Below are 72,089 nucleotides of genomic sequence, written 5' to 3'. Positions count from 1 at the left end.
ACAGAAGCAAGAAAGCACGAATCAAATATAGCATCGCTAGGAACTGCTACTCAATGAAAGAAGAGTTAAGAGCAAGGATAAACTATTAGGAAAACTATCCCTATGATGGAGGACTCATAAAGCCAGTAAGCAGAATAAAAATGTAAATATGTACAGGGGAAATAAAGCACAATGAACAAGGATAGAGTGTAATTTTAGTTCTGCTATGTTAAATGTACATAGTACATAATATACCTTGAAGAAAATAATATGCCTTATTCCTGAATTCTGTTAGACTTCCTAAGTCCCTTCACTTACTTTGTGAAAGCACCTCTTCTTCCTCATATGGGGTAACCACTGATGTCAATAAGAGGTGAGGGTCCTTCAGTTTAGGTTAAACCCAATTCGCTAATGAGGGTTGGGTTTTGTGACCTCTTGGTGAAATATTATGACACTTTTTTTTAAAATTTATTTATTTGTTTATTTATTTTTAGCTGCGTTGGGTCTTCATTGCTGCGCACGGGCTTCCTCTGGTCGCGGCGAGCAGGGCCTACTCTTCATTGTGGTGCGCGGGGTTCTCATTGCAGTGGCTTCTCTTGTTGCAGAGCATGGGCTCTAGAGCGCAGGCTCAGTAGTTGTGGCGCACGGGCTTAGCTGCTCCGCGGCGTGTGGGATCTTCACGGACCAGGGGTCGAACCCGTGTCTCCTGCATTGGCAGGCGGATTCTTAACCACCGAGCCACCAGGGAAGCCCCTATGACACTTCTTAAAGGACAGTGTCCTGTAGCTGAAAGATAATTAAATTAGGACCCAGGTTCAAGTTCAGCTTTGATCTTTTACCAGCTTATGTAACTTTGGACGACTCATCTAAACTCTTCTAACAGCTGCTTCATCTACAAAATGTGTGTACTGATTACACCTTCAGAGAGATAATTCGAGAATGAAATATAAAGCATTTATCTTTATTTTTAAAAAATTTTTATTGGTGTATAGTTGATTTACAATGTTGTGTTAGTTTCAGGTGTACAGCAAAGTGATTCAGTTATACGTATACATATCTCCGCTCTTTTTTAGATTCTTTTCCCATAGAGGCCATTACACAGTATTGAGTAGAGTTACCTGTGCTCTACAGCAGGTCCTTATTAGTTATCTATTTTATACATAGTAGTGTGTAAGAATGTCCCCAGGACTGATAAATATTAGCTCTTTTTCCTCCAAATCCGGAAGGTTCTGGCCAACCTTGAAGTCAGCCATTGCTGAGCTCCGTAAATCAAGAAAATAGTACCTGCTAATAGGCTTGTTGAGAAAATCCATTAATGATGAAGAAACTTAGCTAAAAGGTGGTAGTGTCACTGTGTCATCAGATTCCTTCCGGGAATGTCTGCAGTATGCAAAGCTTTAACTTTAGGTAGCTGACAGCAGCAGACAGTATTGCTTGCGATCTGAGCTGAGCTCGGTGTGAGCACAGCATCTAAGGATTCGGAAGCAGGAACAGGACAGTAAACACTTTGCACCGCGCAGTGCCATGCCCCCCACGGCACTCAGAAATCTAACCCGCGGCGATTAAGACAATGGTGGGCCATCAGCGTCTAGAGCCGTTAGTAAACAGCCCCCAGGCACTGGGCACTCAGGCGGGGAAGGCCGCAGCCTCTGAGGCCTCGGCCAAGTCTGTCTCCACAAGCCGGTTACAGGGCGGGGATTTAAGAAGTGCAGGGCTTCGCAAAGACAGGAAATGGCCTGTTCTGTGACCCAAATAAAATGATGACAGTCTGTCAAGAAACCATTTTTTGCCCCGAAACCCTTATCTACATTTTTTTTCCCCCCTTAAATGTTCTATCTTAGGGCTACTAAATTCTCCCGGGGTGAGGGGTGGGGGGAGAAATGTTATTTGTATCAGAAAGCTGTCACTTAAGGATATAGCCTCAACGTTGCTTTAACTCTCTGAGGTAAGGCCACGAAAGCCTCTATTTTTCAAATAAGGTATGGATCAGGAGACAGAAGGATAAAGGCTAAACAAAGGAATAAATAAATGGAATGAAAAGAATGGAGAAATGCCTCTTCGTTTTTTTCTAACTTTTCTACAGTAGGCATATGGCAGAAACTGCTTGTCACTTACTACGATCTAGTCTCCCCTTCCTCCTTGCTAACAGAACTCCAGTTTTGTTGGAGATGATCATCAAGGTTTCCAGCTTACTATGTAAATATCTTCACTTTCCCCAAATAACTTTGCAGCTAGGGAAAGCTATGTTAACCTAGTTCTAGCCAGTAAGGTATAGGCAGACATGTCTGGGGATAGGATCCCTTCTCAAGACAAGACAAAGCCTTATGGGAAAGGCTTCTGGATCTTTCCCTTTCTTCCTGCCTGGGATCAGAATGTGATGGCTGGAGGGGCAGCAGCCATTGTGCAAACATGAGTGCAAAGGCCACATGCTGAGGAAGGCAGAATAGGAAATAGGAGTTTGAAGCCTTGATGACCTTGCAGGGCTTCAGCTACAGCAGCCTTGGACTCCCTATCTACACAGTGTCTTGTATGTGAGAAAAAGAAACGCTTTCTGTGTTTAAGCCACTGTTTTTCAGATTTTTTTCTAGCTCAAAGCCAAACATGGTGTTATGTAGAGCATGTGTTATTGGTGGAATTATTTTTAAATACATAACTTTTATATGGACTGGGAAACAAAAAATTGGTGTGGCTCTTTTTCCCATGGTCTGGAATCAAACAGGCAATGTGTCTGAGGTATGCTCGTATTTATCAATGTGTACACATGCACAAACATTTGTATATTTTATATACACACACATATATATACCCACGTACATATGTAAATATAGTTATGTACTCATATATCTGGATGTTTGCTAGGTACTTGCATACACATAGAAACACCTAGGTATATTTACTTGATTTGTTCTCACCATCAAGAGATATTTTTTAATGGATAAGAAAAGAATACAATACTATGAGAAGTACAAATCTGAAATCTTAAATATAAGTGTCAGGAAGTTATAGATCCCCAGGTAATGTATGAGTCATAGGGTTAGGGGGGTTGATACTTTCAGGCCAAAAGTTGACCGAAGGAGTTAGTTCCTCGTGTCTTTAACTTCATGCTCTTAATTCCATTATATAAAATAAGTTAAGCCTCTGTTTTTCAAACCTCTTTAGTTCATGGACATGGACCCTTAAAATCATAGAGTTGGAAGGGACTTGAGAGATCACCTTGTCCAAATCCTCTGATTTTATGGATAATGAAGCTGAGATCCCAAAACACAGGTGATTTGTCTCGTGCTGGGAATATATCAGTAGCTGAGCTAACACCCAGACCCTTCTTCCTGACTTTCATTCAGGCTCCACGTCAGCAGACACACAAGTCAGTGTGTTCTCCAGACTCAGGACCCCCCTCCTGTAATGCAGGTCCCTGCATGTGTCAGCATCTATTTGGGTCCTTTGTGTCACTTCCGTGGGACCTGAGAACAAGGGGAATAGCCACAAGCACGATGGCACTCATGTTGCTTTGGTGCCTGTGAGTAACAAAGTCCTCTGTCTCCCACCCAAGAGTCTCACGTCTTCTGAATCTATGAAACAGGAATAGGCTAATTTATTAACCTGTAAGTCAGATAAGATCAATTGCCAGGCTGGATATAAGCCTCATAGAAAAAGTTGGGGATTAACTCCTTTTCTATTTTATGTGAAATTATCTGCAGGATTTGCGTTATTTCCTTTTTTAAAGTTTGATAGAATTCACCAATAAAGCCATTTGAGACTCAAGTTCTCCTTGTGGTTAAGATTCTTTTTTTTTTAATTTTTACTGGAGTATAGCTGCTTTACAATGTTGTGTTAGTTTCTACTGTACAGCAAAGTGAATCAGCTATACGTATACATATATCTGCTCTTTTTTGGATTTCCTTCCCATTTAGGTCACCACAGAGCATTGAGTAGAGTTCCCTTTGATTCAACTCCATTATTATGGGGCTACTCAGATTTTCTATTTTGTTAGCTTTGGTAACTTGCTTTTAAAGGAATTTGTCCACCTCATGTAAATTGTCATATATGTTGGTATATGGTTGTTCAAAATATTCCCTTATTATTCCTTTATTATCTATAATATATGGAAAAAACCAAACTCTCATTTATTCCTGAAAGGAATAGTTTTGGTTTTCTTTTTAACTTTCTTGTCTTTATCAAAAGAAATGTTTTATTAACCTTTTCAGAGGACTTACTTTTGGTTTTGTGAATTTCCTCCATTGTTTGTTTTATATTACTTGATCTCCACTCTTATGTTTATTATTTTTGTCCTTTTATATATTTGGGTTGAAATTGCTTGTCTTTTTCTAGATTCTTAAGGTGGAAATTTAGAGTGATCTTAAGTCTTTTTTTCTTTCCTAATTTAAGAATTTCCCTTTAAGTACTGCTTTAGCAACATCCCACAGCATCCCGTAACATTTCATAGGCTGTATTTTCATTGTAATTTTTCTCAAATCAAGTTTTCATCTTCTTTGTGATTTTTTTCCCCTTGACTTCTTTGATATTTAGAAGGGAGTTCTTTAATTTCCAAACGTCTAGGCTTATCTAGATGTGTTATTGATTTCTCATTTGAGTCTGTTACTGTCAGTTAACAGGCTTTAAAAATCCAGCCTTTTAAGTTGATTGAATATGTTTCTTTCCCAGCATAGAGTTTCTCTTGGAGATTTTACTGTATGCACTTGACAAGGGATGTTAAAATCTCCATTAGGTTTATCACCAGTGTTTGCTTTGGGCTTTTTGTTATCCACGCGGTTTATCCTTGAAGTTTCAGCTCCCAGCGCCGCCCCATGTGAAGCATGACGCCAGACTTGCTCTGGGCTTCGCATCCGGGCTGGCAGTCGGACGTACCTGGGCAGCCCCTTCCGTGGGCGGGTCGTGGGCGGTCATCGCAGCTGTCGTTTGCGAGCCTGTGGGGGAGGGGACTCCGGAGCAGCAAGCTCTCAGAATGTCGTTTCTCCCCGAGGACTTCAGCTCTGTGCACCAGAGCTACGTTGAACAAAATCTACTTCCAGCCAAGCACAAGAGGGCACAGTGTACAGAGCAGCAGCGGGAACGTCACGGCAGTGCCAGCTCAGAATGGGCGCTGGTGAACATGCCGCACGTGTGGCTCAACATGCTGCTCGCCTGCCCGGGAGCCACGCTCTCCTTTGTTTCTACTGAAAGAACCCTTGTTTTCAGCTTTCACTGGCAACGCAGCCAAAAAACGCACAAACAAAAAAACCAAAACAAACCGACCCTACCACTTCTCAGACTCTATTACCGCAAAGGCTGACCGTAGGACATGGCTTCGTCGGTGAGATTAGCTGGAACCTAACCAGGAATTCCTGCGTAGTTTTGCTTTCCTGACATAGGTGCCAGTCTTCCTCCTCATAGCTTTCTTATTGTTCCTGCTTGGAGTACACAAGGGGGGTCAGAGGTATCTCGCAACCGTGAAGTAACCGTGCGAATGAAGGAACGGAAAGACCAAATAAATCCAGGATGTTGATGATATTACAAGGCTGCTACATCACCTGGCCTGCCTACGTCCAGACTTACTGTATAAGAACAAGAAACCCCTATTTGGTTAAGCTGCCATAATTGGGTTTCTGTTATATGCAGCTGAACTTTAAAAAGATAAAGTATTGGGAGACTCATTACTCTATCAGAAGCCAAATTCAAACTTCTGCCTGAGTTATACTTGCACATTTTCTACTCTTCTAGAACAATTTCTTTAAAAAATAAACTTCAAAACTTTCTACGTTATCATGCAAAGAACTCAGTGCAGACTTTCACCCATTTGGCATCATTTTGGTAATCAGAAGTCCTCCAAGCAGTGGTTTTCTCTTTGAAATATCACTCCTTTTTCTAAAATGAAACATTAAGTCCAGGCTATACAGAGGAAGATTGTTGACTGCCCTTCTGTAAAACAATTCGACTTCCTGCACAGTTTGAAAGACATTACAAGGTGAAGTCTGTACAAAATTATTTTCTTATCTGGTATCTCGGCAAATGTGTTTCTGTAACTGCCTTGGCCTTTTCTCTCTGAGTTGACGTCAGGCTTAACCGTTTTCTCTTGGGGAGTTTTGAATTCCCAAAGTGCAGTGCGAATCCCTTCCACATTAGCACTGAACCTCAGAAGCAAATTCCCACATGCATGTGCTGGGGAATTAATCAACCCGTTCACAATCAAGCTTTCACATGAATATCTACTGATGTAAACTTCCACATCTAGGACAGACAGCAGTTCCACTCGGCATTTAGAATACAGCTCTGGATGCCCTACTTGAGATGCCCTACTTCCTAGCAGAGGAAGAGAATGCAGTGTTTCTCAGCTCTGCTAACTTAAATTTGAATATTTTGTGAAGGTGAGTACTTATCCCTGAAAGATTATAAAACTTCTACTTGTGTGTGCACAGGCACACACACACACACTCGCATTTTCCAGTTGCTTCACGAATGAAAATAGTGGAACAGAAAAAAAACTAGGAGTCAATATATAGCAAGTAAGCAAAAAGCACAGAATTTGAAATATCTAATAGCTTTGGGTCTGATAAACTTTTCAAGTCTTAAGAGATTAATAATGGAAAATAGAGCCTGTTGTGAATTAATCAGTAGTCCAAATTGGGACCAAGCCAATAATAATTAGATCAGAAATGCCAAAGAATCCTCTTGAGGTTTAACAGATAAACTTTGAGCCTTGTCTGCATAATATGAACAATGTCAAAATATTGTTCTTGTTTTTTTAATGGGTTTCAAGACATCTACAGATTACTTAAGACTAAGTTTTTCTGTTGACTTGGGTAGCTGATTAAAATTATATATGCTAAATTATATATGGTATCACTTTGGCAAGAAGTGATCTTATATTTGTCTGCTGAACTGGGCCCTTCTGCTAGGAATATAAATCTATTTTACTACATTATGCCCATTGTGTTCTCAATAAGACATCAAATACAATAGATTGGACTCAACCATCTCCTGAGATTTTTGTTTGTTCTGTTACATACGTAGAGAGGGATACACATATAGCTGACAGGTTATCTCCCAGGTAGATAAATGTGATTGAGAAGTCTAGAGCATGCCCAACTGTCTCAAACAAGCTCACTGTATTTATATCTGACCTTTAGTTAATGACGTAAGCTGCTTCTATATGGTCTGTCAAGCTCAGGATTGAGGATTTTTCCTTAAACCGTGCACACCTTTGGTTGCTTCATGCTAGCAAGGTCCATCTGTTGCTGTCATTCCACAGCTATCAGAGCTACCTGACTTCACATCAGGCCCCAGTGCAATCCAGCCAAACTTGGAATGTCCACAAAGTATAGATAGCGTGGCATAATGACAGAATCCAAGCATTTCTGTTTTAAACTTCAGGTCTTTTCTCAGGCTCAGGACAATTTCCTGTGCTCTTTTTCTTCCTTGTAGTGGCTCAGGCTCTGCTTGTCTTGTGTGCTGTCACCTCCCTCTCTGTTTTGCTTCCACTTCTCCAAATGCCTTGCTGTTCCTAAAAGAGCACACAGCCTGCTAAGGTCTTAAGAGTTTTCCAGTAACTCATTACATGAAACTGGCAGTCATTTAAAATAACAACAATGAATCTGCAATTAAGAAGATTGCAAACCTCTTAGAGTCTTGATCCTTGGTCTAAAATGACCAAGTCCCTGCCTAAGTTGCTACCTGAAAGCTACTAAGATTTCTGTTCTCAGCTTTTACTTCTTAAGGAGGGCACCTCACTAAACCCTTCCCCACATTCTGACCCAATCAAGGCAAAAAATAGTTGCCTATTTTTTACCTCAAGTGACAATGCCGCATTTTAAAAATATATTTCAAGCATACAACATGATGATTTTTTCTTTCTTTTTTTATAGTTGGAGTATAGTTGATTTACAATGTTGTGTTAGTTTCAGGTGTACAGCAAAGTGACTCAGTTTCATATATATATATATATATATATATATTCTTTTTCAGATTCTTTTCTCTCATAGTTATTACAAAATATTGAGTATAATTTCCTGTGCAATGCCACATTTTTGAAGAAGGATATCCTTGATGTAACTTCTCACTAGAACAAATGTGGTCCCCACCAGAAATCTAATGTTTATAGTAATGGCCTTCTGAGACCTGATTCCTTTTCGCCTTTCAGTTTGCTCAATAAAACTTAGTTTATGTTGACGTAGTTATTTTAATTATTTTCATTAGTAATCTGACAGGAATTGTGGGGAAACACCCTACAAAAATGGTTGGCAACCAAATGACAGTGCCATGAAGCAAATATACAAAAGCACTAATGTTCTTAATCTTTTCCAAAATTGCCAAATACTACATATTTCAAAATTCTGCTATGAAGCTTTAAAGCTCACTTATCTTATGATGAATTGCAGAACATATTTAACTGACTAAATAAGATATCTCTAGAAAATGCCATAGTACAGTTTTGGTATCCTTCTTTTTCTTCTTAGGTAACTAAATACCTCGGAGTTAGTTGAGATAAGGTCCTTTAGAGGTTAAGTGAAACTTTAAAAGGCAGATAATTTTATCATATAAAAGCGTTTCCAGAAAAAACAAAAACTGCACAAGTCATTTTATGAGCTTAATATCTTGATATTAAAACTATATAAGGACAGTACAAACGAAAAAGAAAAATAGTCCACTTCTAAACACAGATAAGAAAATACTAAATAAAATATTAGCCAAGTAAACATTGTCTGTTAAGAACAATACAGTGTGAATTTGTAGGAATTATCTCAGGAATGGTACAATGGCTTACCGATCAAAACTTTATCAGTGGAATACTGGCTCTTCCTGCTTCCTCCTCCTCCTCTTCTGGATGCTCACCACCTCCTTGTCCTGCCCCTCCATGGTTTTTTTTTAAACCATTTTTTGTTCCCCTAAATTAATGCTGCTTGGATTTTCGTCTTGTTTATAAATAAAGTTAAAATCTGCCTGAAGCGTCAAAAAAAAAAAAAAAAAAAAAAATTTATCAGTGTAATTCATCATGACAGTGGACTAAAAAAAAGAAATTTATCACCTCAGTAGATACAGAAAAAGCATTTCATAAAATTTACACTTATTTAATGAGAAAACAAAAGAAACTAAGAAAACTGGGAGCAAATATGATGTCTTTAACTTAACAATAAAAGTCTTCATTGAAAAGACTCAGCTAGATAGTGTTTATTGAAGAAATTTTGAACTCAACAAAGCAAGGATATATTTTATCACCACTGCTATTCAGTATAGTACTGAAGGCCCTAACCAACACAATGAGACAAGGAAAATAATTGCAATGATAAGAATTGGAAAGGAAGACATAAAACTGTCATTATTTGTAAATGATAAGATTATGTAGAAAACCCAACAGAATGAACAAATTAGTGTATCTAATAAAAGAGTTAAGTGAAATTGCCAGATACAAGATAAACTTTAAAGATTAATAGCATTTTTCTACACCACTAGTCTCAAAATATTGGTTCCTCTAAAATTTGATAAATAAAACTTTAAAAAACATATAATTCTTATCTTCAAAAAGCAAACCAACTCATTTTATGAGCCCAGTATGATCCCAGTGTTTATTTATAAACTGCAGTTATGTACTTTACAAACAACATAGTGTAGAGATTGAAAGCAAGATTGCCTTGGGTTCAAGTCTTGGTTCAGTCATTTACACCTGTGTGAACTTAGACAAGTTACATAACCACTCTCTGCCTCATTTTTCTTGCCTATAAAATGAGAAGAAAAAAATTACCACTTAGGATATTGTGAGGATTAAGTGAATTAATACTTGGAAAGCATGTGAATAGCACAAAGTTGGTGTCTCATAAAAATTAGCTATTATTATAATAATAATTATTATTATAGAATTAATGTATTAATACATTAGGTACTATTTGCCTAAAAATTAAAATGTTAAAAGAAAATAAAATAAAAAATAAGTATTTATAGAAGCGCTAATATTTTCTTCTCTTCCTCAGTTGGGTATACTTTACACTGGAGTCCAGCACCTTACATAGTAAAAACCAACTAAAAATATAAGAGAAGATAATATGCCACTCAAAATATCAACCCAAACTGAAATCCTAGGAATTAGACCAACGAAGAAAGCACGACATCTTCACAGAGTCATTTATAAGATTTCTAAAGTTTATCAAATGAGACCTTAATAAAAGAAGGCATGTTAACATTGTAAAGCTATTAACGGTTTCCCAAGTTTATCTATAAACTAAATGTATATATACTATCAGTATCTCAGAATTTGCAAGAGAACATGAAACTGGTTTTGAATATAATAAAGTTTACACATTCATACAAAGCTAATATAATTTTGAGAAGGAAGACTAAAAGTGGAAACTCATGAAATATTAAGACACAATATCACAGGACTAAAAATAGTGTTGAATTGGTACCCGAACAGATAGATCAATGACACAGAATAGGAAGACCAAACAGACTTATGTACAAAGGATAACTGCATGTAACAATGATGGCATCATAGATAAAGGGCCTAAATGTAAACATAAATGTTTTAGTCAAATTTCTCGAGGGTAAGCTGCATGACGAACCATCCCCAGGTCTCAGTGGCTTCCAACAATAGTCATTTTATTTCTCCCTCGCAAGTTTATGATCAGATAAAAGAACTTGCATTCAATCAGCCAAAGGTAGTCCAGTGGCCTGTCCTGACAATGGTGTGGTGAAGTCTGTTCCTTTATAGGGACACGTGGTAGGAACGGGTTAATAATAGTGATATGAAGAAGTGAGTGGGTAATTAGGAATAATAACCTATCATAATAAAACTATAAACAAAGTTAGTAGAAAAATGTAGGAAGGTATTTTTATGACATTAAAATACCTTGGGCTAGAGGGGGGAAGCACAAATCGTAATGTAAAATACTGATAAATTCGAATAAATCAAAAGTAAAACTCTCAAGTTTTAGAGAAAGTTAGCTGATGTGTGATGGACTGGGAAAGGAAGTTAGTGTTATACAGACATTATTTCCTGGACTATAAAAAGAACTCGCACGTACAAAAAAAAAAAAACTATAGGTTTCAAGAGAGTAGAATTTTTTTTCTGCCTCAATCACTGTTGTATCTCCAGTGCTCAGATAAATGCCTGGCAATATTGACACCTGCTTACTGTTTATTCTGCATCAAGATTCACTTCCCATCTGTCCTGTTCTCCGAGACAGATACATTAATTTCCTATTGCTGCTCTAAGTAGTTCATGTTTAGCAGCTTCAAATAACACAGATTTACTCTCTAACTTTTCTGAAGGGCAGAAGTCCAACATCAGTCCTAGTGGCCTGGAGTCAAGGAGTCAGCAGGGCTGCTCCTTTCGGAGGTCGCCTGCGTTCCTAGGCTCCTCGTTCCCTCCTCCATCTTCGGAAGCGTCATCCATCTCCTTCACTGACTGGGTCTGTCCTCGCATTACCTTTTCTGTCTTTGACCCTCGTGCCCCCCTCTTATCAGACCCTTGTGATTACACTGGGTGCACTCAGATAATTCAGGATCATCTCCTCATTTCACAATCCTTAATTTAATCACATCTGTCAAATCCCTTTTGCCATTTAAGGAAACGTGTTCACAGATTCCACGGAGTAGGTCATGAACACGTTAGGGTTGGGGGGAGCCTTATTCAGCCTACCACACCAGCCTTTCTCAGCCTTGGCACTGGTAACACTTTCTCGACCGGGTAATTAACGATCTGCTGTGGCGGCTTGTCCTGCGCGTGGTTAGATATTTAGTGGCACCCCTGCCCTCGACCCATGAGATGCCGGTAGTACCTCTCCCCCTAGTCGTGACCAGATGTCACCGGTTGAGACCCACTGCTTCACACTATTCCGGGGATCATTTAATAAAGCAAAGCTAAGCACGTCCATCTCCTGCATAGAATTCTCTATTTGTTCCCCTATTACTTTCAACAGAGTACCCATACTTCTTAGCACACCATTCAGGTTTTCCATCGTCTGGCTTTGCTCTTGGCCCCATCTGCCCTCACTCCCTATCCTCTTGTCCTCCAGATATTCTTGTGGATCCCCCAAATATGAGGTTCTCTCACACCTCCTGGCGTTGTAAAATCTGTTTCCCCCTATCTGCCTAAAAATCCCCTTCTCCTATCCTTTATGCAACAAACTTTTATTTACGTCTCCTCAAAATTTAGCTGAGATGTCGGAAAACCGAGGTCTCCTCCCTGTGTCTGCCGGCAGCACCCTGAGGTTACCTGTCGGCACGCTGGTGTTTATTTCCTCTTCTCGCTGCACTACTTGGTGGGCTGTTTAGATCTCTGACTTATATCTGTATCCATGGATCTAGCACTCTTCCTGCAACAAATTAGGTGCCCAAGAATTGCATTGCTTTTTGAATGAATGAATAAATGGCGGATTTCATGCCTCAACTTGAATACGCTCTCCAGTGCCTGAGACCGACGAAGAATATTGCTCCAAGATATTGACAAAAAATAACCTGCTTTTCTATTTCAAAATAGAAAATGAATTAATTCTCCTATCCTCTCTCATGGAGAGAACCCCTCACAAAGAGGTTATCTGGGCTCTTTTATGATTGTTTAACAACTAGTTATTATTTTCCCCCAAATTAAGTTCATGCTCAGAAACTACCTTTGCTTACTAAATATGCTTAAATTAAGAAATAAATTAGAAAAATCCCTTCCATGGAGAATCTGGCAAAATCAAAGCACCCAATCCTAGATTTCGCATCACTGTGAAAAGGCTAGGTATGTCAGGGCGGTTTCGTGAGTTACCCAGAAGCCCATGGTTGATTCTGCAATTTAGATTTTGACTTTGCAAGCAGAAAACTGTCACCTGGCACTTCCAGCCTTCACAATGGAACAAAATCCACTGTTTTGCAAAGTCCCAGCATTTGGTATATGCTTCAAACAATGAAAGTGTCAAAAATGGTTTCTGCTGTTGTGCATTTTATTCTTCTTGTAATCTAACGTTAAAAGTTTCTCTTAATGGGTATAAACTGGAGACTCTTTAGTAAATACCACTGAAAACACCTGCACGTAATGTTCACTAACGACTGTTTCCTCTATTCAGAGCTAAAATTAAGAGGGTGTTCAGAGAGGATGGATGTTATCTCTCTACCTGTTAAATATATTCAGGTAATTTATGTAAAACACAGAAATTAATGAAATATCCCCCATGCTACATTTTTATCATTCCAACTCCAACTAAAGATCTGCACACAGACCTTGTAAGGAGAAGGGTAAAAACAAAGTTTCATTATCCAGAATATGTTAAAACTTAATATGCTAAAGGAAGGTTTTGAGATTGCCTTTAATTCCCATATAAGGCTGACTAAAAGGTGCTTTTCCTCTAAACCACCATTTCATAAGTTGTTCCTAAAAATATTTGATTGAGGGCTAGTGTCATGTAAGTGATGTTGGTGAAAACATTTGGCTAAGACCTTGGCTTGCCTGGTTGAATCCCAACTCTGTGACCTTGAGCATGTTACCTAACCTCTCCTTGCCCCTCTCCGTTCCTTCATTTGTAAAGTGTACCTGGAAGGTTTCTTAGAGGATGTGCATTCAATTAGGGCTTAAAAATTGGGAGAATTTCAGTAAACTGGGATGAAGACAAGGTTACAAAAACGTGAGAATAACAGCATGAGCCAAGAAACAGAAAGTACAGAGCATATTCTGGGCAGAGCAAATAGAATTTATCTTAATTCCTTGAATTTGTGGTGTGTGTTTTCAAAGAGCTTTCACATATGTTATGCTACTTGGGACTTAAAACCAAAAACATCATGTGGAGGTTTATAGGAAAGGTATATTTTATTTTACATAAGAAAAAAGTGTGTTTTAGAGAAAATGAATGACTTTCATAAAGTCGTCAATAACGCTTAAGAAGAAATCGAGTCTATACGAGGGAAGGTTTGCTTGCAATGGTGGGATGACTGTCTATAAACACTGCAGATGCAGAGTGCATGCGATTTCGCTCTTAATTGCACGTAAGGAAGGATAAAAAAGAGAAGTATCCAAAGACACAGAGTCTCGTCACAGATAAACAAAACCTGGCTTGGCCTTGCAGGGGCACATCAGTGACGTCTCTCAGTGTCTTCAGTGTTACTCCCCAGCTCTTACTCAGCTCTCTGGAGAATGGTAAACCTAATTCAAGTTCAAGATTTTATTTGATCCAAATGTGCCCCAGTACACAACAGCTAAAGAGAATAAGTTCATGATGAATCAATCAGATGAATGAAGATTGTGGTGGCGTTAAAATATGTTCACAAGTTATTTGATACTCCTCCCTTCCAGGGATAAAGCTTAATTCCCCTCCTTTACCCTTTGCGGGCTGTACCGAATGACTGGATTCTAATGAACTGAAGGAGTGAAGGTGTGAGCGCGCCACTTCAGAGACTAGGTAGTAAAGGCCATTACAGTACAGCTTCCTCCTTGCCTTCCCACTTGGATCACATACGGTGGGGATGGCGCCTGCCATGTCAGGAAAACAGCCAAGCAACCCTATGGAGAGACCCGTAAAATGAGAAACCAAAGCCTTCTGCCAAGGGCTATGCAAGAGAGCCATCTCAGAAGTGGATCTTCCGGCTACAATCAAACCTTTAGATGACTGCAGCCCTGGCCAATGTCTTGGCTGCAACTGCTTGACAAGCACTGAGCCAGCACCATTGAGCCAGACCCCTGCCAAATTTTTGACCTGCAGAAACTTTGAAATAACAAATGGGATAATTTGTTAGGTAGCAAAAAATAATGAATAAAAAGGTAAACGTGAATAAGGTGTATGAGGATTGTCTTCCATCAAAGGGTAAAGATTAATGACTGAATCTGGGTTGTAGGGAATAGGATTCTTCTTTGATTAGTTAGTAACTTGACCTAGAAGAGTAAACAACGATTAAACAAGAAGGGCTTCTCTGGTGGCGCAGTGGTTAAGAGTCTGCCTGCCCATGCAAACGACACGGGTTCGAGCCCTGGTCTGGGAAGATCCCACATGCCTCAGAGCAACTCAGCCTGTGGGCCACAACTACTGAGGCTGCGCTCTAGAGCCCGCAAGCCACAAATGCTGAAGCCCATGTGCCTAGAGTCCCTGCTCTGCAACAAGAAAGCCACCGCAATGAGAAACCCGCACACCTCACTGCAACTAGAGAAAGCCCGCAATGCAGCAATGAAGACCCAACGCAACCAAAAATAAATAAAATAAATTTATTAAAAAAACAAAAAACAATTAAGCAAGGAAGTACAAAGAATTCTAAACCTGATCCAGCTAACTTTTTACCACTGATCTCTCCCTACAGAAAGACTTATTAGTTTTCAAAGTTTTGAATTCAAGTCTTTAGTAATATACTTTTTTTTTAATATTAATTAATTAATTTCTTTTTTGGCTGTGTTGGGTCTTCGTTTCTGTGCGAGGGCTTTCTCCAGTTGCGGCAGGCAGGGGCCACTCTTCATCGCGGTGCGCGGGCCTCTCACTATCGCGGCCTCTTGTTGCAGAGCACAGGCTCCAGATGCGCAGGCTCAGTAGTTGTGGCTCACGGGCCTAGTTGCTCCGCAGCATGTGGGATCTTCCCAGTCCAGGGCTCGAACCCGTATCCCCTGCATTGGCAGGCAGATTCTCAACCACTGCACCACCAGGGAAGCCCAGTAATATATTCTAATTCAAGTCTCTACTACATATATTTTTCTGGTTAACGACAGCAGTGGTATGCTTATTAAATCACTTATAAATTGACACTGTTTTAATGTGCTGTTTTAATTTTCAAAAATGATTAGATTTTTTCATTTTCTAAAAAATTGTATGGAGTCCTTATCTTTATGTATTTACATGCACACATCCTTGTGTAAATTTGAAAAGCTATGCATTGCCCTCAAATTTATACAGAGCCCTGACTTTTACAAAGCAATTTCAAATAGCGTTCATCCCAAAATAGAATGGTTGCATGAAATTTGGGTAGGGTCTCGCTTAGTTCAGCTATCAAAAAATGAAGAGGATTTTAATATACACACTAAAATATATTTGGCATATGAGGCCACGTTTTCTAAGACATGCTAAACCTATACGAGAAAAAGCAAAAGCTGCTTGCTCTAAAACCCTCCTCTGACTCCTGCGCCCACCCACGTCCAAAGAGGGCAAGCAAAGGCCTGCCAGGCAACCTCGGATTTTAGGACAGAATGAGAGGATAAGGTCCAAAATGGTGTACGGAGCAGCTCAAAGACAAAGGCAAAACCTCAAAGCAAAGAACAAGTTGGAGCTTCTGAGGTTCCAATTGCCTCCGCTTTCACGATTCGGCCCCGGTGGGTGGTAGGTGGGCTGCGCCAGATCTCACGTTTCGCTGCCTTGTAATCCCGCGTCCGGGCCCGGGGCGCTGAGCCACTGCGCCTGCGCCCGGGAGCCCGGCCCGCGGACGGGGGCGGGGCTTCCGGGGCGGGGCCGGACGCGCGCGAGATTTGAAGCTCCTCGGGGCCGAGGTACGCGCCCGCGCAGAGGTGAGGTTGCGCGGCAGTTTTCTCAGCAGGGCCGTGCAGCCTAGTGGGGCACCGGGCGGCCCGAGAGATGGTGGAAGGACCGGGCTGTACTCTCAATGGAGAGAAGATTCGGGCGCGAGTGCGCCCGGGCCAGGCGGTGACGGACATGCGGGGCCGAGCGCTGCAGAGCCCGGGGGGGCCCGGCTCGCCGTCCTCGGCCTCTGGCGCTGCGGGCTCCTCACAGGTGAGACGCTCCCATATCTTGCGAGGGGACCAGCAGGGCGAAGTGGAATAAAAACCCCATCGGGTTTACAGGGTCCGAAATGTCATCTCTTTACTCTGGCCCAGCCTCCCTGGGGCCCCGCGTTCCCGAAAGCTGACCTTGACTTCACCGGAGGGAGAAGGCCGTGCTATTGCGCCTGCGCAGTTGAGAGCTGCTGGGCCGCTGGGCTAAGGGTGCGGTGGAGACGCCCGGGCAGGGCGGGAGTGACGGAAGGTGTTTTATTCCGGGTCACGTCACTTCTTTACAGCCCAGCGAAAGGTGGTTCCTTCTGTCTAGAGCTGCATTTTCTGCTGTTAATGTTCTCTGATCTCCGCGCCCCCTGACGTGTTTTTTTCTTCACGTTTTTAAGACAATAAGCTTTGTAGGATACAATTCTAGCTTCTCGCTTGCCTAATACTCTGCAATTGAAAATGTATCACAACTAATATATAATTCTGAAATTTCACATAGAAGATTTAGCACCAACCTTCCCACTCAACTTAATATTGCCGTCTAATGAAGGGGCAGTGAAACCCATTCTGGTTCCCTTAAGTGAATTTATTGCTTTTTAAAGGAAATTGTAGCACAGCTTCTTGCCACTCAGGCATGCATTCCAGATGGTGGGGTAGTCATTTGGTAAGAATTTAGAACTTAGAACGAAATGAGAATTGAGAATTTAGAACTAAAAATATTCTGGTTAAGCCATCGTGCCTTAAAAGCCCTTTAGATGTACGGATGGTTGTATTTCATGGATGCACGCATGCTGCGCTGTGCTTCAGTTTCTCCTGCAAAGCTTCACCATAGCCTTTGGTCCCGGAAGAAAAAGTTGCCTGCTATGAAATCAGCATATGCTTACAACTTGAAAGAAATGAGGTTCTAAGTCTGAGAAAACACATTTTCAAACTTGGAAAAAGAGTAAGTTTTTGCATCTCCTTCCAGTTGCCCTTGTATTTAATTTATTTTTGACTTTATATGTCAGTTAGTACTCTGCACCTATTCTTTTATTGTAGCGTTTCTCTCAAAATCATTTCAGGGTGCCACAGAGATGGATCTTGAGTGGTCTCTTAAGAATATTAACGTTTAGAAAAATCACTCATTCAACAACATTTTGAATACTCAAGGAACCTGGGGAACAAAAACTAACACTTCATCTTGTGGAGTCTATTCTTTAGTTGGGAAGATACACAGACATTCATTAAGGAAGAACAGAAAGAAATATAAATTGATAACTTCTCTAAAGAGGAGATACACGGTTCCATAAGAACTTACAGGAAGTTCAGGGAAAGCTTTGCTGAGAAAGTAACAATTAAGCTGAGGTATGAAGGATGAGGAGATATGCAGACCTGAACTGAAGGCTGGCGGGCGGAACGCTTCAGGCAGAAGAATAGCAAAGGAAGAGAGCTGCGAATGTATGAGGGATCGAAAGAAACCTTGTGGGGCTGGAAAAGGGAGGATGAGATAGAAGGAAGGTGGTTTGAAATAAGACAGGATTGGGATGGGTGGGTCGGAGTCAGACGCTGCGGATCTTTGTAGACCTGGGTAGGGACTCTATTCATTTTAGGAGTAATGGGGGTCTTTGAAGGGTGATAAGATCCATTGACACTTTGAAAAGGCCACTCTACCTTGCAAAGGTAAAATAAAAAGAGTGGAGGAAAGGCAGGGTAGACGCAGCTCCCTCGGTTACACGAGGACTGTAGGAATCCAGGGCGGCGCGCCTGGACCTTGGAGGAGGCTGCTGGTGGCGGAGGTGAAGAGAAGGGAACAGAGTCGCTATTTCGGAAGTAAAGGCAGCAGGGCTTGGTAACTGTGGCATGAATATGTTACAGATATCATCATTGACATCATTCAACAATAATACATTTTGTATTAGGTCTTAAGCTTGCTCCCGAGGATATAAAGATGAGTTAGATAAACTTCCTTCTGTGAGCATCCCACTTAGTGTTTTAACTAGACATCACCTCATTGGTATTTAGGCCCAAACAGCATGCACATTCCCTTTAGTTTGTGATTATCTTTAGTAGCAAGGCGTAAAGTGCTTTTGAAGAACTGTTCCATTTCATTTCCTTACTAGAGATAATAACCCCATGATAAAGGATTAACCTGATTCTACAGATGAGGAATGTGAAGCTCAGAGTGAGTTTAAATAATTAAGTTAATAATTTAAATAATCAAGATCACATGACTAGGAAGGGGTGAACCAGGGTTTGGCCTCCCTGCTTTCAGACTCCAAAGCCTACACTCCTAACCATAGATCCCCTCAGTTATAAACGGTGCAGTAGGAAAATGGCTAATTCACTGTCAGGAACACCATATTGCTCAGCATATAGTGGTGATTACTGATTAGCCAGAGAAGTGAGACCTTAGGTTTTTGGCTGTGTCTGCCACCGTTTTTAGCTTTGTTCAGTTTGGTTGATTCTCTTACCTAATTTGATAATCCTAATGGCTTCCATTCCCCTGTTCACAGTGCAGCCTGGTAATATAATACAAACGCTTAGTCAATGGTTGGGCAATTATTAATATCACTTGGAAGCATTACTAAATGAGCTCTATACCCCTTAAATAAAAAGCCTTGAACATAAAGCTGTTATGCTTAATACCTTGACGTAAAGAGGTATTAAAAGTTAGAAGAGGTCTTTATGATTGGGATCAGGAATCTGGTTCTGTGGGAACTGGCTTTGAAAATCAATGTGGAATGAATAATCCCTTTGTGAAAATCAATGTGGAATGAATAATCCCTTTGTGGTTATTGGGAATATTCTAAATATTTTGCCATGGCTTCACTTTCTGGGCCTTTGATCTAAAAAAATAATAATCTTTATCAACATGAAGGGTTCTTTGCATTTTAGAGGGTTGTTAGATCCATAGTAAATTGCATCAAAACATGGTAGGTTGTCACAGGTCTCTGGCATGATCATTACTGTAACAGGTAATGATCCCGTGTTTTCTAGGCCTTTATGCCAGAGTTAAAGCTATTTAAAGGTGTCTGCTACTGGCTTGAAGTCATTAGTTTTCACAAGGCAGCAGTTGAAAAATAACTGCATACAATCTTCTTTATATTGCAGTAAACAGGAAAAAATACAAAGGAGAGTTAAAGAAATATTAATTGGCTATTTAAAATAAATGATTTAAACTCCAGATAATCATTGTACCAAAAAAAACACCTCCGTAGCTACCGCCGTAATGAACCAGTTACTGTGGCATATAGCCTTCCTCTTTGCTGCAGTTTGAAGTTCATAGAGAACACGTTTTAAGGCATGTCTCCCTGTGACAAGTGATCCTCATTTTGAAGAAGAAAGGCTCTCCATGGAAGGTCCCGGCATTTGCTAGTCCTGCATGCACTATATTATTTCTCTGAGTTTTGATCCACTGTCTTGTCAGCATAAAATTATGCAACTCTGTAAGTGCACTGCATAAAACTCTGTTGGAGCTTTGGAACCTTATGGTACGAAACAACATTGGAATATAAATGAACATGTCTGGTTAATGAGCTGTGAAGAGTCAATCCTCTGATGTTAATTGTTGGGTGTATACAATATTTTAGTGAAATTGGTGTGTGATCTGCATGAGTTTTCAATCTCCTTTCACAAAACAGGATATGACACGGTTTATTTGTAAGTATTCCTCTCATGGGAAACACGGTCCTCTGGCTACTCTGTCACTCCTTAGGCATTGATACATGTAGCGAGCTCTGCCTCATCTTGATCCGCCCTTCACGGGCCTTGAACAGAGTAGGCGTTTAGTAAACATTTGGATGGAGAAGAGCGAAGTTTTGAATAGTGCAAAAGTAGTTTTGATGAAGGATTTAAAAACCGATTCAGTTCAGAATCTTGCTTTATGAGTATGTATTTTGTTATGTATGTTAAATGGAAATTCCTATGACAAGAAAATCGTGAAGCCACATAGTAAAGGTTTTCCTCCCTCCTTTCTCTTCTTCATAGTGGGGGGAAAGAATCATAGCTCATTTTTGTTGCCATTCTGTAAAGGAAGGAGCTAATCCACAGAGATTCGTTTTCCAGCTAAATGAAGCTTACTTGTTTAAATCCAAAAAGGGGTTTTAAAATTGCGTTATAGTACTTGCTTACCTTCTTCAGTGGATACTGATAATGGTTTCACCTTAATGACTCAGGATCATTATTATCAGCACTCAGCATTATATGGAGTCATGGAACAAGGGTCAACAGAGAACAGATAACAGTCTTACGGATGAGGAAACTCAGGGAGATGACTTTCCATGGCCATTGGAGCTTTCACCAAACAACAAAGTATTGGGGGTGATGTAGAGAAAAGAACACATGACTATCTTGATTTTGAATTCCAGCTCCTTTGTTACTTCCTCAGCTGGAGGTGCTTATACTTACATCTTTGCTTATTTGGTCAGGATTAGATTAGAGGACATATAAAACTCTGAGCTTAGTGCCTAGCAATGTAAAGTAAACGTCCTGGTAATTGTTTGTTCCTTTTTCTCCCACGTCAGGGCTGTCTCACCAGACCCATTTATCAGAGGCATGACCTATTCCCTTATGAAGGGGTGTAATCTTTTGGTGCCCTCGTATTGTGTATAAAGCATTTAGCCTCTGAGTAAGCGCTTATAACCTCTGCTCTTACAAAATTGTAGAATATATTTTGATGAAAGGGCCTAAAGACCTCTGTTTGGGGGCTTAGAGACCATTTTAAAATTAGGTTCTTTGATGGTTTAAATTGGTAGAGAAGTGACTTCTGATTACTGAAAGTGTTGTCGTATTAGGAAAGTAAAGCATGTGGGAGACAAAAAGGAGGACAGACTATGAATGTAAATATGGTATTATTTTCTTCCTCTCTGGGGAAAATATGTAACTGCACTAGAGCTGAAACATTTATCTATGGAAAAGCCTTATTCTGTTCTGAAAAGTTCATCTTCCTCATTCACCCATGGATAGGCAGGATAAATGGTAATCAGCTCAATAAATCATGTGCTGTCTCCGAAGATATATGTTGTTTTGACGATTTCATATTAAGCCACTTGAAAATGGGAAGGTGAACCCTTCTCAATCATACTTAAAATTGTGGCAAAGGAGATTTTCCTCTCTATTTCAGGGGAAAAAAAAAAAGGATGAAATGTTCAAATAATACTGTAATAGGATTATAAGGGCCAAAATGAGAAAGTCAAGTATATATTGGGCCATTGTGTATAGTTACAGCAAAAATAAGGCTTGTGGAAATTAATTTTTGAATTTGGACAGCTGAAGCTTATACAAAAAGGTGATAACCCCAGATTCCACAGTAGGACAAGTGAATATCTTGTAAATCTATGGTTTATTGCAAAAGCCTTACCCAGTTTGTACACAGGCGCTCTCAAAATAAATGGAACAAACCATCACTGGTACACCAGAATTTCCCCTAAATGGAGTTTTTAAAAAACAGTAAAAATACATGCCGGTGCTTGAGATGGGCGATTATAAGTTGAAATTTTTATTTTGCCCTGAGTATATTATCTGAAGCTGATTATTTTAGAAATGATAGTGTACTGGGAATCAGGTGATTTGGTCAAGTGCTCACATGATAGACAACTGGATAAAAAGATCTTTTTGTATCACCTCTCTCAAAACCCAAATAAGGTATTGGAATAGATGTTTTCAAAGCAGCCATTTAAATGCTAAGTAAACATCTTAAATAAAAACCAGGACAGGCTGGGACTGGTCGCTGAAAATACATTAATCTTTTCCTAAACCTTCCCATAAAGTTCTTTTTACTTTATGGGAAGCTCTGGTAAATATAGTATTTTACATCCATCTAGCTTTTGGTAGTCATGAGAATTTGGTCCTCCTACATTTAAGCCTCACTCCATTGAAGATAATTAGAAAATAAGAGACTAGGGTGTTAATAATTTTCAAAGGAGATAAAACAGGTGGTAGAATAGAAGTTTTTGCCAAGAAACCTTGGGAAAGGTAAAGCAAGATGAGGATGATGGGTGGGGAAGACAGCAACCCTGTATTTTAAAGCCACACTCATTTTTTTTTTTTTTTTAAATAAATTTATTTATTTATTTATTTATTGTTGGCTGTGTTGGGTCTTCGTTGCTGCGTGCAGGCTTTCTCCAGTTGCGGCGAGCAGGGGCTACTCTTCGTTGCGGTGCGCGGGCTTCTCACTGCGGCGGCCTCTCTTGTTGCGGAGCACGGGCTGTAGTCGCGCGGGCTTCAGTAGCTGTGGTGCATGGGCTCAGCAGTTGTGGCTCACGGGCTCTAGAGCGCAGACTCAGTAATTGTGGCGCACGGGCTTAGTTGCTCCGTGGCATGTGGGATCTTCCCGGACCAGGGCTTGAACCCATGTCCCCTGCATTGGCAGGCAGATTCTTAACCACTGCGCCACCAGGGAAGTCCCATTTTTTTTTTTTTAATTGTTTATTTATTTATTTATTTTTGGCTGTGTTGGGTCTTCGTTTCTGTGCGAGGGCTTTCTCTAGTTGTGGCAAGGAGGGGCCACTCTTCATCGCGGTGCGCGGGCCTCTCACTATCGCGGCCTCTCTTGTTGCGGAGCACAGGCTCCAGACGCGCAGGCTCAGTAGTTGTGATAAAGCCACACTCATTTTTAAGAGGGGAAAGAAGGAGGAATCTGATTAATCCCACAGATGTTTCCTGAATTCCAGGCATTGTGTGAGGCTCCCAGGGATATTAAACACCAGAGCTACTTTTCCCCAGGAGCTTATGGACAAATAAGAGAGAAACACAAGACAGATCATCATTCAGTTTGTTCAGTCCCATCATAGTGGTTGGTGAAAACACTGTGCTGGGTTTGGCAGGTTGAAAACCTCAAGATGATTCCTCTTTCCAGTGGGGAAATTCCAGAACCAGAGAGAGGGACACACAGTACATGTGAGCAAGGAAGAGGTTATACTAACATGTCATTTTAAACCCAAGCACCTCATCAAGTATTAAAAAACGAATTCTGGGACTTCCCTGGTGGTCCAGTGGATTGGCACTAGAGTTCATCCAAGAAAGAGAAGAGAAATCGGAGGCAAATGTTCTGAGGACATGGTGGCACGTGTCTGTCGTTCCTGATGCTAGACTCTCCCACAGGTTTTTTTTTGTTTGTTTGTTTTTTTGTTTTTTGGTTCGTGCAGAACTGCAAGGCTGTCACTGTTAATTACTCCTGTGCATTTGTTCATTGGTCTCTGTAAGTCTGTGATTGATTCCGCAGTTATTATTTTGCAAAGGAGAGATGTAAAGCCAGTTCTCTGAACTTCAGGCAGTTGGGAAAGTTTGGCATTGGCTGTAGCCATTACAACTGTGAATGGATTTAGTGGAAGAATAGTGTCTGTTCATGCCTTCATCTGCTTGGGCTGCTATAACAAAATACCACAGACTGGGTGGCTTAGATAACAGAAATTAATTTCCTTACAGTTCTGGAGGCTAGAAGTTTAAGACCAGGGTTCCAGCCAGTTGTTTCTGGTGAAGCTGTCTTCCTAGTTTGCTGATACCACTTTCTTTTCACATGGCCTTTCCTCTGAGTATACAGGAGGAAGAGAGTGTGTTCTCTGGTGTCTCTTCTCTTCTTATAAAGATACTAATCCTATTGGATCAGGGTCCCGCCCTTATGACCCGATTAAACCTTAATTACCTCTTAAAGGCCCTGTTTTCAAATACAGTCACAATGGGGGTAAGAATTTCAACGTAAAGAGTGTTGGAGGGGACACAATTTAGTCCCTAGCAACTTGCAATCTTTTTTTCTTCTTTTTAACATCTCTTATTCCTTTATCCCTTTGAGCTAAATACTACAGTTGTGTCTTTTTTTTTTTTAAACAAGGACCAATTTAGTCAAAGAATAGAATGAACGTATCATCTTAAATATATAGGATGACAGATGTCTGTAAACCAAAAGTCTGAGAATCACTGAATGGTAACATCCTAACATAAGTGGAAGGAAAGTTGTGATTTGCTCACAGACAGTATCTAAAACTGTTTTATAGTTTTATGATACCAGTATCCATACTGCCCAGCTTAAGAAAAAGAGCATTATCTATGTCATCATTTTCTATGTCATTATGTCATTGTTACTTGGAAGTCTAGTCAATTGATTTCTTTAAAAAAAAAAAATGATAGGTTGGCAGGGCTTCTCAAGGGATATCTAAACTCAACCCATTCCTTTCCTTCACCCACAGAAGAACTGAGATTTTATGTTTATAATTTCCTTGATCTTCTTGATAATGTTCAGTTCATATGTTGTAATTCTAACAATATGTTGTTTGGTTTTGCATGCTGATAGGGAGAAGGAGTAGTGGGTTTCTTTTTCCTTTATTCTGAACACTGCAGTTGGGGAGGGAGAGGGGCGCAGACCTCAAATCAGATTCTCCTCCTCAGGGGGACCCCAGGCTTTATCTCTGATCCCCCGTATCCCACAAGACCATGAAATTGAAGCTCTCATTCCTTATGTCTGGTAAAATGCCTTTCTGATAAAAGCTGGCTTCTTACCTTTGGGGTTCTCTCTCACTTTTACTTGGCTTGTGACCTCTTATTCTTCCTTACTGGCTTACAAGTCAAAATGTCTTGTTTTCATATTTTATCCACCATTTTTAGCTGTTTGTATCTGAATGCTCTTCCGAGGACCTTGGCTGCACGTTGGAAATGAAAGACTCTGTGCCCTAGTTTTTAGCTTTAAAACATTCACATCATTTTTCTGTGCTTTTCATATGCACAGAGCGATATGGTCCTGGAAGAAAATTCATTTTGATTGTGTGCCAGTGACTTTTTTTCCACTTAATTTTTATTTGGCCTCTCTCTTTTCAAATGACTGCCTAGTAATTTGACAAAATGTATGTAAACAGCTGATTACGTTACTTGACTTGTTGGAGATTATTCTTCTCATTGGATGTACCTGGGCATGAAGTAATATAAAAACATTAAGAATTAAATTATGATTTTTGTTTCGAGTTTGTGTGTGTTTACATATGTGTATGTATTGTCTCCTAGGCTGCTGCACTGAATAATAATAAAGATTCCAGCCAGAATTTCTTGAGACTGTTTAATGGACACATTTACAGTGGCGTGGAAACTTTGGGGAAGGAGCTCTTTATGTACTTTGGGCCAAAAGCTTTACGGTAAGGTAAATCTGTACAGTACGTCGTATCTCTGTGTTTAAAGATGTGTAGAAGGCTTTTCTTGCAGTTTGCTGCATGTCACGTTGAAATACGTAGAAAGTACTCCGTTTTTAAGAGAGCTCTCATACAAGAGGTTGAGATTCTATCATGGAAAGCAATAAGCAGAAGAAGAACAGATTGTGATGTCATCGTTCCTTGGAGGGTTAGTCAATTTATTTCTAGTCTGGCAGGGCCTCCCAGGGGATGCTAGAGCACTACAGCTCTGTTTTGCTCCTCCTCACACTCCCTAGGGCGCTCTTTTCCCCTCTCACTTTCACCAAATATTTATTGCATTTAGCGACATTATTCTCTTTATATTTATGACAGCTCCTCGTTTGGTGTGAATGTCTCTAGATTTTTACATTTTTCTCTCTTCTTTCTCTGAAGCCTCGTACGGAAATGGAAACTTATTTATAGGTTTCAAAACTTTGCACAGAAGTAACCGGTTCTCTGCTGTTTCACAGTGCTTATGGAAATTCATTGCTAACACACTGGTTGACTTAATGATAAAAATGTCAAAATGTATGTAATCACCTATCTAATTTTTGCCAAAAATACAAAAAAAGGCCTGTGGATTAATATGTCTGTCAAATCTGTCTTCTCGGAGTTTAGCCTAATCTATTGCAAACTGTAAATTTGAATCTTTTTTAATGTTTCCTTAAGATATTAAACAGTTTTCCCCTTCTTGAAAGTTCTGTTACTGGACCCCATGCTTCTAAGTGAAGATGAATAATGGTTGCAAAGAGATAATATGACTCTATGATTGTTATTTATTGCATCTCATCTATTGCATGTTTAGAGTACTTCAGACTTTACGTGATTGCTTTTCCTTTGACATGGTCTCTTCACTGTCAGTAGCTGCTGCCCTTGGACAGCGTTGTCCCTTCGTTGTCCCTCCGTGGTTTTTCTTAGTCTGGAATTGATAGCATCAGCACACGCCTCCCGGTTCAGGCAGCAGTGATCTACCGCAGGCTACATTATTGTGGTAATAGATTGATTGATGTGATTGAAAATTCTTTGCCCCAAACAGTAGGACACAATGGGATCCATGTAAGATAGTTGAAAACATCGATATGTTATTGATTCTCTGTTGTGAGGTGCAGATTTATTTCTATAGCACGAGAGGGAGGTTTTTATCAAGTGTTCTCCACCAGACTGATAAAGGGGGGAATCATTTCTCAGTGCAGAGCTGTCAGCAAGTGTTCCATGAAGTTCTAAACAAAGGCAGTTGTTTCCTCAAACTAAGTGAACTAGTACCGCCCCTGGCGAGCACGTGTCTCAGCATATGGCTGGGGAGCAGTGCGATTCCTACCGCTGTGACCACTGTGTGATGTAACAGTTCAAGGTCACTGGCAGGTCAGCTGTTTGAATATGAGTGAACCAGCTAAAATCACCTGTATGCCCTTTCACAGTTTAACATAAGTTACGAAAATGCTCTCCTAACCTGTGCTTCTTGGGAGGATGGATGGCAGTGTCAGCGAAATGGGGTCCTGTGTAAGCCTGCAGGTCTGTGAGCGTGAGATAGAAATGTAGTCTTCATTTCTGACCTCTGTTTCCTCCCCACCAGGCTGGTCTGCTCTTTAGAAAGCCGATAGCAGGAAACATGCTTAATGATCACAGTTTTCCCTCAATAGGCAGCTTCTCACAACTAAAATTGCCCATGGATTTAGTACATCTTATAGGCCGGGCCATGAATCTTCCTGGGATTCATTTGTTATGAAAGTAGAATACAGGCCTAGCCCTCTGGAAGGGAATCTGCCATGTAAAATCCACACTTCAGAAAGATACAAATTAGACAGTTGACTATTTCTGTTGCTAAAAGATGTATCAAAGTGCTCAAAGGGCTCTGGAATAGTGCCAGAAAACAATAAAAATGACTTGATATACATTTATTTTAGGAGCACAGATCTGGTGTTAGTTGTGATAAATACCTATACTCTTTCTGAACACTTTACAGAAGCTCTTCATCTGTAACAAAAAAAAAAAGAGTCATGTTTAATTATTTGTTAAATATGTATCAAATACTCCTTAGAGCAAACTGAGAAACAATGAACAAACAAGAATAAATTTATACCTTCACAATCCCACTACCGAATAGAATCTCTGTTAACCACGAGTGCGTGTATTGCCGGTGCTATGTGTGCATATATTTGTAACTCTATTCACCCAGACGTGCCCATCCTACAAGCTGCTATTTTCAGTCAAAATGAATGCAGCTTATATCGTGAACTTATATATATATTTTTTAAATGAATATCTTTTCTAAAACACTTTGGTGTTTCCAACTTATGGTTTATGTGACTCCAATTGTTTGCAATTACGTGCATACTCAGAGACCAGAAACTGTATCTGAAATATTTTGGAGGCTTTGCCATTTTAGTGAAGCATTATACATAATCAATTTTGTAATTTATTGGAGCTTGAGTGATATGATCCTCTAAAGAGAAATGCAAAAGATAATGTGACAGTTCTTTCTGGTTTGCTGAAAAGTCTTTAAGGAATCCATGATACGCTACTTATAAGAGGGTTTTAGAGCTTAAACATAGTTTTGTAATCTGTCACAAAACATGTTAGGAAAAGTTGGAGTGTGATAAGGACTCTAAATGAAATTTTGTACTTTAGAGTAGTGAATACCTTCTGTTTGTCCAACATGCCCACTTATCTTTTGGGGACAGCATTTCCTCTGGAAACTGATCATCTGGTCGCAATAACCAAAGAATTCAAGTTGAATTTCGCATAATCTTACTTAACTTTCTCTCCTACGTAGTCGATTGGGTCAACCCGAGTTCTTCTGTGAAGAACTTCTTCTGTGAAGAACTTCTTCTCAGCAGGAGCTGAGGTGGGTTAGGCTCTCTGTGTTGGAGGAAAGCTGGGGATGTGAGGCCTTAAGACTTGTAGGTGGCCATTGGCTTGTCCAGAAAGACAAGGTGATGGAAAATACAGCCAGCCTCCATAAAGCAGAGAGAATCCCAGAGGCATTTTAGCCCCTAATTCCCTCTGTTCCTAAGATCCAGCCACATTCTTGCCTTTCCTGCAGTGTGATTCTTCGGCCTTCCTAAGACTCCATAAACTACCAAATATCCCTTAATGCCTAAACTTTTTGAGTTGGGTCTCTGTCCCTTGCAGTTTAAGAAAACTGACCATTAAAGTAATCTACAGGTAGAAAAATACATATTTTTAATATTTTAAATAGTAGCTTTTATTTTGTATTTCAATTACCATAATGCTTTCATGTGTAACTGGAGAAAATATGGAAATCTTTACCGCAGTCATTTACGTTCCCTTCTGCACCTGACAGCCTACAGGGTCACTAGTTCTGCCGCTTTCCTTTTCTTGCTTCTTTTCACAGTACACGTCATTTTATTGCAGTTTTTCCCATATTTTAAAGTCATATATAAGCCAATTGTAAAACCTTAAGATAGTTCCAAAATATCTAAAGGAAAAAGTAAATACCACCCATAATTACTACTGTTAAAAAAAACACCACTCAACAGTTTTTGTAAATGTCACAGATAAAATATAAATTGTATATATACCATATATAGTTTATATTACATATGCATGAATTATAATATATTGCATGTTATGATTTTTATATAAACAGGAATTTTAATTTATATTTTTCCCTTTTACATAACATGTGTATTGCATTGGTCAATGTCAAAACGTACATTATTATTTTTAATGTGCACAAAGTGTTCTACTCTATGGATGTATCATCATTTTTTTAGTCAGCTACCTACTGACTACCTACCCTGCATATTCCTGTCCTAAGGGAGTCTCCACACTCAGGTCCCCCAGCCCACCCCCTGGTGGCAGACTGCTGTTGCCTGTTACTCAGTGAGAGGTTCGTGATGGGGAGACAGAGGTTCTGGTTTCTTCCAGACCAGCTTTAATTTTGGGCAGGCCCTGAGCATGTGGGCCTCAGGGTTGCAGTTTTCTCAAGGCTGCTGCCCCTCTCCTCCCTAAGGCAGCCGTGCTTCCTCCGCTGTGTAGGTGGCCTTAGGTCAGAGAGCGTTTCCTTGCTCTCTCCCATGGGACTGGTGCCTCGTTGTATCACTGTAGGAGTCTGCGGCAAAGTTGATTCCCTGCCTCATGCCTAGAGGCAGATGGCTTTTGCTTCCGCTAGTTCTTAACAGCAGTGCACTTGGCCTGGGCCTGGAGGCAGAAGGGTTTCCTTCCCTCCCCAGTGGCAGACTGCTTGCTTATCCTTGTTACCTGGCACAAGACTTCCTCTGCCTGCAGGAAGTTTCCTGTTACTCCTTCAGGGACAGACGGCTTTTTGTTTGTACCTCTCTATTGGCTAGGGCATCTTAAAACTTTCTAAGACTTCTGCTTCATATAAGAGGCATGTTCAAGAAGCAAGGAGACAGGGTTTCATGCAGGCAGGTCCCATGTCACCAAGGGTGGTTCTTTCAGGTCCCCTGCCATGACTCACATCTTACTTGTGGGCAGCTAACTTGTGGATGCCCGTGGGAAAGAGCTTACAAGTGAGGGCACACTCTCCTTGTGTCTGGGGCTCCAGAGATTCTAAACCGTCATACTAGCCACACTATTTAAAAGTTTGTTGAAAATATTAGCTGTTTTCTTCTTATCCATTTCTACGGTAGCTGTCTCTTTCTCCCGTACTCTTCCCCAGATGGAATAATTTGTGTGTGATGTCTTTCCACAGAGGGGCTTGTCACTCTTTGGAATTTATTTCACCTGGCTGCCTGCAATGTCCTGTCTCTGATGGGCTCAAGAAAATTTAGGATTTTGTAAATACTGTGATTTTTCTCTCCTTGTTAGGGTAGGATCCATATTCACTTTTAGCTTCTATATCCTAAGTAGAAGCAGAACTCCCTTTTTCCTTTTCAACGTGGTTAAGACCATATCTTTCTTTTTATAACCTCTTTCCTTGAATTCCCAGCATAAGTTTTACAATCTTCATATTCAACTGTTTTACACGCTAGTATCCGTATGACACTTTTGACCACTTGATAATTTTCATAAGCAACTGCCTCATCTGCATGTGTAGTTGTCATTAGTCTGAACCTGTGACAATACTGTTGTTGATGCTATTTATGTTTGGTTAAGGATGTTCAGATTATTCTGCTAGTGATAACCAGGAAGAATGTGGCTGGTGGTTAAAATAGTATCGGGTCTTATTTATTGATTTGTTTCAGGCAGTTATTTCTAACTAGAGGAATTTTCTTACTATCACTTCAATTTTTAGTTTGAACATAATTTTTATATTAGAATTTTGGTTGCAAGCGACAGAAGCCCCACTTAAACAAGTTTACTAATTATTTATTATAAAAATATGGGTGTCTTTTGATAGCGGAAGATAATGCAGTCAGGCTTCAGGTAGAACTGGGAGCAAAGACTAAGCGCCATGAGGACTGTCTGCATTTCTTGATTCTGTTCCCCGCTGACATCTACTGTCGTCTGTGTCTCTGCAGACAGGCCTCTCGGCTTTTCTGGTGCCCATGTCAGGACACATTACCATAGACAGCTCCCATGATCGATCTCCCAATCCTAACGAGAAACTGATCTCTCTGTGTCCCAGATAAATTCCTCAGGAAAACGCTGATGAATCCAGCTTGATCCAGGTGTCCATTCCCGAATCAGCTGCGTGAAAGGCATGGGATCAGAGGGAGGACAGAGACCACTCCCGGCTGGGCCTAAAGCCCCGCGTGGGCAGGCAGTCATGTTATGCGGGGTGAATGGTCTCAGGTAGCCAGTTGGATTGTGAGTGGATGGAGCTTGAGAGGATCAAGAGATAGAAATAAGGATCTAATAAAATTCTCCTAAACTGGCTTGATAATAATGAGGAATCTTGGAAAGCAAATCTGACTCTGGAATGCAAATGTTAATAGGGGCATATGTCCAAGTTTATAAAACATCAGTATGAAAATTGTTGTAACAGTACAGGTATTTACTGTGCCTTGAAAATTTTCATGGTACTGATATGTTTTTCTTAGTTTAAGATAAAGGGTACTTAATAATAAACACAATATTTATTGGTTTATTGGGGCTCAGTTATCATAACATTTTTCTATTTCATAAAAATAAAATTTATTTATTATAAAAATAGTTATTTTTATGCACATTTCCACCTGAATAGATTTATAAGACCAAAAAAAGGCATACTTATTTGATTTGGGGTTCTTACTGGGGTTACTCCTGCATTTGAATCGGGTCTTAACCTTTGAGATTTTATATGTAGATGCAGTTTCATTATAGAAAGGGATTTAGAATCCACTTTAGGGGCCATGCAGCTGAAAAGATTTCAGGTATGATGGCTTCTGGGCATGACAGTTGTACACCTTTCTCTGGCGTTGAACCTCCATAAGCTGAATTATGGAGTACTTACAGGCACACGTTTTTCCTGTCAAGAACTATGGGGCCTGTAAAATGCAGTTATGATTGATAGTAGGGCACACAGAGTTTAAAACCCACATCTTTAAAGTTAGACTGGTTAACCTTGTACAATACCATAACATGGTGCTTTGGAATTAGAAGCACAGAGCAGTAACATCTGCTGCCAAGAGAGCCATATTTATTAACTCAACAAAGCTATAAGGAGGAGGATTTGAAAGGCAGAAAACAGTATTTCATCTTGAGAATCATTTCTGATCTTCATCATCAGAAGTCTCGTAAAACCGCTTTTTTTTTTCCTCTTTTTTAAACTGGACATGCTAATCAATCCTATAAAAACTGAAAGGCTATGAATTTTTCATCACTGCATTGTGGCTTTCAAGATAACCGTAAATATTTATAAATCCCCTCTTCCCAATACATATAAAGGTAGAGGGAAACTAGAAGAATTGAAGACAATAGCATTTTGACTTGTTCTCTTTTCTTTTAATATGAAAGATTTTGCAAAAAATTGTTTCACTGTGTTATCCCAAAGCAGGGGGGTAGAAAAGAGTAAGTGTCTTAAACTATAGATCTCATTTTGGAATAGGTAAACATTTCCAATCTACTGTGGCTAGAAATAAGGAACATGAATGTTTGTGGCTTTGTAGAATTCATAAAAACACCGACTATAGGCAATTTAAATTTAGCCTTGTCTCACCCCAAGCCTTTGAATCAGAGAAAAAGCTGAGAGACAGTAGACTGTTGAGTGAATAAAAGATACCTCATCTGACAAGAAAAGAGAACCAGGGGTGTGTTTTCTTGGGCTTATTGTCAGGGCCTTATTATTTCTCTAGGAACTTATTTTCTTTGTGAGTTGAAAAAATGATTGCCATATCTAGTTTTATAAGGATACAAAGCCATTAACAGAAAAATATGATATTAGCTATCATTTTGTGCCCTTGAAGTGTCTATTGTGACTAACATTTGTTTGCTTATGTTCCAAAAAGTGAAGGAACAAAAATTTCATGCATGATATACTTACTGCCGCTCAAAGATGGGTTTGCTTTTGTTCTAGGATTCATTTTGGAATGAAAGGCTCCCTCGTGATTAATCCAGTTAAGTCTAAAAATAAAAATGGACTTTCTCCTGTTTTTGAAGTACAGCTCACCAAAGATCTGATTTGTTTCTTTGACTCATCAGTAGAAGTCAGGTAAAAGATTGAATTAAAAATTGCTTCAGCTGCAAAACTGCAAAGTTGACTCTGCAGTTGGGTTTGGGATGTCACATGTGAAAATAAATAAATAAACAAACATTTTAAAAGTAGTTTATAACTGATAAAACGTCATTTTAAAAGATTCTTCAAATAACATGTTTTGTTAGGGTCGTCATTGTTTGGCTATGTAACTCTTATAAGCTGGTTAACATAAAGTGTTTATGTTTTTATCAAAGATCATTTTAAATGACACTTTGTGAATTGTAACCAGGCACATGATTAATGTGTTTTCTATTCCTTTCTATAGAAACTCAGCAGAAAGCCAAGAGAGAATAAGAATGATGGAAGAATTAGATGTATGTTCACCTAACTTTAGTTTCTCAAGAGCAGAAAGTGAAGTGAAAAAGCAGAGAGGACGGATGCTATGTGACGTGTTAATGGATCAGAAAGTGTTGCCCGGGGTGGGAAACATCATCAAAAATGAAGCTCTCTTTGACAGTGGTCTTCATCCCGCTGTTAAAGTAGGTTTTAAGTAGTTTTTAAATGATTTCCGTATTTTTAAATACTGTGAAGGGACCAACGTGGAACACTTAAATCGGCATGACAGTAACACATTCTCCCCAGACAGACTTCCGTGGTCTTCGCTCATGTCAGCTTCTCCGTGAGGCCAACCCTGGCCTCTCTTTTTAAAATTGCTGTGTGCATCCCTGCCACCCACTTCTTCCTCCCAGGCTTCCATAACTTGCTTTCTTTTTATTTTTCTCCACACCACTGATCACCTTCAGATGTAGCCTGATCCTTACCTGTTATATATATTGTTTAGGATCTGACTTAGGAGGAAGGTGTCTGTTTGGCTCGTTGATGTATCCAAGTATCTAGAATACAGTGTCTGGCATTTGGAAGGCATTAAAGAAATATTTGTTGAATGTATGAATGAGCTAAGCTCACAACTTTCTTTTACTGTCTGGCATATTAAATTCACACTCTACACACACTCATATATTCCTGTTTGTACCTATTCATGACATTAGAAGATGCTGTTTTGGTGCAATGGTAAGAATGGAAGTCAGGTAGCAGAGAATAAGGAATAAGTGATTGGTGAGGAAATGGAAACACAACTTAGAGTAATTGTTAAAATAGCTTAGATTGGAGCAAAGGGAAAATATTAGACTGCTGGATGGAGAAGTTGGGACAAGAACTGGATTTTTAGGGGTTTTTTTTCTTGTTCTTCAACTGGAGTGACATGAACTTATTTATATGTTGGGGAAAAAAACACAAACTGGTCGAGAGGGAGAGGTTAAAATTGAAAAAAAAAAAAAGGGACGGTGATTAATAGGACCAAGTTGTAAGAAGGTCAGAGCAGTTAGAACTCAAACCCAGGTAGAAGGATACATATATTTTAGTTTCCAGGGAAGAAAGCTACATTAGGGCTTTTATCCAGACCCAAATAGTCTCTATTAACTAAACCATCTTTTACGTGATTCCAAAGGTACCTATTTATTTTGTGTAACTGCTTCCCAGAGAGTTTTTATAAAATTCAAATCAGTAGGAAATAAGTTTTCGAAGAAACCAGTTAATAATTGTTGTAGATTTGGTTCTGTTTTTTGACGCTTGGAGCAAGCTAGTCAAATTTCTGTAATATGGGAATAATGAAACAGAATTTTAACACGAATGAGCTTATGAGCTTTTTAAAATCATCTAGAACTCTATGGAAAATGTTTTTGAAAAAAGTACCCAGAGTGTTGTTGACCAGAACACTGTTATTATCTTTGATAAACTGACAATTTACTTTTTTTTTAAATTAATTACTTAATTAATTTATTTTTGGCTGTGTTGGGTCTTCGTTTCTGTGCGAGGGCTTTCTCTAGTTGCGGCGAGCGGGGGCCACTCTTCATCGCGGTGCGCTGCCTCTCACTATTGCGGCCTCTCTTGTTGCAGAGCACAGGCTCCAGACGCGCAGGCTCAGTAGTTGTGGCTCACGGGCCCAGTTGCTCCGCGGCATGTGGGATCTTCCCAGACCAGGGCTCGAACCCGTGTCCCCTGCATTGGCAGGCGGATTCTCAACCACTGCACCACCAGGGAAGCCCAACAATTTACTTTTTATCAGTACGTCCAGTCGGCCGTTCATCTAGTAAAGATCGTTTGGCCGTAATGCGTGAGGGGGTTAAAAATTAATATTTCTGAAGCTTAGCTAGTAGCCCCCTAAAAGCACACGGGCAATGATTGAAAAAGTATAGGCTAGCCTTTTTTTTAAATTTTATTTATTTATTTATTTATTTATTTATGGCTGTGTTGGGTCTTCGTTTCTGTGCGAGGGCTTTCTCTAGTTGCGGCAAGTGGGGACCACTCTTCATCGCGGTGCGCGGGCCTGTCACTGTCGCGGCCTCTCTTGCTGCAGAGCACAGGCTCCAGACGCGCAGGCTCAGCAATTGTGGCTCACAGGCCCAGTCGCTCCGCGGCATGTGGGATCTTCCCAGACCAGGGCTCGAACCCGTGTCTCCTGCATTGGCAGGCAGACTCTCAACCACTGCACCATCAGGGAAGCCCTAGCCTTTTAAGATGTGACTGAACGTAGTACATAAGATGTGGTAAGAAATAAATGAATTTGAGAAGTACATATGTTTTAAACTTTAAATAAATGAAAAAATAGATAATACTTTTAGAAGGATTATGTTGATTAGATGGTTTTAGATTTTATAGGCACTGATAAATTTGTTTCTGTTGTATAAAGATATACATATGTATTCATATACACACAACAAAAGTGAGTCTTTAGAATTTCTTCTGGAATTACTATTGAAACTACATGTGCCAAATGATAATGAATTCTGCAAAGGGTGACCCTGAGGTTTATGCTAGGCTGTGTCACAAAAAAATTCTTCAGTAAGGTTTGTTTCTGAGTTCTTCCATGTGTTAACAAGTACTTTAATATTAAAGCATGTCTATAAATTCATATCTTTTTAAAGCTTGATAGTGACCTTGGTGATCATCTGCTCCTGTACCTGTTTGTCCCTTCTTTCTGGTCTTTTTTTTTCCCTTTCCTTTTTGTCCTGCAAGACTTTTCAAGGTGGCTGATAGGCAATGCTGGGACTTTGAAGATGTCCAGTACAGAATAGATATTCAAGAAATATTTGAATTTAGAATTAAAGTTTATAAGACTGGTATTTTTCCTTTTTTGAATTTTTCTAAAATTGAGATATAGTTAATTGGCAATGTTGTGTTAGTTTCAACTGTACAGCAGAGTGATTCAGTTATACACATATATGTATTCTTTTTCAGAATCTTTTCCATTATAGGTTATTAAAAGATACTGAGGGGACTTCCGTGGCGGTCCAGTGGTTAAGACTTCGCCTTCCAATGCAGGGGGTGCGGGTTCGATCCCTGGTTGGGGAGCTAAGATCCCACATGCCTCGTGGCCAAAAAACCAAAACATCAAACAGAAGCAATATTGTAAAAAATTCAATGAAGACTATAAAAATGGTCCACATCAAAAAAAATAAATCTTAAAAAAAAAAAAAGATACTGAGTATAGTTCCCCATGCTATACAGTAGGTCCTTGTTGTTTATCTATTTTCTATATAGTCATGTGTATCCATTAATCCCAAAGTCCTAATTTATCTCCCACCCCACCCCTGGCTGGCCCCTTTGGTAACCATAAGTTTGTTTTCTGTGTCTGTGGGTGTAGTTCTGTTTTGTAAATAAGTTCGAGAATGGTATTTTTTATCTGTAGTACCATCACTTAAAAATATACACTGTTAATAACACTGAATAGATACATGAGTTTTAGAAGAGATGCATATATTTCAAATCTATTTGAAGTTCTCTTAGGTAGAACTGGCAAGTGGTATTGTTTTTCTACAATAATGAACAAATTACGAAACTCTCCTGAGTTGTTTTTCTATTTTAAGGTTTGTCAGTTAACACATGAACAGATACATCACCTTGTGAAAATGATACGTGATTTCAGCCTTCTTTTTTACAGGGTAAGAGCAAAAAATTTTCAACTATATAAAATGTCAGTTATTTCCCTTTGATTGCACCAGCAATGTCAAGGCTGTGTGTAGCCATCTAGTGGTAAGAGCATAGAGGTGCAATAGGGGAGAGTGACATGTTATGGGCATAATTAACACCTTGAAATTTTAGGTCACAGGTCGGTCCAAACTTGTCTAACTCTAATTATATTAAATTATGTTTACACTTAGTTGGGGGACAGCTATGTTAGCATTTTACTTAGACTCTTGTTCTAATTTTGGATATATAAAAGTAACATATAGGTAGCCTAGAGAGAGATTCATTACTTCGGGATAAATATAGACTTCAGTTCAATCAGATTTTGCCACTTACCATCAGTGTGGTTAATATTATTTAGGTAACTTAATTTAGATTTAGTTTCTTTATCTGTAAAATGGGATAATAATACTTCTCTATCTACCACAGAGACTGTTTTGAGAATAAGTCCTCACTAAACTGTAAATTTTGAATGTTGTATATATATACACATATATATGCATATATAGAGTTAAGTAAACACATTTTGTCTTTAAACAAAGTATCATAAATTTGTCTTTTTCTCTACAGTCCATTTCCTGTATTCAAAATGTTTGTTTTTACTACTGTTAGAAAGTCAGGTATTGTAGGCTTCTTCATTAATTGGCCTAAAGTGTTAATGAGCCTCTTGCTTTACATACCTGTCCTGAGTATCGATGGCTATTTTAATATTACATATGCTCACTTATTCTTCTAGGGAAAGATGATTACAGATACCTACCAATTTTCTGCTCAGATTAAGATGGGTATTTCAATACTTTGCTTAAATTAATATGAGTTGTTCCTGTAATTTTCAGCTTGTAATATGATCCACCATATTTCTGGGCTTTTATATTTTCACACTGCTGATGTAAATCCCTAACGTTCTCTTTGTAGGAGCTTTAACTGTATGTGAGTAGAATAAAACTGACAGAGAATATCAGTGTCTTTTGAAATAGAACTTATGCCAAAACAGAACATGTTCGCTGCTAAGATGGCATTTAAATTTTTCTTTTTCAGTGAATCTGTAAGATTAAAAACAAAAAACTGTCCCTTTTCAGGTCAACAAAAAAGATGATCTTGTTAAGTGTTTCTCCCTAGGAGTAAATTTTTTGACTGTTGAAACAAAGTGAGCAGCTTCAGTGTTCTAAAAGTAATCAGATTTAAAGCTAATCTAGTCTTTTTCATATAACCACATAATTATGTTTAATTATAAAAACCTTACAAGCATGAAAGACATTTTAAATTATAGAACTTTTATATCCCATTTAGATAGGAGGGTAAAGCCATGCAAAGAACAATTTTAAATACTAATAAGTCATAAAATAATGACTTAATTATTTCACACAAATCTTATTTGACAAATGTTGCTGAATCTTGTCAATACCTTTTTCTCAGATGAAAGAAAAGATTATGAGGACATATGTATAAACATATGTACATTTTTAACAAATTATTTTTAGAAATGACTTTTAAGAATGTATCTTTCAATACTATTTTGTAGATAACATTGTAATGTTTGTTTGTTTGTTTGTTTTTAGTGCCACAAAGCAGGATCTGCTGTCTCTAACCACTATAAGGTTTACAAGCGTCCTAATTGTGGTCAGTGCTGCTGCAAAATAACTGTGTGTCGCTTAGGGGAGAATAAGAGAATGACATATTTCTGTCCTCACTGTCAGAAGGAAAATCCTCAACATGCTGACATATGGTGAGAAGTCTAATTTAAAGTGTACTGTTTGCCCTAATTCTCTAACAGAAATGCTATTAATAAGAGAACATAGTTGAATAGCTATCAGGCTATTAAGAACAGAACATAACTCACAAGTATTTGAACCCTTGGAAGGAAATAGTAAATAATATCATCCAAAAACCAGAATGAGCTGAAGATGATTTATGAGCCTCTTCTGAATTCAGTAGAAAATCTCTAACTTTGATGTTAATATCCAGGCTTTGACTTTCATCTCATTTGTAAAGTGATTACCAGGAGATGTAGTTTTGTCAGTAATTGGAAAAATGCAAGTATTTTCAAAAGTTCTTGCTTTTGAAATAATATTATAAAACATTAGCAAGCTCTCTTTACAGAATTGCAGTCTTCTTGGTGAAACAGCCGACTACTTACTAAGCACTTGTGTGGTGATTCAGCCAGTGGCTGAGTAAGGCTGTTCCCATTCTGCATTCCAGAGCTGGGCAAGTAACCACAGGATGGGCTCAGGGCCCTACTGGACCCGCTGTGGGATGAACTTGAACTAAAACCCCATTGATCACCTGACCTCCACAAGCCCCTGCTCTGACTGGAGGAGCACAGTGGCGCTCCTGGGTCTCCTGGAATTAGTGTCAGTGCAGAACCAGTGTCCAGTAGGCCTCAATGCTTTGACGCTTTCCTTTTCCGCAGTGTACACTTACCCCGGTAAGAGGCCATAGGTCCCTTTGGGGATGGCTGGCTGAAATATTAACAATATAAAGGAGCTGAACTATATGTGATTACAAGCCAAAATAACCAGTACAGACATGAAGCACATAAAGTGCTACAAAAGTTTGGGGGATGTTAGAAGTTTATAGGTATACAAAAGGTTTGGAAAATCTCATAGAAAAAGTGTAATTTGAAGTTTATTTTAAAGAGATAGGGGGACGGGGTCAAGATGGCGTACTACGAGGATGCGGAATTTGCGGCCCCGCACAACTAGGGCACCTACCAGGCACCGGTGGGAGACCACAGACACCTAAGGGGATGGGAGGAACCTCCAGTGACTGGTTGTTTCAATTATACTTTTATTTCTCTTAATGTATTTTTTATCATTCTAATTTTATTTTGTTTTTTATTCTTTGATATTGTACTGCTCCTTTTTTTCTTTTTTTTTTTTTTTTTTAACCACACCACGAAGCTTGCAAGATGTTGGTTCTCAGGCCAGAGGTCGGGACCAAGCTCCTGTGGTGGAAGCTCCGAGTCCAAACCACTGGACTAACAGAGAACCTCAGACCCCAGGGAATATTAATCAGAGTAAGGCCTCCCGGAGGTCCTCATCTCAGCACCAAGACCTGGATCTATCCAACTGCCTGCAAACTCCAGTGCTGGACGTCTCAGGCCAAACAACCAGTAAGACAGGAATACAGCACCACCTATCAAAAAGAGGAAACAAACAAAAAAAAAAGATGAAACCACGGAAAAATATGTTACAGGTGAAGGAGCAAGGTAAAAACCTACAAGACCAAATAAATGAAGATGAAATAGGCAACCTAACTGAAAAAGAGTTCAGAGTATTGATAGTAAAGATGATCCGAAATCTGGGAGACAGAATAGATAAAATGCAAGAAACACTTACCAAGGATCTAGAAGAACTAAAGAGCAAACAAACAGAGATGAACAACACAATTACTGAAATTAAAAATATTCTAGAAGGAGCCAGTAGCAGAATAACTGAGGCAGAAGAACAGATAAGTGAGCTGGAAGATAAAACGGTGGAAATAACTGCCAGAGAGCAGAAAAGAAAAAACAATGAAAAGAATTGAGGACAGTCTCAAGAGACCTCTGGGACAACATTAAACGAACCAACATTCGAATTATAGCGGTCCCAGAAGAATAAGAGAAAAAAAGGGGGGGTTGAGAAAATATTTGAAGAGATTATAGTCAAAAACTTCCCTAACATGGGAAAGGAAATAGTCAATCAAGTCCAGGAAACACAGAGAGTACCATACAGGATAAACCCAAAGAGAAACACACTGAGACACATATTAATGAAACTATCAAAAATTAAATACGAAGAAAAAAATATTGAAAGCAAAAAGGGAAAAGCAGCAAATAACATACAAACTATTAGAGCTAATCAATGGATTTGGTAGAGTAGTGGGATACAAAATTAATGCACAGAAATCTCTTGCATTCCTATACACTAATGATGAAAAATCTGAAAGAGAAATTAAGGAAACACTCCCATTTACCACTGCAACAGAAAGAATAAAATACCTAGGAATAAACCTACCTAAGGAGACAAAAGACCTGTATGCAGAAATCTACAAGACACTGATGAAAGTAATTAAAGATGATACAAACAGATGGAGAGATATACCATGTTCTTGGATTGGAAGAATCAGCACTGTGAAAATGACTATACTACCCAAAGCAATCTACAGATTCAATGCAATCCCTATCAAATTACCAATGGCATTTTTCACAGAACTAGAACAAAAAATTTCACAATTTGCATGGAAACACAAAAGACCCCGAATAGCCAAAGCAATCTTGAGAACGAAAAATGGAGCTGGAGGAATCAGGCTCCCGGACTTCAGACTATACTACACAGCTACAGTAATCAAGACAGTATGGTACTGGCACAAAAACAGAAATATAGATCAATGGAACATTATAGAAAGCCCAGAGATAAACCCATGCACATATCGTCACCTTATGTTTGATAAAGGAGGCAAGAGTATACAAAGGAGAAAAGAAAGCCTCTTCAATAAGTGATGCTGGGAAAATTGGACAGCTACATGTAAAAGAATGAAATTAGAACACCTCCTAACACCATACACAAAAATAAACTCAAAATGGATTAAAGACCTAAATGTAAGGCCAGACCCTATAAAATTCTCAGAGGAAAACATAGGCAGAACACTCTATGACATACATCACAGCAAGACCCTTTTTGACCCACCTCCTAGAGAAATGGAAATAAAAACAAAAATAAACAAATGGGACCTAATGAAACTTAAAAGCTTTCGCACAGCAAAGGAAACCATAAACAAGATGAAAAGACAACCCTCAGAATGGGAGAAAATATGTGCAAACGAAGCAACTGACAAAGGATTAATCTCCAAAATTTACAAGCAGCTCATGCAGCTCAATATCAAAAAACAAACAACCCAATCCAAAATGGGCAGAAGACCTAAATAGACATTTCTCCAAAGAAGATATACAGATTGCCAACAAACACATGAAAGTATGCTCAACATCACTGATCATTAGAGAAATGCAAATCAAAACTACAATGAGGTATCACCTCACACCAGTCAGAATGGCCATCATCAAAAAATCTACAAACCATAAATTCTGGAGAGGGTGTGGAGAAAAGGGAACCCTCTTGCACTGTTGGTGGGAATGTAAATTGATACAGCCACTATGGAGAACAGTATGGAGGTTCCTTAACTAAAAATAGAACTACCATATGTCCCAGCAATCCTGCTACTGGGCATATACCCTGAGAAAATCATAATCAAAAAGAGTCATGTGCCACAATGTTCATTTCAGCTCTATTTACACTAGCCAGGACATGGAAGTAACCCAAGTGTCCATTGACAGATGAATGGATAAAGAAGATGTGGCACGTATATACAATGGCATAGTACTTGGCCATAAAAAGAAACGAAATTGAGTTATTTGTAGTGAGGTGGATGGACCTAAAGTCTGTCATACAGAGTGAAGTAAGTCAGAAAGAGAAAAACAAATACCATATGCTAACACATATATATGGAATCTTAAAAAAAAAAAAAAAAAAAGCATGGTTCTGATGAACTTAGGGGCAGGACAGGAATAAAGATGCAGATGTAGAGAATGGACTTGAGGACACGGGGACAGGGAAGGGTAAGCTGGGATGAAGTGAGAGAGTAACACTGACATATACACAGTACCAAATGTAAAATAGATAGCTAGTGGGAAGCAGCTGCATAGCACAGGGAGATCAGCTGGGTGCTTTGTGACCACCTAGAGGGGTGGGATAGGGAGGGTGGGAGGGAGACGCAAGAGGGAGGGGATGTGGGGATATATGTATGCGTATAGCTGGTTCACTTTGTTATACAGCAGAAACTAACAAGTTTGTAAAGCAATTATACTGCAATAAAGATGTTTAAAAAAAAAAGAATTTTGGCTAAATAAATGAGCAAACAGACATTATTTACTTGGAAAGAAGGAGCATTGCCGCAAACCTTGAATCATTGATGATAACAGTGGCGGAGCCAAACGAAGTCTCCAAGTTTGTTAAATAGCAAAAGCTAGTTTTGCAGGTAGGATGGGATCAACTAGAAGGAATCAGTAGTAGTTCTGGAGATGGCTAATGTCTTACCTGAATCAGTAGATTAAGGACTTTTTAATTGATTATAGCATAATTAGGATGGGAAATGAAGAAACAGACGTGAAACTTGTGTAATGGGCGAGAGATGGTTTCCAGTCCTGAGGTCAAGACACTGGAAATGGAGGAAAAAATAGGTACTTTAAGAAAATTTTAATGCCAGCAAGTATTGTGAGAGGTTTGCTATGGAGGATAAAGCAAAAAGTTCCAGGCCCAAAAACAGAAATTTTCACTTTATAGATGTGGGAAAGATGGGTAGAATGGAAGAGATAAATTAAGTTTTGTATGTGTGGACTAGATAGTCCACATAGGGTGGGAAGGGGGTGGGAGATGATGGCTTGAGTGTTACTACCTGTGTTCTTAGTTGAAGTATTAAAGCAGGATCAGTTCACTGAAAAAGTGTATAGAAAAGAACAAAGGAGGAGGGAGTTGCCATCTTGTCTGTGGAGAGCTCAGGGCCCTGGGATGGAGATGATGTGGTCCAGATCCCCATTATGTCTTCATAAATATATTTGCAGCTATCTTTTTTTTTTTCTCCTTGTTTCTGTGTTTCATTTTCTTCATCACCTTTCATTATCGATTACTTTTCTCTAAGCCACACCATATCCCCTTTTTCTAAGCTTCCTCATCCCATTTTACTATCATAGAGATCTGAAATATGTTTAAATAATATGTTATATTACACAGATTTGTGGGATTCTTATTTTTAATGTTATAGGTGTACATTTATTTGATCAAAAGTGTATAACACTGGATCTGGAAGATAGAGTACATTCAATATATATTTGTCTACTGAATAAGTGATTAATGTTCCATATGTATTTGTTTCCTGTGAATTGATAGCTTTTGAATTTTTAAAAAATTCTTCCAGATTATCAAGTAAACATGTTATTTATCATATAAATAAGATCATTGTCAATTCCAAAGGTTTTTTGAAACTAGGATTCAAAACCTCAAGGGTTCCCTGCAAGAGACTTAGGAGTTACTATGAGTTAGGGAGGCCGTGCTGTACTGGAAATATCCTGGGCCCTGCATTCCCTCCTCCCTCCTGACCTAGTTCTGTTCTCTATATTGGCATCCAGCTCAAGACACATTGCAAAATCAGTGTATACAAAATAAAACACTTGAAAACCAGTGATATTTGCCCCACTCTTAGAGATTTCTGTAATGAAGTATATTCAATTCATTTTCTGGATGAGCATTTGAGCACTTTTTATATTGACTAAATTTTTTCACTTTAAAGTCATTTCAAATTAAATTGAAATATGAGAAGCCCAGTAGTAATGATCTAAATTCTTGTGTTCCTTCAGTCACTAAAATTTACTTCACCCCTTCCCGAAGTCCTCCCCAGATTTTCCAGTTTTCATTGATCACACCACACTTTGAATACCTATATACCAGTTATTGTTGGCTCTCCTTTATATACTAGCGTAATTTACATGTGTGAGTATTGTTTCCTTAAGGGGAAACTGCCTTTTTCTTTGTTTTTTACTAGAGTCTATAATTTTCTGTTTCACTTTTTCATTTCTGTACTATTTACTTTCTTTCTTAGGGTCTACTGTATGCCAGGTACTGGGAAAACAAAGAGAAAACAGAATACAGTCACTCGAAGTGCTCAGGGTCTAATGTGGGGAGTAAATAGATCATTAGAACCCCTTGATGGAAATGCTGCAAAAGGGCACATTTGTGCTAATGGCAATGGAGCTATAGTATGGATGAGGAAACCCTGAAATCCACCTGGGAAGAACAAAGAAACCTCTCTGGGGAGGTGAAGTTTGAGCTTAGCGTGGGAAGAAATAGGAACTCATCAAAGACAAGAGGCAGGAAAGGGATTTCCTGGAAGAGAACACAGCCCCTGACAAGGTGCCCGGGGAAACGCCCTGTGCATTCGGGGAGCTGCCGGAGAGGGGGATGTTTTGCTCCTGTACGAAGACGTATTTACGTCCCTAGAAACCGTCTAGTTTGGAAACGTGTTGAGGGTTGGTTGCCAGTTAATGAGAATTTAGTGTTGTCTGCAAACCAGTCCTTAAGGCCGACCTGACCTGGCAGAGAGTTTTCAGGGGGATGGAGCAATTACAGGGCATTTGGGAGACGTGAAGAAAATCTGTGATGGGTTAATCTTGACAGGATAGCCCTGTTTGGGGAAGAGAGTTTGATTACATAGTTGTCATGTTTAAAACCATAATTTACAAAGGATTCTTTTGACTACAACGAAAGATACCCAGTGCAAATTATCTTAAATTAAAATGGGGATTTATGGGTCATGGAGCCAAAATAAATATTGGGGTAATTTCATAGCATCAATGGAAAAACTATGAAAACCCACGTCTCAGGGACTGGAATGCCTGAAGGTGACCTTGCCTGGGCTGTCCACAGATGGAACAAGTGGAAAGAATACAGGCAGGTCTAAGCTGCTTCCCGCTTAACCCTCTCATTTCAAGTCTCATGGTAGCAGATTCTCTCTGGTTTCAGCAGGAGAAACACATTCTGGGGGGCTTCCAGGAAGTACTGTGGCTCCCCGACTAAGGGATCGGAGTAGACTGTGGCAATTGATTCAGTTGAAGTAGAATTTGGACAGATTGCTGGGCTTTACCCCCAGAGTGTGCGATTCACCGGTCTGGGGCGAGGCCTGAGCTGTATGACTAACAAGTTCCCACGTGGTGCTGGCGCTGTGAGCCCAGGGACCTTTCTCTGAGAGCCACCAGCCTTTGGGTCTCCCTCAGCTGTCTCTGACTCGCGCCTCTACCGGGCTGTTCGTGGGTCGGTGGCGGGTGGCGCCTGTGCCGAAGTGGGCTTGCAGCCCAGGTCATAACGTCCCCTAAGTGAGGAATGGAGCAGCACCTCTCGTCCTGGAAGTTTAAGACGGTCCACCTGCTCCCTGACGTCACCAGGGCCCACTGCCCCTGGGCACTGAGCAGGTGTGCGCTGGTGCTGGCAGCACGAGGGCCTTGCCCGGAAAGAACCCCAGCACTGGCACCAGCGGCAGTGTCCTCGACGTCCGTGCAGCCGGAGGGGCTGCTCCCGCTCTGCACGCTCCCTCTCCGATCCGCAGAGGACAGCGCAGCGAGCCGTGGAGGCTTCGTGAGCTTCTAGGAGATCTGCCTCTGCAGCAGAGCCTGCAGGATTGGCTGGTGGACCAGGTGTGAGGGTAAGAAGTGTTAAGGACGGTTCACAGGCTTCTGGCCTGATCAACTGAGTGATGGTGATGCCATTTACTGAGATGTGACAAACTAGCGGAGTCGCGGATGGGGGCAGGGGGTCCTGACTTATTTGTACCAGTTTCCCGTGGCTGCCATAACACATTACCACTAACCTGATAGCTTAAAGCAACAGAAGTTTATTCTCTCACGGTTCTGGATGCCAGAAGCTCAGCATCCGTTTCACTGGGCCGAAGTCAAGGTGTGGGCAGGTCTGTGCTCCCCCGGAGGCTCTAGGGGAGAATCCATTTCTTGCCTCTTCAAGCTTCCGGTGGCTGCCAGGGTTCTTCATTTGTGGCTACACGACTCCTCACATCTCTGCGTGTGCGGTCACATTGCCTTCTCCCCTTCTGTGTGTATCATATCTCCCTCTGCCTCTCTCTCATAAGGACACTTGTGTTTGGATTAAGAGATCACCCTGATAACCCAGAATCATCTCCCCATGTCAAGATCCTTAATGACATCCGCAAAGATCCTCTTTATAAAGTAACATTTACAGGTTCCTGGTTTTGTGACCTGCTGTCTTTAGGAGGCCATCGTTCAGCCTGCTACAGACAGGTTAAGGTTGAAATTCCTGTGAAACGTCCAACTGGAGATTGGAAAGAATTTATTAGTAGGCGATTAAGAAATGGAGCAGTAAGGAGAGAATGCTTCCAAAGCTTCTTTATGTAACAACAAATATCCCCTCATGGTTAATGAAATTTATAGGATAGAAGATGAAAGTGGTTAAAAGTTGGAGCACATTGAAAATCTGAAGGTTATTTAAATGGTGTTTACTTAATTATGAGTCCATGTATGATGCTGCCTCTCAGAGTAAGTTATTAGAGGGCAGGGATTAGGTCAAGTAAATTCTATAGAAGGTCTGCTGTTCCATAGGAATAAGAAAGATTTTTTAAAATTTATTTTATCTAAGTATAGTTGATTTACAGGGATAAGAAATATTGAATGGCATTAAAAGTCAAGGTAAGTAAAGATAAAAAAACCATAATGAGATGTGTCTTACTTTCAGATTTTCTTATGCTATTTATGATTTTTCCAGACAAGTCTGAATTTTAAACCTGTTATAATTATGCATAGGAGCAAAATGTTACAGAAGACAAGGCTACCTTTGAAAGTCAAAGAACTCATGTTCTGAAACGTATGGTACAAAGCCTTTCCTGAAAGAGCTTTTTTCCAGTATTAATGTTTGGAATCATGAAAGGAATCCATGACACTGCATTGGCTGCTGAGGCACGTGATGTGCTCTGTAGGCCCAGAGCCATGTGCTGAAGAGCAGGACTGTATCAGAGCTTTAGAAAGGCGTTTCCTGTAAGAGTAAAGAGTCAATTAGGAATTCCGTCGTTATAGATTATAGATCAGGTGATTTAGTGCCCAGTAGATACTGAGGAATTCCAGAGGCACACGAAGTAAGTGTGAAACTTTTCTCATCTTACGTTCAGTGCTCTCATTTCTACATGACTTTTTTCCTCCCTAATTTGAATAAAGATATTTTAGTTTTGCTTTGGGAAGAGTCCCACTTACTTAAAAAACTAGTTGAGAAATGCTCCCTAGTGGTTATGTCAAATATTTTTAGTTAGTTTAAAAAACACACGCACACAACTCTTTGACTCTAAAACTTTTGTTATTTCTGTCTTTAAAAGCAATCAGCAGGGCCCAAGTAAAAACATTTTATTCCCAGAGAGATAGAACTTCTAAGCAATGGTAAACATGTAGCATTTGGGTATTAATGGTTCTGTAATTGTTTCTAAGATACCCAGAATGTATAAGAACAAGACAATAATGAAAGTGTTAATGATTAACTTTAGAAGTTCTCTTATAGCAGGCTGCCAGCTAGAAATACTACAGTCAGTTGGCCATCTAGCAGAGGGGGTCATCTTACGGACTCGGTGGCCCGGAAGTCTGAAGAGCAGTGGACATGTGAGGTCTGTACGCTAATAAATCAGCCGTCTTCTAGAGCATGTGATGCTTGCCTGACTTCAAGGCCTGCGGGTAAGACTGAATTTTGATTCCGAGTTCCTTCCATTTCAAAGAGGGTTAATTATACAAAGTCAGGTACATATCTTGTTCCATCTTGATATTTCATAATGAAGTAAAATGCTCTCTTTCTGGAAGGTTTAAAGGAATTGCCAGCCTTTGCATGTAAACCGTGCTGACATTCTGTTGAGCACTTTTTTTTTAACGGGGGGAAAACACGCTTGTGCTAAAAGAGTATGTGCCATTGTATCTCAAAAAACTGAGATGATCACATCTGTTCTCTACTGTTTCTAATGAATTATTCAATAAAGCTTTGTTTTATGCAGATTTCAGCAACTTTTGAGTTTGTTATTCAGTCCAAGTGTTTCAAAAATTGAAAGGGAGGATTTCTGTAAGAATATCTTTGCAGGTGGAAGAGAAAAATGCTGAAATTTTTCTCTTCTTTATCCCTCCTACCCCTTGTTATTAAAATCTTTACCCAGACAATTGTACTGATTTCATTGAAATCCTTCAGAATAACTCTTTATAGCTCACAATTTCATGCGTTCAGAGGATGTAGAACCTCAGAGGAAACCTGTGATTAAGAACCATCTCATTGATGCAGCTTCTATTGTGTTCTCAAAGTGTTCTTTCTTTCTTCAATTAGAGAGGAGAAAGTTCATTCTTGACTTCTGGACCCCCCATTGTGTGAGCTGTCATATTGTGTTTTGTTCGCTGGGCCAGAAATGCAGGCATCACCCCTTATACAGCTTTGCTGGTAGCAGAAGGGACTGTGTCTCCTATTTCTGTCCCTCCCTCTGCAGTATCATTCAACAGAGAGCCCTCAGAAAACCCCAGTCTTAGGTTTCCACATTTATTCTGACATTCTGAAATGCCTTTACACATCTTAATTATTTTCTTGTTATTTTTTTCTGAGTATGAAAGGCAGATAACTGCAATTTAGAATAAATTACAGATTCCAAAATCCTAGGATGCTTTTTTGAAACATATTTAATAAATGTAAATCTTTGTAATTCATCTTTACTTAATTTTAATAGGCCTTTCACTTGGTCTTGTCATTCACAGAAGCATTCCTGATAATCTAGATATAGGCTCTAACTGCTGATCTAAAGCTTTGTGGGGTGTCACCCCTTATTTACACTGCTTTAATATTTGGCCTAATAGCAACAAAATTGATAGCTCAGTAACCTTTAAATGCTTAAACATAACATAAAGCACAACAAGTAGAAATCTTTATTAAACCCACCTCTGAGTCCCTGGAAATTTTGCACTTCATATGGTACTTTATTTCCTAATCTGAAGGTGGTTAATTCTGAATTGCTCAAGCTAACTTTGTATTATTAGTTCTATACATGAGGTCACTGTAATAAATGAACTAAATGTTTTAATCAAATGAAAAGATGTTTCAAACAGTCAATGTATTTATAGGAATAATGCAGAATTACTGGTCTCTCCTTCCAGATTCGGTACCCAAGAATGAAGAAAATCCTATTGCCTTTAACAGTTTAGTGAAATACCCTTGTAATAGCTTTGGAAAGCCAAGGACGGAAGTGAAGATCAACAGGAAAACTGCATTTGGAACTGTAACCCTTGTTATGACGGATTTCAGCAATAAATCCAGTGCTTTGGAAAGAGAAGAAAGCCAAAACCAGATACTAGATGGGGAATTTCTAAACCATCCTACTAACGTTTGTTTTAGTGATACAGTGCACCCCTCCAAGGAGAGAACAAACTATAGAACTCAACTATCTAACAAAGTAAACATATCATCTGTGGTCTGCTCTCCGTCTAAATTATTTAGTCCAGCATATAAAAAATTTAAAACAACCCACTACTCATCACGGGATCTCAAAAGTGGCAACCCTGGATTTTCTAACAGGTATGATGCTTCTAACCTTGCTCTTTAAGGTATTTGCTTAAGTTTTAAGAATGCAGAAAGATCATCCATTGCTGAGGAAGCTGAATTGATCTTGGAAATGTCAGTCAAACCCTGAAAGACTATTACAGTAATTTGCATCCCTTGCCTCCTCTAGCTTATAATATTAGAGAAGGGAAGGGAATGAAAAACAGAATTTCCTCCATCTGTAGAAAGTTTTGTTTTGCTTTTCTCTGACTGTAACCATATACATGCTTAATACAGAATGTTTGGAAAATATTGGAAAGTATAAAGAATAATGATTAAATCCCCCATAATCTTACCGGTTAGCAGTCTCCACTGTTAGCAGTTTTGTTTAAGCTTTTTCTTCCAATGAAAGATAGTTCTTCTAGAAGGGAAACTATCATTCATAACATTTAGTAAATGTCTTCTGTTCTAAAGAGAGGGATCTGAGATATTTTTAGTGACATTTCTGCTAAAGAAAGTGACTGTATTTCAAACAGCCAGGGGGCAGGGAGGGTGGTCTTTGTTTCAACCAAAAAGGCTCAAAGAGCGTGAGTACTACTTTTGGACCTGAAATTAAAAAGTTGGAATTCCAATTAATGAATGCTACCAGATCAGATATGTTTTATGAGACTACCAGCTACACATTCAGTAGAAGGACCCCCCCCCCCACCGCCAGTTGCTGTCACCAGAGATAGAGAAATTTTCATAAACAATGTCATCCTTGTTCCTTAATGATTATTGGCAGATCCTGGAACTATTCTTCCCCAACCTTGTTTAATTTCCTTATCTGGGGCTCCTATCACACCTGATATTATGCCTCCGTCAGGGAGACAGATCTCTCCACAATTTTCTTTTCCTTCAGAAAGCAGACACTGTATATCCAGCATCTTTAAATGAAAGGAAGACTATTTTAAATGGAGTGAAGGTGAGTTTTCTTCCCCTGTGCCTTTTCTTGCCAACGGGGGATGAGAAGAGGAAGAGTTGCTGTGGATGGGATCTAAAATAATCTCAGGAGGGATTCTGACTTCCAACTTCTCATCTGATGAGCTATGTCTTTGCTGATGGAAAGATTCTTTGGGCAGTGAGATCAAGGACCACCATTGCACAAACCTAGACCGACCTCTGGGAATCCTTTAATAACAGAATTCTGAGACGGTTTTTGGTCAATAGATGCTTTAATCTCGAGTTTCCTGTACTGACTCTAATTTTACCATCAGTTAATCTTGATCATTTATCCTTGGCTGATTTTTGTTGTTGTTGTTGTTCATAATCATTTATAATAACTGGTTTGACTTTTGTCCATAATACTCACAAAATATAGACATTTGAGTTAAGCTATGGAGGGCAAACTTTTAACTGACTTGATCAGTACACCACCTTTTCACTGAACACTAATTAATGTGTCATGATGAAAGTTCATGAAGAAGCTAGTTAAGAGTGTCTGAGTTGGGAGGCTATGCTGTAGGAAAATCATTTTTGAACAGCCTTTTCTGTTGTGTAGCTTAAGTGGAAAGAAGCAGATGTGATCATTTAAAAATATTGTGGCTTTTGTTGTACTCAAATGAAGTATCTTGGCATATTTTTATTTCCTTAGTGCTTTGTAGAAAATCTCAGACAATTTAACTAATGAATTATGGATTTAAAAAAACATTAATGTAACCTTAAATTTTAAAGATTTCTTCATAAGCCATTAGTAATAGGGTCATATGATTAATCACAGCACACAGCTTTACTTAGAAACACTGCAGCGTGCGTATGTGTTGAATATAAGAACCCCAGGAATGAGACTCCAAAATCAATCAACATCAACTAGCAGAATAAATGTCAAGTGATGAAATACATTCACCCAGCAGCCCTTCTGCACCCAGCTACTTTACAAGGAATAAATTGCAAATTACTGTCATTTATTTCATTTTTCTCCTTGTCTGGCTGCTACAGTGTTCATCTTGCGGACAAGATGCCGAGCAGAAGCTCACAACATAATAGGGTTAAAGCAGGTGGTCCACTCAGAGAATTCAAAGCCAGCTCATTGTTTCTTTAATAATGGTATGCTAATTAATTTGCCTTTTGTTCTCTTAATTACTGCTCTCATCACCACATGATACGTGCTATGTTGATGGGGCATATTTTCAGATTGGTCTTTAGATAGACTTGAATTTTATCCAGCTACTGGATTATAAATTAGATCGTTGAACCAATTTTTAAGCAGTTAAGAATGACTGTTAGACAGTTTTAAGTCTTTGATCCAATTATTGTAAATGCAGAGCAAAACACAGTGATACCGCTTCAAAGAAGCGTAATGTGTTTTGGGTTGAAGTTTTTCCTGAGCTGATGCAAAGGTTCACGTAGATGAGTGAAATGAAACAAATAAAATCACTAACATTTTCTCAGGTCTGCCGCCATCAGGGTTGCCAAATTCTACCTCTAATCACCAGTGAAGCCCTCACCTCTCATTCATGCTTCTGGTTCACCTTTTGGTGTTTTCAGTCCCCAAGGATGTCAGAACCACCTGGGACCATCCAGGATGAGTCATTTAACCTCTGTTTGTTTGTTACGATCCTTGAAATACTGCTGAACTACAAAATCTACATTCAGTGAGACTGATCAGTTCAATGTTTTTATTATAATGAATCACCCTATCTGTAAAATAAGTTAAACCATGATAAATTGATCACTGAAAAAATACCTGTTTTAAAAATTACAAACCTGTGCTTGGTAATGTCTTCTTTCTTGATAATAGTTTTTATCTGGTCTCTGTTCAGTGTTACTTGAACAATGCTTATTGAACATGTTCAGTGTTTATTTATTAATAAGTATTTATTAAGAACCTATTATACATTAAGCATTACTCTTGGTTCTAATGACGACCTCTACCTCAGCAAACTACAGCCAGCAGGGCCAAAGTCAGCCCACCCCCTGTTTTTATAAATAAAGTTTTATTGGGACACATCCCATTCCCATTGGTTTACATATTCCCTCTGGCTGCTTTTCATGCTAAAACAGCAGATTTGAGTATTTTGCAACAGAGACCATAAGACCCACAAGCCTAAACGTATGTCCCTTCTGAAAAAGATTTTCCAACCCTGATCTATTATATTGACCATTTATAATCCAGTATTAGTATTCAAAATGATGGTCCTAGTTATCAAAATAAGTTAAACTATCCCATATGCTAAGTTTACCCAAGAAGATGCTCTGCTACATTTTTGGAAGTTTTTAAAGTAATGATTGAAACAAAGAGGAACCAAGATGTCCTCAATTAATCAGAACATTTAATTACCCTAGATAATGTTTGCTATCATAAAATTAAGATTCCCTGTACATCTTTAGAGCTGATGTGTTCACAGATGGCATCAGTGTCTTGGTTACATTAACTCAGTGCTTCAGTACTTAATGCGTATACGAATCACCTGGGCGTCCTGTTAACATGCAGATCCTGATTCTGCCAGCGAGCTAGAGTAGGGGAGGGGCTGGAGTAGGGGAGGGGCTGGAGTAGGGGAGGGGCTGGAGTAGGGGAGGGTAACTCCGTGCTTGTGAGGAGCTGCCCCGCGATGCTGCCGCTGCTGGTCAGATGGACCGCACTCTGAGGGCCGGGATCAGACAGCAGGTGGCTCTCTTCTCCTTCACCTCTGTACCAAGGAGGAAACAGATTGCAGACAGAAATGAGGAACCTGGAGGAAACACTGGGATCTCTCCTTTCTGCCTTCATCCTGCCTTCCACCGTGCTCCTCTCCAGAAAAGCTTTGCTAGTAAGAAAATGTAAACATCTCCCTGGATTTGGGAAACTCTGGAGATTTCTGGGTTGAAGCAAGTGGGTTTGCAAATGTTTCACTAATTGTTACCTCAGACAGCCTTCCAAATAATATATAAAACTGTTTGCATGGGTGTACTTTTTTTTTTACGAAAGCATCAGTTTCTTTCTTTCCGTTAAGATTCTTAACCTTCTGTGTTCCTCCTCTAAATTTTTTTTAAGCACTGTTTATGACCCACTTGCTTCAATTTTGAAGTCACTCAAGTTCTCTACAACCACCCAGATGTTCAGCTTCTCTTGAAGTTAACGTTTTAATATTGCCCCTTTTGGGGAGGGGGGCTGTTGAAGTGAAGGGGGTTTGGAAAAGAGAAGTCTGTTGCCCCTCACCCTCCCTATTTCTGGTTAACATCCCCCGTGATGCTAAAATGTAAGCCACTGTCCCCTACCCTGAAAATGCTACCAACAGAATAGCTGCTGGAGAAATATTTAATTATAACAGTTTCCTTAGCAGTGCCCACAGCTGCTTTCATCTTGCAGACGCCTGCTGCCCAGGCAGCTTCAGAAACTTCAGGATGTTTGAGTCCATCCCAGATATCAGGATGCTTGAGTCCATTTAAAGAAATATATTTAAGCATCTATTTTATAAACGAGTGTAAGCCAATTTCACCACAACTAAAAGATCCCTTGTATGTCAATTCTATCTCAATAAAACTGGAAACAATATCTCACACTCTGAACATTTCGATTAGATATGACGCCTCAAGGCATCATTATAGGAACAAGTATGGGAAGAATGTGGTTTAGGAAGCAAGGAAGAGGGAACCAACCTCTGATTTATAAGTGTTTTTAAAAAATCATTTAAGAATGGTATTTTGTTCTTTAGAAGTTAACAAAAAAAGAAAGGAAGAACTTTATCATTAAAAAGTTAAAAATGGGGCTATTAAGGGGAAGGACTTCTGGTTTTAATAAGAGCTCTTTTTCTCTTCAATTGGTTTATTAAAAAGACTTTTATAAAGGCATTATTAAAATATGCAAAATATAAAAAAATTAAAAATAATCATGAAGCTCCTTTTCAAAGAAAACATTCCACCTAGACAGCTACAGTGGAAGCCCGGCTTCTGGCCTTTATACACTGTGTTCAGGGGTAACCTCCTGAATAGACACTCTTGATCTAATCATGGGGGGAGACTAAAGCTTCCTCGCTAGCTTTACAAAATACACATTTCTGCTCTGCCAGGCAGCCTGTTACTTGCTGAAATATGATTGCAACTATTATGGTAGACTTGATCAAAGCAAAGCATAGAAAATTGTCTTTAAATTGGACAGTAGATCTCTTTGGCCTTGTCAGAACCATTGATGAGAGTTTGCTACCGATGAGAAAATAATTGGAGAAGACTGTGACTCTAGTTCCTTTGGGGGTCAGGGGACAGCTGGACTTGAGAATATTTTAGGAGAAATAAAAGTGGCCACCCTGTCATGTTGGGTAAGAAAAGAACCAAGTGTCACAAATGAAAACTAAGAAGATTGGATGTGCAATTCAGCTGCTTTTATTCTTGAGAAATTTAAATGATATGTCTAATTTAAATTTAATTTACATAAATAGGTAGCTTCGGAAGGAAATTACCTGGGAAAACCAAGAATTAGAAAGATGTAGGAGTCTATGTATTGGGTTGGCCAAAAAGATCGTTCAGTTAGTGAATACATTGTTCAATAAAATTCGTGGTGAAAATGAAAGATGTCTTTTATTTGTACTTAAAACCGAACGAACTTTTTGGCCAACCCAGTAATTGCGGGAAGTTGACCGTGGTCACTTTCTGGTACCATTTCTTTGTACAGGTGGGATTCCGATGCAGGGGTGAGGTGGTGTGAATGACCCCTTTTAGCACTATCATGCTGCAGTTATTTTGTAACTTGTCATTACAGGGAACTTCAAAGTAACACGACAGATGGTCCTCGTTCATTAAATGCCAGCAGTCCCCGCTGCAGTAAACATGACCGCCCCTGCGTTCTCCGAGTGGTGAGGAAGGATGGAGAAAACAAGGGCAGGCACTCTTATGCTTGTCCTCTACCGAGAGAAGCACAGTGTGGATTTTTCGAAGTACGTGTACGACCTCAAGCTTAATGATAGTGTCCTTGAATACTTCAGTTATTAAAATGTCACAAATAGCAGTCCGTTTCTGGTTTTACCTTTAAATTTAAAAGCCATGCTGACTGACATTTAGTCTTAAACCTGAATGTTGAATAACTGAAAATTCAAAGAGGTTCATCCCAAAAAGAAAAATTAATCAAATGACAGGTATTCCATTATTAGAGTATATCATATTTGTAACCACAGGGTAGAAGTGTTGCCCCCTTGGTTTACAAAGAGAGAGGTATTGAGTCACCCAGGTGACTGATAATCCAAAATAGATACTTGCTCTTCCTGACTTCAGTGTGACATCCAAACCTTTGGTTTATGCATTGGATAGAAGAACCCAGAGAAATAATTTACATGCCCTGGATTTACAGTAAACTTAGCAAATCCTACTGCACAGGCTTAACCAAAAAAAGTGATGGCACAATAACACTTTAGATGTAGGTGATTCCTCAACCTTTCAGTCTATGAGTTTGTCCCTGCAAATGAGTGTGAGATACAAGACAGGAATCTGGGCGCTTTTGGTCAGTCGTTCTGCCTTCCACAGAACGAGAGCCTCTCACTTCTGACTGTGATCCGAAGGTTTAAAGATACACATTTTTCCCAGCTGCTTCATCTGGTGCCTAACTAGAGGAAGAAAATACGGATCTGTTTCAGCACGGGAGCAAAAGTTTTCTGGTTGCGCTTGCTGAGAGAGAAATGATCTGTCTTCAGTGTGATACCTTCCTAAGGAATTCCCCAGGGAAAATTTGATCATGATCTTAGAGCATAACCCCTGCCCGAGACGTGGCTCCCTCCTACTCAACTTCCTGATCTCCTCCCCTCAAAGCTTGTATAGATGTAATGGAGAAAATATTACTAGCAATATTAATATCACAGCCTTCTTGGTAGCTCTCTTGAGGCCAAAATTAACAAGGATAAGAATAATACAATGGAATTTGTGTGAATTAGTCCTGGTAATTCTGTATTGGATGCTTTCTTTTCCTAGGAGACTAAGGAAGTTTAATATTAAAATCATAACAAATCTTTGACTTTAATAGTTTAAACAGAGCTATAGCAGGAACACTGGTGATTTACTTTTTACAGAGAGATTTTCAGTAAAGTGAAGGAACTTCTGTAAGTATGCCTTTGGACAGAGGGAAACTCAGAATTATGACAATTTTCTGTGTGATTCAAGCGAATTTGTTAGAGATGCTTATAGGATATAAGGTTTTTTAGGAGCAACAACTAATGACTTACGTGTATCTTACAATGTCAAATTAATAGGAACAGCAGTGAAGACAGTACAGTACTAATCAAATGCGCCGAGGCTCAGCCTGTCTGTCATTCTACCTTCCATCTAAACTTTACAATCTTTTTCCCCCCCAGTGGGCAGATTTGTCCTTCCCATTCTGCAGCCATGGCAAACGCTCCATCATGAGAACAGTGTTGAAGATTGGACCTAATAATGGAAAGAATTTTTTTGTGTGCCCTCTTGGGAAGGAAAAACAGTGCAATTTTTTCCAATGGGCAAAAAGTGGGCCAGGAATAAACATTATTCCAGGATGCTAAAGTTATTGCAATATTTGAGAACTCTTCATTTTATCAAATATACAATATATTCCATTTAGAATGTATATTTAATGCATTTAGTTATGACAATAAAGTATTTTTAGTATGCTCTTGGTCTCTTGTAACTTCTTTGGGGAAGCAGTGATTTTTTTTTTAGGAGTGGAGTATGCAGTACAATAAAATAATAAGGTATTCTGTCTGAAATGAATAATTTCTCAAGTATCACCACTGTTCATAACATATGATTAAAGAAACTTCTTGTTTTCTTAAATGAAATGTAAGAAATGGGATCTTCGTTATAGAAAATCATATTTTCTTCTTTTTTTCTATTTAACAAACATCAAGTTCCTCTAGGGCTTCCCTGGTGGCGCAGTGGTTAAGAATCCGCCTGCCAGTGCAGGGGACACAGGTTCGAGCCCTGGTCCGGGAAGATCCCACATGCCGCAGAGCAACTAAGCCCATGCGCCACAACTACTGAGCCTGCGCTCTGGAGCCCGCGAGCTACAACTACTGAGCTCACGCACCACAACTACCGAAGCCCGTGCACCTAGAGCCCGTGCTCTGCAACAAGAGAAGCCACCGCAATGAGAAGCCCGTGCACCACAACGAAGAGCAGCCCTGGCTCGCCGCAACTAGAGAAAGCCCTCGTGCAGCAACGAAGACCCAACGCAGCCAAAAATAATAAATTAAATAAATAAACAAATAAACAAATAAATAAAAACATCAAGTTCCTCTAGATGCTAGAGACATGCCAAACTTCAAATGCATTTTTGTGAAAAGCTGTGGGGATTCAGAATATAAAAGTAACATTTAAGAAAAGAAGTCATCTGTATGTCTTTAAAAGAGAAGTCGGTTTAAACTTTTCTGATCTTGATTTTAATACCTATTAATTAATTTTTAAAAGTAAGTTCACTTCAAAAGCTTAATGTGATATTATTTTTTTATTTCTAGTTTTATTTTAACTCCTCTCCTTTTTTTAAAAATTTAGTTCAGGTATTATTATTTCCCAAAAGGAAAGAAAAACGTTAATCAATGCATTTCTGCATGTTGGTGGAAAATTCCATTCAGAGCTGGTTCAATCTATTTAAAAAAAAAAAAAAAAAGACAGCATGGAAGATGGCTGGAACCCTTCCCCCTTCTAAAACTAAATGGCCCATGCAGAGCTCTAGAAGTTAACAGCATACGAAATTACCAGCAGGGACAGAGCATAATTCATCGTCCTGTGTTTGAACTCTACCCTGAAGAGACACAATTAGAACCAACCTAAGACCAGTGGTCTTCACCTAAATTGCTCAACAGGGTAATAACTACAGAGCAAACCAGGAATGAGACTGGACCATTGATGGTCTTAGTGACATGATGTGAAGTACACATAGTGTGTATTCAGAAGACAACTACAAATTAATTGTACAACAACAAGGGAGAAGGCCTACTGCAAATCAAGCTTCCATAAATTCCAGTCTCCAAAAATTAGCAAATTAATTACAAGGAAATATAGGCAAGTGAAACAATAGATTTCAATATAATAAGTTTAGAGACTTATCTACTAAGAAACAAAGAAAATTTTACTGACAAACATCAAAGAATCAGATGGATAGACAAAGCAGGATCTTGACTGGAAAGAATGGATGTTTAAAAAATGTCATTCTTCCAAACTTAATTTCGAGTTTTAAGGAAACTTCCCATCAAAATCTTAAGGAGGTTTCTGCTTCCATTGTGGAGTAAGCTCCAGCTGAACCCAGCTTCAGATTCTGGACAAATAAACAATACTGGAGAGTGAACAAAAGCAGGCAGATTCTGGAGGCGTGTAAAATGTGGAAGAAGGGACTGCCTGGAGGTAATTTCCCAGGTTTTACAGTTTTTATCCTGAGGGCAGCACAAAGTCGGTTTCAACCCAGAGTCTTTCTGGGCTGAAGAGCCAGCAGACAGTCTGGCCAACCACAGCCACCGGGAAGGGGGAAATCTCAGAAGAGATTCCAAGATGGGGAGCCCAAGTTCTGTGTCTAAACTGCCCATGACCTTGAATGACCCCTGGACCACACACACAGGCGTGGGGCAGACAACACAGAGCAGCTGAAAGAACTGGATAGATAAAAGAACTGAACCAAGAGAATTTGCACTTGGAATCCACTTGTCCTTAGACAAAAGTCGATCAACATTCCTCTAGGAAAAAAGGATCAACATTCCTCTAGACAAAAGGATCAACATTCCTCTAGACAGGATCATATTCCTGTCTAGAGGAATATGCCAAATCCAGAGCCTCCACCACATCATATTCACATGTTCAGGGTTCCGTCGGGAATTATGCAACATAAGAAGATCCAGAGTAATGTGACATTCAGAGAAAAGACTAACACCCAAGACCGACTCCAAGATGACCACGATGTTGGAATCTACCAAGGATCTTAAAGCAGCTGTTGTAACTGTGCTCACTGACGTAAACGCTAAATGGAGACGATACCAAATGGAAATTCAAATCTTCAAGAAGCAATAGAGAAACTCTTAAATGGCAAATATCTAAATAAATATAAAATATTATTTTTGTCTCTTAGTTTCATTATAATACATGGGACTGTTCAAAGCAAAAAAATGTTACAACATAGTCTTGTGAGATTTATAATGCATGTAGATATGAGAACTGTAGCATAAAGAGGTCAAAGGAGCTATACAGTTGCAAGTTTTCTACGTTTTGTGAGAAGTGGTTCTATATTAACTCTAATTGTAAAAAGTTAAGTGTCTGCATGTGATATCTATTATCAGACTTGGGAAGTTTTCAACCACTATTTCTTTGAGTACTTTTTTAGTTCCACACGCTTCCTCCTCTCTGAGATTCCAGTGATACAAATATTAGATCATTAGATTGTTATTGTCCCACAGATTTCTGGGCTCTATTTATTTTTCCCTGTCTATTTTTCCCACTCTCATTCAAATTGAGTAAACTTTATTGATCTGTCTTCAAGTTCACTGACTCTGTTGTCTTCATCACTCTACTATTGAGATCATCCAGCTAATTTTTTATTTCAATAATTGTATTTTTCATACCTATAACTTCCACCTGGTCCTTTTTTTATAATTTCTATTTCTTTATTGAGATTTTCCATTTTTTCCATTGGTTTCAAGATAATTTATAGTTGATTCCAGAAGCACTTTTATGATGTCGGCTTTAAAATCCTTATCGGATAATTCTAATATCTGATTTATCTCAGTATCTTCATCAGTTGAGTGTCTTTTCTCCTTCAGATGTGGTTTCTTCAGTTTGGGGCAGGACAGGTGATTTTTTGATTGTATCCTGGATGTTTGTTATTATGTTAGAAGGCTCTAGGTCCTATGTAAATATTATATTTTAGCATGCAGTCGTCCAGATTAGTTAAGTGTGTAGGCTCTGACTTACATTGTGGGCTTTATTTCCAGTGACAGCTTAGTTTTCGGAGCCTTTGCAATCCAGTTCTGGTCTGCTTTTTTCTGGTTTTGCTGTGGGTCCTCATCAAGCCCTCTGGTGCTGTCTGCAGACACAGAAGGTGATTCCCTGGGCTGCCTGGTGCTTCTAGGACATCTTCTGCAGAGGGGTGTGGGCAGAAGCCACTGTGCTGTGTCTCCTTATGCCACCAGGTGGGGGAACTGGTATTGTTATCTTCCGCATCAACAACATTGGTTCCCACCGAAGCAGAACCAGGACCGGGCTGTCAGCCTTCAGAGCTGCATCTGTTCATCACTGTCTGAACCTTTGGAAGCTGCTGTGTGGTCTGCTGGTATTCATCTCTCTGGAGTTTACCTGCCTATTTCTTGGTACTTCAGACCATAGCATATGAATATAAAGGCTTTTCATGATTGGGGGAAAACAATGAGAGAGAGGGTAAAAATGAGGAAGATGATTTTAAGAGCCACTGTTTCTGAGCCCTTATTTGGTGACAGCTGCTGTCACTTTCCATAGATTCTTTCATTTCATCCTCTTGACTGCCCTGTGATATCTGTTACAGTTATTTCTCATGTTACACTTTAAGAAAGCTGGCTGGCTGTAGGTTAAGTCAGAAATATGTGTCACGCAGGCTGTGGTTTGAATGAAGTTTGCATGCTCTGAATAAGATTCTCCCCTCTCCATGTATTAAAGAAAATTGGCTGTACCCAGAATTGCGTGTTGTTGATATGTACAAATATCTAACGTACACAAACGAAAATAATTGTCAGATGACAATAAGATTGTGGTCATTTTTTTTCTCTAAAATTTGTCATGTTAAAATTTCTATAAATTTATTTGAAATCTCCATTACTTTCCATTGCTTTTATTTATTTAATTTCTATTAAAATTCTTTTAAAAAATCTGTTATTTTCATGTACTTTCTAAAGGTACCTGCCATCGTATACTCTAGACCACAATTATTAGCAAGTTGGGGTGTGGGATGAAGGAACTAATGTTCCAATGAGTTTCCAAAAAATTTAACCTCCTTTTTCTTGGTATATCTTTCCAGCACTTATATCTCTTCTGGAGCTTATGCTAGTGTTTGCCTTGTGTTGTATTACTTGTCCTGTCTGCGTTTCCTGATGTTCACCTAAGGGATTGTATGTAACCCTTCTTTGTTCTTCACAGACTCTTACCAAAGACTGTGCCTTGTACACAATAGAAACTTGGTAAACATTTGATGAATCTAATAGATAAAGGTTTAATATCATGTCAGTCTTTTGAACATTGTTAACCTTGTTACCACTATTCAAACATGAAGTCACTTAAATGTCATTGAAAAGAGTGTCACCGGTTTATTATAAAAGAGAAAGAAATTCCTTGGTGTCCAAAAGCTGTTAAATCTTCCTGGTAATTTAAATGAAAGTCTTCACGGACAGGCCCAAACTAATCAGATCAAAGGGTATGCATTCACTGGAAAGGAAAGAAAGCATAAGGCTGCCTTAGTGCTACCCTGTGTTTCATAACATATAGAGATGAAAAAAAATGTGAGTACCCCTTACAACGCCCATGAGTTTTAACCTCTTCATTTTGTAGGAAACCAAGTCAACTGGTTTAAATTACTTCTTAGTGTTTAATTCAAGTAATCTCTATTGAGCACCTACTATGTGAAAAATTCAATGATACGTATTTTTAAAGTAGATCTTGCCAATGCCTAAATGAGGGAGAGATAATAAGGGATAGCAGCTCTGTAAGCAGAGTGTGGAAGGAGAGCCCACGCCTGATTCAGGAGCTGGAGATGCCTCAGGAGAGACAGCAGCTGGAATTTCACCTTGGTGAAGATTTGCCTATGTGCAAGGGCATTTCAGAGTGTAGGTGCAGCGTAAGCAAAGAAGCTCAGAGCACAGGGAATGTGTGGGGAATAGCAAAGAGTCCTGTTTGGCTAGATCATAGGGAATATGAAGGAGAATACAGGGGGAAAATCTGTAAAGGAAGAATTCATTCCATTTTGCTGCTACAAATGGAGTTCCTAAGATGGGCCAGTTCTTTGTTCCCAGGATACAAAAATAAAAAGTCACTCTTTCCCCTTAGGGAGCCCATGGCAGACAAGCAAACCAGTGCACACCGGGACCTGTGCTGGGTTAATGATGCAACCAGTGGGCCTTCTGAACAAATGAAAAAAGGAATTATTCTGCCAGTGCTGTGCAAGGTGGTATGTATAGTGTTTAATTACTTAGATTCTAGAAAACAATTGAGTTCTGGAGTCAAGACTGCTAGTTCAAAGCCTGCCCCCCCCCGACCCTGACCTTGACCCTGTGACCTTGAACGTGATATTTTATTAGGTTTGGGATACTGTGTGCTGAGTCTTAGGTACCTCACCTGTTAGGTGGCGATGGTACCATCTCCAACGCTGTTTTGAGGATAAAGTGCTGTATCGGTTTAAAGGGCTGAGCACAATCCCTGGCCGTCAAAACACAAGAGTTCATTTTTTTATCTTCATTATTCCTACTCCTCCTCCTACCCTTACAATGGTTATCGTGGGAGGTTTCAGAGAGGAAATAGCACTGGTGGTGGCCTTAAAAAAGGATGTGGATTTCACCAGACAGAGAAGGACTCGGGATGGAAGGGAGCAATAGGAGGAAAGCTTGGGGGCAGGAGGAAGTGCAGTTGTGTTTGGGGAACGGAGAGCCTGGAACTTTATAAGAAGGTATTAGGAAGAAGACGGTGGACTCAGTTTTAAGTTTCCAGTGACGCATCAGAAATTTAGGAATACAAAACATGAAAGAACTATGAAAAGCCTTCATTCATGAAGAATTGAGAGACCCAAAGGTTCATAGTAATCCAGGCATCCATTATTCTAGATAGAAATCATATATCCCAACAATGAGTATAAATCTTTATCAACCACAATCACTCGCATCCCCTTCTCTCCCTATTTCTTTGACTGCAGAAGAGATTCTGGCTTTGAGCGCATGGAAGCACTGCATATAGTGTTTCTGGGAAAGCAGGTCATTGGGTCGCACAGTTTCACCCAGAGTGATGGGCCCCAGCAGTGCATAGAGTCCCATTCACTGAAATCTATTTTTAAAGGGGTAAATCCAGTGCTTGACAAGGCAGAGCAAGGCCCCCAAACACATGGAGAGTGGATGAACCCTACTGTTCTTGGAAGTTGCAGAATAAAAGCCAAGGGTTTTGGGCTTGAAATACTTTCTATTTATTATTCAAATCATATTTGCTTCTCTAATAAAAGAGTAGTGAAGGAGGGGAAAACACAGGAAATTAAAAGAGATGAAGAAATGAAAAAGTGATGGTAGGAAAAAAGAGATCTTATGAACAGAAAGGGAAAGACAAAGAGAAATGTCTAAAGCATCTATACAGACACTATGCCTCCATTTTTAGCAATCAGAAACACAAATATATGGATAGTCAACAAAAGAACAGCCTTGTAAATTTTTAAAACTAAGCACTAGCTTTTGGACTAAATGCTATCATAAAATGCAAAACTGCAAAGCAAATGAGCAGTCTCATTACAACAATTCCACACCTACTGTCCGTGTGCACATCTCTGTATCACTCCCAATCGCTCACCTTGGCATCTTGGTTTACATATTAATAAATATTCATCTGCTTTTCATATGCATGTATCTTTCTCATTATATTATTATACTCAGAGTGTTTAGCTCCATTTAAAAAGAATTTATTTTGCTGTCAATGGCAGAAAACAATTTAGGAAACTGAACAGAGCAGGAAAAATGTTAAATCTATCTGAGTTGGTTATGGACTCATTAGTTTAATAACTTGTTTTCTCCAAACTTGAATAATTTGAATGCATTAGGAATGACCAGCACTAAAAAAAAGAAAAGTGTGTTCTTAAAACGGTAAACACTAAATCTAGGATCTGAGTTTGTAGTTATTACTTATTTAAATAAACAAGCAAATTCCATTGAGATATGGTCTCGTTTTCAGGAATGGTCTATTAGCAAGCAGCAGTGAGCACAATTAACCATATCAGCGCATTAAAACCTAATGTGTAAACTCCGCATAGCAGCAAACACACATCCTACCATGGCCTATTAAGTAATCAGAAGTGATTGCAGATAATTAGCTCGTGAACAGCTGCATAAACTCAAGTATCTCATTTTTTAACAGACATGGAGACTTCAAGTGGAAGGGAGGTGTATCAGCTATGTCTTGAACTGGGTGGGAGCGTCACCATGAAATAAAATCAAGGACGATTCTAAGGCTGGATGGCAAGATGGCCACTTTACATTTTCTTCTGATGATAATATTCCTAATGTTCATGTGGATATAATTCTATAAATGAGAAATATGGAAGCAAGGATACTACCAATGACCAAAAAGCTCCTGTAAAATTGGAAATTGAAATAGGATAAGACAGAAGTCAATTTGTAAAGTTCTCTTAATGAGTGTATATCATTCCCATATATCCCTTCTGAATGAGATTATATTCAGATATGTATCTGAATGATGATATATGCAGTAAATATGTAGTTGCATTTGAATTAATAAATGTACTTGATAAGTATTTCTTAAATTAAAAAATGCAAAAAACACAGTTTCATTGTTTTCTATCCCTTTTTAACTAAAGGAAACATGCTGGATGGACCATGATAACAATCTAGAAATCTGAGGGACTGACGGGAAAAAGAATCATGTTCATTCCATACAAGTCCAGAAAAACATGAGATGATAGATTTAATAACAAGGCAAAATTCCAAAAGTTTTCAGAGTTCTTAAAATGGAAATGAGTATACTGGAAGGTGCTTAGGTCCTGCCAGGAATGTCATCAACTAAATTCAGTGCCTGACTTCCTGCAGGGCTGGATGTGGTTAGAAGGACCTCAGGTTCTATCAAAGGTTTTTTTTCCCACTGTAATCTCAGACCCTAGAGGAGAAGGTACATTGTAAAATCCCATCTCTAGAGGAGATAGTACAGCAATAAATGAATGTATTATCATCAATGGTGCTAAACTTTTGGGTGGTACTTTCTGAATACTTGCATTAAAGATTTGATATCACGTGAAATGACATTTACACATGTTCACATGCTTATTGTTTTTCTTTTTTTTTATAATTCATTTCTTTTACTATTTTAATTAATTAATTAATTTATTTATTTTTATTTTTTGGCTGTGTTGGGTCTTCGTTTCTGTGCGAGGCCTTTCTCCAGTTGCGGCGAGCGGGGGCCACTCTTCATCGCGGTGCGCGGGCCTCTCACTATCGCGGCCTCTCTTGTTGCGGAGCACAGGCTCCAGACGCGCAGGCTCAGTAGTTGTGGCTCACGGGCCCAGTTGCTCCGCGGCATGTGGGATCTTCCCAGACCAGGGCTCGAACCCGTGTCCCCTGCATTGGCAGGCAGATTCTCAACCGCTGCGCCACCAGGGAAGCCCCGCTTATTGTTTTTTGACAGAAGTTTTCATTTTATTTATAGCCCTACTAAGGATAAAATGGATGGATAGATGGATAGACAGATACATAGATAAATAAAAGGTAATAAACATACAACTAAGAACCATGCATTTCACTCACAGAGAATTAGTTCTATCATATGTATTTTATATTTGTTTTCTCTCGAGTTATCCTCATTTATAAAAGCATTCATTCAACAGATGTTATTTCTGTGCCTGTTGCTGGGCGAGGCCGAAAGTGTAGATGAAGAACAGTGCCTCAAGGAGTTTAAAGTCTTCGCAGGGAAGTGAGCGTTCAAAGCGGCAATCGCAGTCTCGGTTCGGAGTGACAGAGATACGGGGTTCGAAGAGAAAATAGGGGAGAGGACTCCCATGACCACCTGCAAGACACCAGGGGGCAAGGCTGGGGATGAGGAGCGTGCCGGGTGGGACGCAGGAGGCTGTCGGCAGAGAGGAAGGTTTGTGCAAGGCGCTTTGGCCTGGGAAGCGGCTATTGATGGCGCCTCTGATCGATGGCTAGAGCTAACCAAGTAACTCTGGCGCTGGTCGTTCTTCCCGTGTTGTTCACTCATCGTAAGTTGTTGATTGTTCTCATCCAGATGTCCAAGAACGGTTTACTGTCACTACTGTCTGTCCCCTAGGGCCAGGGCTCGGAAACGTGCCGATGAGAATGGGAGCCCGCCACATCAGCGTCGCCTTCGAGCTTGGTAACCGCTGCAGGATGCAAGCCCAGACGGGCCCGCTTCAGCAAGCTCCCCAGGTAACCTCTCTGCAAGCTCAAGCTTGTGAACCGCTGTGCTGGAGCAGAGTGTCTGCGTGTGTTTTAGACAACATTTAATCTAATATACTAGAATAAACATGTGACCATTTTTTTTTAAGTGTGCTCTGACAGGTAAATTAATCTGACGTGAAATGGGGACGTGAGGTTGGAGAAAACAGTGAATGCGCTGGGAGTCAGGCCGCCTCGTTTCTAACTCCAGCCCTGCCTCTAAATGGTAACAATAAATGCCGCTAAAGAAAGTCTCACTCCGCCAAGATATTGAACTTCTCTCGGACCTCAGGGTCTTCAGCCATTAAACGAAGAGGTTATACTGGAAGATTTCTAAAATCCCTTTCCAAGTCTAAAATACTGTGGTTCTGAAGGGGTTTTAACATTAAGTATTTGCATAATTAAATAATGTATACATGCCAGTCTCTTTGCAGGTGATCTTCAGCTGTGTTCTCCTCTTGTGTCTTTTGAAAGCGGTCCAGCCCTTGCTCTCTGCTGTGTTTCCCGTCCATCATTTTTAAACCTCCTTTTCTTTCTACCTTCCCACTTTGGGGCAATGATTGGTTCACTACATAGTTATTTAAAATGGGATCCCCTTACTTTGATACATATTAAAACTCCCCTGAAGGCTCCTTGATTAAAACTCCCCAATAGACTTTTAGAAGAAAACAAAACAAATAGTCTTTATCTTGGAGTGTGAAGTATTCTGTCTTGAATGTCAAGTGAACAATTCACAGGGGATGGGAACTAAGAAGAAAACAATGTTTCACTAAAGTTAAGATTTCAGAAGCTAGAGACCTAGAGAAAAAACTTAACCCTTCCCTTTGTACACAGTCCATTAGAATTTCCCTTCCTTCCTTCCTTCCTTCCTTCCTTCCTTCCTTCCTTCCATCCATCTTGTCTTGTACTGATTTGCTTTCTGTTGAGCTGCTTTGGCACCAAATCTTGCATATGTGAAACTGTAAACTTCTAAAAGGCAGGATTTGGTAAACCCCCCATAACATTTAGCATAACACTCTAAACAAATAATTTCTTAATAAAAGTTTAAGGGATACAGACTTAAAGAATCAATGCTTAATGCCTTATAATCTTAGCCCCAGTAAGATTGGTTCCCTTTACAATCCTTGGAGCATCTCTCCAAAATATTTTCTCTGTGTTTTTGCAAGATTCATCTATTTGCTGCTTCATCTGCCCCTGCTCCCTTTCTGATGTGATCTCTGACTGGGGAGCTGACACATGCGGGCTCTCTCCTCTCTCTTACACAGCACAGGATGTTGGCACTCCATGTTTTACGTCCCGGCACCCCACTCCTAACACGTTCCTGGGTAATGCAGCTTCTGCTCGAGTGCCCTTGAGACCCACTTAGAGCATGTGCTTGGTTGACCTAAAACTTTTCAGTAACCCTTCTCTGCCTCCAATAGGAAAGTACAGGAGAATGCTCTGTTTCAGCATCACTTCGCAGTCATTCCACCTTTACGTCTTCCGGTCTTGCATCCCCAGACTGGTCTTGTCCGCTGTAGCTGATTGTCCAGCACTCTGCAAAGGGGCTGCATGCGTCCAGAACACGTCTCCAGAAGTCTTCATCTTGTTTCGGGAGCGAGCATAGGTAATTCTGATCCCTGGTCAACTCCAGGGCTGTAAAATCTTCAAAGCTGTTGTCTGGTCTAAATATTTCGGAAGGCGTTCACTTCTGAAGAGTACATCATCTCCGGAATGTGGATCACTCTGTAAGCCTCTCTTGGAGCCACTCTTAAAGGAGTATTAGCAATAGTCCTCTAAGTAGTCTCTCTGTGGATAATTGTTTTGTCACAGGTCATTTTTGAGCTACTTACTCTCACCACTATATGCACAGTATTAATCTAATTTTATTCCCTCAACTTGTGTTTATTCTCATCTTCCTCCATCCCTTTCCCCTTTGTAAGACAAGCGTAAATCAACCAAAGGGATCCCCATAAAAGCTTTCTCTAAACCTCAGATCAGTTCAGGGGCCTCTGCGGGTTTTTTTTTTTTTTTTTTTTTTTTTTTTTTTCCAACAGTCTTACAGAAAATTTATTAGTAAAACAATTTTTTAAAGTTCAGCAATGAGTATCAACGAATCATAAAATGTTGAGCTCAAAAGTACCTAAGAAATTTTTCAAAGTCCTCTTTTTGTTCTTCTTTCTCTAGTTTCTTTAGGTGTAAGGTTAGATTGTTTACTTGAGATTTTTCTTGTTTCTTTAGGTAGGCTTGTATAGCTATAAACTTCCCTCTTAGAACCGCTTTTGCTGCATCCCATAGGTTTTGGGTCGTCGTGTTTTCATTGTCATTTGTCTCTAGGTATTTTTTGATTTCCTCTTTGATTTCTTCAGTGATCTCTTGGTTATTTAGTAACGTATTGTTTAGCCTCCATGTGTTTGTCCTTTTTACGTTTTTTTCCCTGTAATTCATTTCTAATCTCATAGCGTTGTGGTCAGAAAAGATGCTTGATATGATTTCAATTTTCTTAAATTTACTGAGGCTTGATTTGTGACCCAAGATGTGATCTATCCTGGAGAATGTTCCGTGCGCACTTGAGAAGAACGTGTAATCTGCTGTTTTTGGATGGAATGTCCTATATATCAATTAAATCTATCTGGTCTATTGTGTCATTTAAAGCTTCTGTTTCCTTATTTATTTTCATTTTGGATGATCTGTCCATTGGTGTAAGTGAGGTGTTAAAGTCCCCCACTATTATTGTGTTACTGTCGATTTCCTCTTTTATAGCTGTTAGCAGTTGCCTTATGTATTGAGGTGCTCCTATGTTGGGTGCATATATATTTATAATTGTTATATCTTCTTCTTGGATTGATCCCTTGATCATTATGTAGTGTCCTTCCTTGTCTCTTGTAACATTCTTTATTTTAAAGTCTATTTTATCTGATATGAGTATAGCTACTCCAGCTTTCTTTTGATTTCCATTTGCATGGAATATCTTTTTCCATCCCCTCACTTTCAGTCTGTATGTGTCCCTAGGTCTAAAGTGGGTCTCTTGTAGACAGCATATATATGGGTCTTGTTTTTGTATCCATTCAGCCAGTCTATGTCTTTTGGTTGGGGCATTTAATCCATTCACGTTTAAGGTAATTATCGATATGTATGTTCCTATGACCATTTTCTTAATTGTTTTGGGTTTGTCTTTGTAGGTCCTTTTCTTCTCTTGTGTTTCCCACTTAGAGAAGTTCCTTTAGCATTTGTTGTAGAGCTGGTTTGGTGGTGCTGAATTCTCTTAGCTTTTGCTTGTCTGCAAAGCTTTTGATTTCTCCATCAAATCTAAATGAGATCCTTGCCGGGTAGAGTAATCTTGGTTGTAGGTTCTTCCCTTTCATCACTTTAAGTATATCATGCCACTCCCTTCTGGCTTGCAGAGTTTCTGCTGAGAAATCAGCTGTTAACCTTATGGGAGTTCCCTTGTATGTTATTTGTCGTTTTTCCCTTGCTGCTTTCAATAATTTTTCTTTGTCTTTAATTTTTGCCACTTTGATTACTATGTGTCTCGGCGTGTTTCTCCTTGGGTTTATTCTGTATGGGACTCTCTGCGCTTCCTGGACTTGGGTGGCTATTTCCTTTCCCATGTTAGGGAAGTTTTCGACTATAATCTCTTCAAATATTTTCTCTGGTCCTTTCTCTCTCTCTTCTCCTTCTGGGACCCCTATAATGCGAATGTTGTTGCGTTTAATGTTGTCCCAGAGGTCTCTTAGGCTGTCTTCATTTCTTTTCATTCTTTTTTCTTTAGTCTGTTCTGCAGCAGTGAATTCCACCATTCTGTCTTCCAGGTCACTTATCCGTTCTTCTGCCTCAGTTATTCTGCTATTGATTCCTTCTAGTGTAGTTTTCATTTCAGTTATTGTATTGGTGATCTCTGTTTGTTTGTTCTTTAATTCTTCTAGGTCTTTGTTAATCATTTCTTGCATCTTCTCAATCTTTGCCTCCATTCTTATTCCGAGGTCCTGGATCATCTTCACTGTCATTATTCTGAATTCTTTTTCTGGAAGGTTGCCTATCTCCACTTCATTTAGTTGTTTTTCTGGGGTTTTTTCTTGTTCCTTCATCTGGTGCATAGCCCTCTGCCTTTTCATCTTCTCTATCTTTCTGTAACTGTGGTTTTTGGTCCACAGGCTGCAGGATCGTAGTTTTTCTTGCTTCTGTTGTCTGCCCTCTGGTGGTTGAGGCTATCTAAGAGGCTTGATGGGAGGCTCTGGTGGTGGGTAGAGCTGACTGTTGCTGTGGCGGTCAGAGCTCAGTAAAACCTTAATCCACTTGACTGTTGATGGGTGGGGCTGGGTTCCCTCCCTGTTGCTGTGGCGGTCAGAGCTCAGTGAAACCTTAATCCACTTGACTGTTGATGGGTGGGGCTGGGTTCCCTCCCTGTTGGTTGTTTTGCCTGAGGCAACCCAACACTGGAGCCTACCGGTGCTCTTTGGTGGGGTCAATGGCAGACTCTGGGAGGGCTCACGCCAAGGAGAACTTCCCAGAGCCTCTGCTGCCAGTGTCCTTATCCCCACGGTGAAACAGAGCCACCACTCGCCTCTGCAGGAGACCCCCCAACACCAGCAGGTAGGTCCGGTTCAGTCTCCCCCA

General features: G+C 39.6%; 1 protein-coding gene across 1 annotated transcript; it reads left to right on the top strand.

Moving 5' to 3' along the window:
- Nucleotides 1-16,396: 16,396 nt before the first annotated feature.
- NEIL3 (nei like DNA glycosylase 3) lies at nucleotides 16,397-57,899 on the top strand. The gene is made up of 10 exons (XM_036838472.1): nucleotides 16,397-16,643; nucleotides 25,604-25,731; nucleotides 33,188-33,322; nucleotides 33,633-33,846; nucleotides 37,234-37,308; nucleotides 38,893-39,059; nucleotides 48,427-48,596; nucleotides 50,043-50,460; nucleotides 56,138-56,312; nucleotides 57,717-57,899. Exons 1-10 carry the CDS (start codon nucleotides 16,488-16,490, stop codon nucleotides 57,897-57,899), a joined length of 1,821 nt encoding a protein of 606 aa, XP_036694367.1. The 5' UTR covers nucleotides 16,397-16,487.
- The last annotated feature ends 14,190 nt before the right edge of the window (nucleotides 57,900-72,089 follow it).

The sequence above is a fragment of the Balaenoptera musculus genome, chromosome 21, assembly GCF_009873245.2.
Source record: "Balaenoptera musculus isolate JJ_BM4_2016_0621 chromosome 21, mBalMus1.pri.v3, whole genome shotgun sequence".
Lineage (NCBI taxonomy): Eukaryota > Metazoa > Chordata > Mammalia > Artiodactyla > Balaenopteridae > Balaenoptera > Balaenoptera musculus.
This window is presented reverse-complemented; position numbering and strand designations above follow the sequence as displayed.

Coding starts and splice junctions, on each gene's coding strand:
- NEIL3 (XM_036838472.1), top strand. CDS start 16,488: ATGGTGGAAGGACCGGGCTGTACTCTCAATGGAGAGAAGATTCGGGCG. Junction 39,060..48,426: donor CCTCAACATGCTGACATATG/GTGAGAAGTCTA, acceptor GTTCTCTTATAG/CAGGCTGCCAGCTAGAAATA. Junction 56,313..57,716: donor CACAGTGTGGATTTTTCGAA/GTACGTGTACGA, acceptor TTTCCCCCCCAG/TGGGCAGATTTGTCCTTCCC.